This window comes from Pezoporus wallicus, unplaced genomic scaffold (genome assembly GCF_028554395.1).
Source record: "Pezoporus wallicus isolate ANWC-B61680 ecotype Strahan unplaced genomic scaffold, APGP_CSIRO_Pwel_v1 contig_360, whole genome shotgun sequence".
NCBI lineage: Eukaryota > Metazoa > Chordata > Aves > Psittaciformes > Psittacidae > Pezoporus > Pezoporus wallicus.
In genome coordinates, this window is record NW_026640059.1 from 297,415 (window position 1) to 369,503 (window position 72,089).

Genomic DNA, 72,089 nt, shown 5'->3' on the forward strand with positions numbered 1-72,089 from the left:
GTTCATTTTCTCCTGCACTCATGACAGAAATACACAGCAAAGTAATTCTATTTCACAAATGCACCATTAAGTTCTGCAGGTGATTCAGGAAAAATATGGCAGAATTGTTTTAAAAGAACTACAAACAATTTCAATGATGTCAGACACATGGCATCACTCAGACTTCCTCTATAAAGCATTTTAGATCTATATTGCTCTTATAAACTATCATTACAGGTACACCATCTTTTTGTCATCATCTGGAAGTCTGAAATATATTCGCAAAAGAAGAATTAAGGCGAAGAAAAAATATACCCCTGCAAGAAAAAATAGAAACATTGAGTTAGAAACCTCCAGAGTTTTCCAGCTTGCATCCTTCTGTGATTACCTGACCACAACAAGCTGAAGACTGTATAGATCATCACCATTCATAGTTGTGAATGGTGATAATGATCTGAGTAGCCAGTTCTTCCATGGAAAAGCTCAGCTCAAACAAGAAAACTTCACTGAGGAACTATCTCCATATAATTAAAAAAAAGATTGCTTTCAAGTTCTTGGAAGCCGTTAGTGCCTACTGATCTCATTACTAGGAGAAAAGATTTAGCCAGCAATATTCAGCAGCTGTGGTCCCAAATACTCCTTACCATAGCAGAGTCTTTTAATGACAGGACATGAATTTCTGTAATATACTTTGATCCAGAAAACATCACTGAGCCAAGTTTTGAATAATAATTTTTTCTAACTTTCCTTTTATTTTTCCTTAGAATCATAGAATAGTTAGGGTTGGAAAGGACCTTAAGATCATCTAGTTCCAACCCCCCCTGCCATGGGCAGGGACACCTCATACTAAACCATATCACCCAAGGCCTCGTCCAACCTGGCTTTGAACACTGCCAGGGATGGAGCATTCACAGCTTCCCTGGGCAACCCATTCCAGTGCCTCACCACCCTAACAGGAAAGAATTTCCTCCTTATATCCAATCTAAACTTTTCCTGTTTAAGTTTTAACCCGTTACCCCTTCTCCTGTCGCTACAGTCCCTAATGAAGAGTCCCTCCCCAGCATCCCTATAGGCCCCCTTCAGATACTGGAAGGCTGCTATGAGGTCTCCACGCAGCCTTCTATTCTCCGGGCTGAACAGCCCCAACTTTCTCAGCCTGTCTTCATATGGGAGGTGCCCCAGTCCCCTGATCATCCTTGTGACCCTCCTCTGGACTTATTCCAACAGTTCCATGTCCTTTTTATGTTGAGGACACCAGAACTGTACACAATACTCCAAGTGAGGTCTCAGCCTTAACTCTTATCAAATGCTCCCCTTGCATCGTTGACAGTTTTAGTTTACTTGTATTTTCCTGTTCCCTTTCTCTGCTTTCTTTCTCAAAGGATACTGATCCTTTTGTTCAATTGGAAACTGTTCACTCTAAAAATCTAAGATAGATGAAGAACACAAACCAGAATAGTTCTTGTGAATTCTGATTTTCTTCCAAGTAAATATGTATGGAGAACACTAATTTTGTTGACATTAGGTTTGATTAAAGCCACGAACAGAGCTTTAGAGCTGAGTTCAAGGCCTATTTTCTTACTTTTCATACCCATAGGTAATGCTTCTATGTAAGACATTTGTAAAATTGTATATAGTTACCAAGACTTCAACATTTGTCTAGTCATAAACATCTGTGTTGCTTATAAGAAATAGAAACAAATGAGGAGCATCAATTTGGTGAACAGTGGGGTGTCTGTGATTTTAAGCTATTTACTACTAATGTTTTAACTTGGTATAGAAACATGACAGCTCATGAAACCTCCTTTCTTCATCCAGGCCCAGTTTTCTCATGATAATATGCATTTTCAATGTCTGAAAAATGGCTTAGTAGTGCAATGCTATCATTCTTTCTTGTTGCTGCTTTTCAAATAGATTGTATTCCCCTTGCACAGAGGTTAACAACTATGCAGAATAAAAGGGGCCAAAGGAGAATTAAAGCAAGTAACTTGATGAGAAATTTCATGATCTGAATTTATGTCCAAGTGCAACTGTGAATGCCTACAGCAAAATATAAATTAGAAAACTGCCTATTTCTGAAGCTTGCCTTCAAATGCAGTTCCCATGCTCAGAGGGTGGTAGTTTTGATCTAGGTTGTTCTCAAACAACAAGGTATTGGTAACTTTACCATTCCTGCCAACAAAATGCAATAATTACTAACAAATCCTCATCTAAGTTTAAAAAAAATCTATTCTGTACTTGCATTAGAGTGCCAGAATGCTAATAAACCACCTTGTGCAGTGCTCAAAAACAGAAAACAACATGTTTTCTTAACTATCACCCAACCATCATCTCCTCCAAATTCCAAACACACTCAAGTTTCCACAGACTATTTTACAGAAGAGATTGTTTCCCTGTGCTGAGAAGCTTCACTGGTTTGATGGGCTAAACCATCACACTTTGTCACTTGATTAGCTAACTTCTCAATCCTTAGCAACATTCATTTTAGAAGTCTAAACCATATATTTTATCCTACACAACTAGGAAATAACCACCTTAAATTCATGTGCATGACTATCCGTATGCACAATGTGTAATATATAAGTAAGCAAAATAAAATAAATGGTTAGTTTCAAAATTGTAAAACCAATCTACGGTAATATTCCCATTCCAATTGTCAAGTTTGAGGTTCCATATGCTGCAGGTAGATCAAACCTTTGCACTTCATATTAAACTAAACTAAACGAGCTACAACTGTTCAACTTGGAACATACTACAGTGTTATTGCAAATATGCTGAAGGCTTTTTTTGACTTCAGATTTACAATTACGGTGAGGTCTCATGTCTGATTAAGGAGTGCATTTCACTCAATACTGAGAGCCTTGGGGTGAACAGCACGGAAAATTTATTGCGAATGCAAAGAAACGACCACGTTACTTTTCCATTTAGCTACAGGCATGAGTGCCTTCAATCCTTCTGAAAAGTTTTAATGGTACCACAATAGATATCAGTAAATTAAAAAAAAAAAAAGAGAAAAAAAAAGAAAAATATGGTAAGAACCCAGTATTTGCCTGTTAAAATAACACATAAATCTGCTTAAATAATTTATGAAACTGAATACACAGACTGCCTGAAAGCCTTTTCATCATTTCACACTACCAGAAGAGGAAGACTACCTTTGCATAGCAAAGAGAAAATATTAAAGTTGTTAGCTCCTTGCAGGAGATTGGCTTCTGGAAATTCTAATGATAATTAAACCTACAAAATCTTCAGGGATATGAAAACCAACACAGCAAGTTGACTGGCAGACTCATACCTGAGCAGAAAAGAGCAGCTTCTGTTTTGCAAAGAAACAAGAGTTCTTTCCAGTAAGTAACACAGACAATAGATCTTTTGCTTTGATTGAATCCCTCCCACTAATAGCCTATACATTTAGTGTCACTAGGAAACATCTAGAGAAAACGATCACCAAGCATTAGTCAATCAGGTACTATATCTAACAGAAGCAGCAAATGCATAAAAACTACTCAATGTAATAGTCACCGGACTGACTTCACATTTTTAAAAGTCAAATGTGGTTAAAAGGCATGTTAAAAGTTATGTTCCAGATAATAATGATGAAGAAAATGCTCAGCAATGAGAGTTTGGACCTACAGAGTCCTGTAAATAGATGCAAAAATTAAATAACAAATTATTTAACTGTAAAAGTATCATTCATCGTTGAAAAACATAGGACTGAACTGGCACAGTAGATATAATCTCAATCTTGGAGGGTTTACCAATCCAATAGGCATGTGAGTGATGCTGAAAGAAACTCCCTACGTTTGCTCCTTTTTATTATGCTTAGTTACAGCATGCAGTTTACAATTAGTGACATGGGTGAATTGTTTTATCATCAATATGCCATTACATGCATACACAAATCCACAACAGGCAATTTTAAAACCATCTTGGAAAGAAGAAATGGAAAGGTCTTTTTTCCCAATTTTTGAAATATTCCCGAGACAGTCAATCACCAAATGGATGAGAAGGAGACTTCGCTTTTGTGGATCAAGACCAAGACAACTTTCAGTTGCTTGAATTATGCTGTATAAAATAAATATATTTCTATATGTGTGTTGAGTTCATTCACAGCAATCAGAAAACAAGTAATCTTATTTGATTAATATTTCTCTTGATGTGAAAGAACAATTCCTCCGCCATAGTTATGTCTTGCTGTGAAAAAGTGGCAACCTTTTTCAGCAAAGTCACTGTGCTTTCTCTTATGTTCCTGCTTCTCTGAAGAGGAACAGTTGCACCACAAATCAACAGCAGAAAGAAAAGCACAGAAGAGCATTTCAATGCTGCTTTGATTCCTTTTTCCTCAGCTTAAATGCAAAAGCTCCCATCCCATCTTATTGCCAAAATGCATCTAGCAAGCACATACACAAAGTGGTTTTGCTAAGAAACAATGAAAGAAGACTAGATACCACATGCTGAGAAAGGAAGAGTTCAACAGACAGCTTCATAAAAGTGACTTTCTAACAATGCATCAACTTCACTGCTCTTTAAATTAGGTTTAACTTTAGGAACGATTACAAATTGCTTTCTCACAGATGTGAAAGAAGTGACAAGACATCACAAAATCTCTATCATGATCTTCATGCGGAAGACCCTGCCATGTCACTTTTACTGCTATTTAGCAGCCTCCATTTTCATTCATGGAATGCAGCATCACTTGAGCTACACAATGGAGACTTTGTACAATCTAAATCACCTATACTTTAATTCCCCTACCCAAAATGTTTCCTGTTTTTCCTTTAATCACAGCAAACACACTGCATCATTGTGGTTTGGTTTTGTTTTTTTTAAATGGCAATATCATTTTTTTTTTAATAAAAACCCCCACTTTCTCTGCCTTTGTTTCCACTGTTTACACCAAAACACCTCCTTATAATCCTTACAGTTAAAGTACTACTGCTTGTTACAGGATATGAGTTTCTTTCCATTCCTATTTGTTCAGTGGCCAACCCTGAGTACTGGGCAGATTTCCAGCATGAGAATTTGGACTTTAGAGCCTTACCTTTAAGTATTCTGCAGTCAGTGTGAAAGCTTCCATTGATTTCAGTGGCATTTGGAGTCAGGTCTTGGCCCCTAGTGTGACCTTATTTTCTTCCTAAAATGTAAATTGTTGACAATATTGGCAAAGGGTGCTAAGGTAATCAATTCTATTCCAGCTGTAAATTTGATTTTATTGGCTAGTGTGGCCTTACAGATACATGTGAAGAATATTCTAAGCCAGCACAGTACTGTAAATCTGACCTTACAAATTTGAAACAAATAAAACAAAATATTTAAAAGCACACACACACATCCACTCTAGTCCCAACAGTGTTTTTAAAGGAGTTTATAGGCTTTAGTATGTCTAAAGATTTGAAGTTCAGTACACTCTTCCAAGCAATGCAGTTAACTGTCTACAGGTTTCTTCAATTAAGTTTTAGATGAGAATAAGAATTCTTATAAAAATAATAATTATTTATAAATAATAAGAATTATAAATGTAGATTTTTATCTCAAGAAACTCTTTTCTTAGAATCATAGAATCGAATCATAGAATAGTTAGGGTTGGAAAGGACCTTAAGATCATCTAGTTCCTACCCCCTGCTATGGGCAGGGACACCTCACACTAAACCGGGTCACCCAAGGCTCTGTCCAATCTATCCTTGAACACTGCCAGGGATGGAGCATTCACAACTTCCTTGGGCAACCCATTCCAGTGCCTCACCACCCTTGCAGTAAAGAACTTCCTCCTTATACCCAATCTAAACTTCCCCTGTTTAAGTTTTAACCTGTTACCCTTTGTCCTGTCACTACAGTCTCGGATGAAGAGTCCCTCCCCAGCATCCCTATAGCCCCCCTTCAGATACTGGAAGGCTGCTATGAGGTCTCCACACAGCCTTCTCTTCTCCAGGCTGAACAGCCCCAACTTCCTCAGCCTGTCTTCATACGGGAGGTGCTCCAGTCCCCTGATCATCCTCGTGGCCCTCCGCTGGACTTGTTCCAACAGTTCCATGTCCTTTTTATGTTGAGGACACCAGAACTGCACACAATACTCCAGGTGAGGTCTCACAAGAGCAGAGTAGAGGGGCAGGATCACCTCCTTCAACCTGCTGGTCACTCTCCTTTTGATGCAGCCCAGGATACGGTTGGCTTTCTGGGCTGCGAGCGCACACTGCAACTGGCTCATGTTCAGTTTCTCATCAACCAACACCCTCAAGTCCTTCTTAGTTCACTGAAGTCAATCCATGCTCCACCCCCACGCCCATCCCCCCACCTTAAAACCATGAGGCTAGTACACCATTTAATCAGGGAGCGAAGTCCAGCACCCGTTCACACCACTAACCATGCAGGCAGTTTCATTTAAATAGTACAAACTCAGGAGCTGTATTACAATTCAGTGTAAAGAGCTTTCACTCTATGATGTGAAAGGCTGACCTTTCTGCCCTATACAGCTGGTGGTGCAGAGCCAGAGATAGCATTTATTCAGCTTGAGCTGTCAGATAGAAAGGGCAAATGTATCGGCAGGTAAGTGAATTAAGCACTGTTCAGTAGTTAGTAATATCTAATTATCCTGACACATTTGTCATATGCTTTTAGAAGACATTAAAAATGCTAATGTCTGGCCATTCTATTCAGTAATGTGTCTGCTGAGAAACGGAGTATATGGGTTTCAGCTACTGGTGATTACATGCCTGCTTTCTTTCCCTAGTAAAAAACTTATTTCATAATTCTATTTACTTTTAAGTGGATTGCAGTTTCCTTTATAAAAATGTAAAAGATAAACCTGAGCTTACAAAAAAGCAAACTAAAGAGAGCTTGAAAAATCCATATATGCTTTGAAGATCAGCCTAATAATGCCTCGTAATATCTGCTATTCATAATCCAGTCAAAATGTTATACCATTGCTCTTTATCTTTCCAATGAAGCACATAATAGACATTTTCATTTCTTTTTATTATTTCTATTTAACTTTCCTTGCTAGTTTCCTATGAAATAAACTGTCATGAACTCCATTACTGTAACTGAGACAAATATTTGACCCAAATCTATCTCAAATTAAGCAGTAAGAGGAGGAAAGATACAGACTAAGTTTTGCAGAACTGAGTACTGAAATGCTTAGCTTTGGAACTAATAGGAGCTTAAATATCTCCAATACAATCATGTATTTCATTTCTAGATATGAACAAGTTTAAATAATTTCTGCTGCTCATCACATTTTAGTGGGAACAAAAGCATCTTCAATGTGAGGTTATCTTGCTCTGAAATAAAAATGTAAATATTTCTACTGAGAGGCTGCTTCTGGCATCCTTAATGAAAGGACTAAAATTTCTGAAGATAGCTGAACTAGTGCCAATCTGTATAGCTACTGTTTTACAGTTGCAGATGGAGCTTGTATTAATTACTATCCTCATTTTTACTGTTATTAGCATTAATGTAAATATATTTTATAAACATCTTCTGTGTAAGGATTGTTTTGGCAGTTACAATACTACATTTGCTTGTCCAGTATAATATGCCCTCATCAGGCACATAAGAAAGTCATCTCTTCCTCCTGGCAGTTTAAGTGCCAAACCCAATCAATTCAATCACTTGGCACCTTGCTAAATCGTATGTACTTCTTGACTTAAAAGCCTAACCACAGGCTAAGAATTGACTTGATCGTTAACGGGAATAAAGATGTCTAATTTCTACCATTTCAGTACAAGCCCACCCTTGACCATTAGCTGAGAGGGTCCAGCTAAGTGGCCTGTTTTTCACACTGCTCAGATAACCTGCAGCACCTAAGGGGATAGTGACTAATGTAAATTCTAATCATTTTCCAACAAACCTGCTTCGAGCAGGATGGGGGTCCAAAGGTGCAAGCAATCTGGGAAGGCTGTAGCAGTCAGAGCATATATTTATCATGCAGAAATTACAGTCATCTGGACATTTATGTGTACACTGTTACAGTCTCCATTCTTGGAAGCTTTACAATTCTGTCTCGATGAAGTCCCAGGAAACCTAGTCTGAGCCCACAGCTGACCCTGCTTTGAGCTAGGGCTTGGACAAGAAACCTCCCAGTGTCCCTTCTAACCCGAATTATCTTCTGACTTTTCAGTAGTGGAGAATAATAATGAATCCTTAAAACTCTAATTCCTGAAAAAAACACAAAACCCATGGATAAACTGATTATTCCACAGCATACACTAGTGTAAGTTTAGAGAATACTGCAAGGAATGAAGCTAAAGGGATCCTACATCTATAATGACTTTTATTTGTTCAACCACTTCCTGTAACTTTCCTTTCTTAAATATTCTAGTAGTATCCAACCTGATTTGCTAAAGTGAAGCCATTTATAATTCTGAACAATCCTAATATTAAATCCTTTTTAAGGAAAAGAACACGTTTGAATGCAGCAATTAAGAACTTAGGCATCCTTGGTTCATGCGCACACCACTCTTTCATGTTAGTGTTAATGGCTAGATTAAGAGAGAGGGTGGCTTTAGTTTCAGCATTGTATTAAATCAAGTTCTTGATAAATGAATCTCCTGAGTATGATGGTCCATAATTTTTCCCAATGAACTACTTCAATTAAACAGAGTTGAAGATGTACTATAAAATTATTACTTTTTCTTTACAAATTCTTAAATGTTATCTAAAGCAGGGCTCTGTTCCTCTTTATTTACTTGAACTATCTCAACAATAGGGAATAGGATTTACTTTGAAATTTGTGATCCAAATTTAGAACTGTTTGGCCTGAGTAAGTGTATCCTCAAATGGCCTCTGTAAACTGGACTTTTTTCTGTACGCAAACTGCAGAGAGGAGCACATGTTAAAATCACCATGAAACTAATAGAATTAAATGCACAAAAGCTGAAGTCACCACAAATAATGAGGTAACATGTATGGGGGAAAAAAGAAAAGAAAAAAAACAAGGAAAAAAGAAAAACAAAGCCACAAAACAAAACAAACATCATCAAGGCAAAAACAAGATCTCCATGTTTGGTGAACAGGAGCCAATATATCCCCAAAAATATACAGTCATCACTACAAAGGTCTGTTAAAAAACATCTATTTAAAAGAAAGTTATTCAGGCCCACAAGTAAGCTGGAAACAGCTCAGGTGTGCTAATAAAATGTAATGTAATACATTTCTATTCATCAGCAGCCATTCTCTTGCTGAAATAGGGCAAAGGCTTCATCTTGTACTTGTCCTGTCCATCATACTGAAGATTTTGGCCAGAACCCTAGCAAGCTGGCAAGAATTAGTTGGCAAGTTCATGACACTGTCATTTAAGACCATCTCCTTGGTGACCTTACCACCAGCACTGAACTTGACAGTGATAGTTCTCCCCAAAGAACTCAGAGACTGTTCTTTGACTGAATTATCTGTTGTCAGAATACAGATAAACTGAGATGATTGTCAAAACCCTCACATATCAAAAAGCTATTAATAATACCCTAAGCTTTTCAGCTATTTCAAAATATCAGACAGATGCAGCCACAATGTGAATAACAGGTATGGTGGCAGAAGAGAAAGGAGATGGTGCAGAGCTGTGCAGCTGTATTGTGTGATGGGGAACAGACGTGCCAAACCTGATAGAAAGGGAGGGCAGGCTGGCATCTATGAAACTTTCCCTCAGAAGATCTAGCCTTTAATACACAGGCAAACATTACCTTTGAAATACAAGGGGCTGAAACACTTTGACGTAGTTATGACAAACTAGACCAGATGAGAATCTTCCACCTGCAAGGTTCTAAAATTGGTGAACAGACCTCTCTTTCACTGCTGAGTCATGCACATCATACACAATTACAAAATAAAAGGAAAAATACAATCACAAATAAACTAAAACCCCCCAAAATAAAACAAAAGAATGAGATTAAAAAGCAAGGTCTGAAAATAAAATACAATTTCACTTTTTTAAATTGTAGCCCTGAAACATTTATTAGACGTGGATGGTGGGTTGTGCTGTGAGGCCTACTTTCTCATTTTCAGAAGTCTTCAGTAATTTCTCAGCTCTTCCAGAAACACCCATGATTTTTTTCCAATCAAATTTACAATCTAAAAACCCCTAAGTGGGTTGATTAGAATTTCCTCACAACTTGCATACATGTTTGGACAGCTTAGAGTATCAATCTTTATCTTGTTATTTACTATATTATTAGGTGCTCTTTGTGGTGTCATGGTACTATGCACCACGTAGTGCACACATTAAGAATCAATCTTTGCTGCCAGTCAATCTAATGAGATAACGCCAAGAATAAGATAAAAGATCAAAATATTTATTGTACGACTAATTCAAATAGCCACATAGCAAGTCAGTGGTAATGAAGCAAGTCAAGTATTGATACTGTGATTGTCAATTGTGCAATTTTTCCCTATAGGACACCAAAACCCTATTTTTCTCAATACGCATAATTATTCCTCATTTAGTTTAGTCCTTATGATAGCTTTTAACTGCAATGCCAAATGAAAAAGCAAGAAAACAAACTCTTCAGAGCCTTGTAAGAAATAACTTCCTAACACACTTACTTGTGACACTTGTTGCTCTCAGCTGCAATTCCTCTTTGCTTTACACAGAATTTAAAAACACTTATAATATAATAAGCATCACAGAAACATGGTGGGATGGCTCCTATGACTGGAGTGTTGGAATGGAAGGTTACAGGCTCTTTAGGAAGGACAGGCCTGGCAGGCGGGGAGGGGGAGTTGCCCTTTATGTTAGGGATAGGCTGGAGAGTATGGAACTCTGTCTGGGGACAGGTGAGCAGTCAACGGAGAGTTTGTGGGTCAGGGTTAAAGGGAATATAGCTATGGGAGACATTACTGTGGGGATCTGTTACAGACCGCCTGATCAAGGAGAACCTGCGGATGAAGCACTCCATAGACAGATAGGAAAAGCCTCACGCTCGCGGCCCTTGTTCTCATGGGTGGCTTCAACCAACCTGACATCTGTTGGAAGGACAGTATGGCCCAGCACAAGCAATCCAGGAGGTTCCTCGATTGTGTGGAAGACAACTTCCTTCTGCAAATAATAGAGGAGCCGATAAGGAGAGGTGCCATGCTTGACCTTGTGCTCACCAACAGGGAAGGGCTCGTTGGAAATGTGACGCTCCAGGGCTGCCTTGGATGCAGCGATCATGAGATGCTCGAGTTTGAGATCCTCAGGACAGTGAGAAGAGCATGCAGCAAGCTCACTGCCCTGGACTTCAAAAGAGCAGACTTTGGCCTCTTCAGGAACCTGCTTAGTAAGGTTCCATGGGATACAGTCCTAGAGGGCAGAGGGGCCCAAGACTCTTGGTTGATATTCAAGGATCACCTGCTACAAGCTCAGGAGTGTTGCATCCCAACCAGAAGGAAGTGCAGCAGGAGGGCCAGGAGACCTCCTTGGATGGATAAGGAGCTGCTGAGGAAAATTCAATTGAAAAAAGAGGCTTATAATAAGTGGAAGCAAGGACAGGTGGCATGGGAAGAGTACAGGGATGCTGTCCGGGAAGCTAGGGAACAAGTTAGGAAAACTAAGGCTCAGTTAGAATTAAACTTAGCTAGAGGTACTAAAGATAACAGGAAGGGATTCTACAGGTACATAGCAAACAAAAAACAGACTAGGGAGAATGTAGGCCCCCTCAGGAAGCTCTAGGGAGAACTGGCTACACAGGATTTGGAGAAGGCTGAGGTTCTGAATGACTTCTTTGCCTCGGTCTTCATTGGCAAAGGCTCTGACCAAACCACCCAAGTCTTGGAAGGCAGATGCAGGGACTGTGAGAATGAAGACCTCAGGCCCACTGTAGGAGAGGATCTGGTTCGAGACCATCTTAAAAATCTGAACGTGCACAAGTCCATGGGTCCTGATGAGATCCATCTGCGGGTCCTGAAGGAGCTGGAGAATGAAGTTGCTAAGCTGCTGGCCATCATATTTGAGAAATCATGGCAGTCAGGTGAAGTTCCCGAGGACTGGAAAAAGGGAAATATAACCCATTTTCAAGAAGGCGAAAATGGATGACCCGGGGAATTACAGACCAGTCAGTCTCACCTCTGTGCCTGGCAAAATCTTGGAGCAGATTCTCCTGGAAGGCATGCTAAGGCACATGAAAATCAACAAGGTGCTTGGTGACAGCCAGCATGGCTTCACTAAGGGGAAATCCTGCCTGACCAATTTGGTGGCCTTCTATGATGGGGCTACAGAACTGATGGACAGGGGTAGAGCAGTTGATGTCATCTACCTGGACTTGTGCAAAGCATTCGACACTGTCCCACACGACATCCTTGTCTCTAAATTGGAGAGACATCAATTTGATGGATGGACCACTCGGTGGATAAAGAACTGGCTGGATGGCCGCACACAAAGAGTTGTGGTCAATGACTCAGTGTCCGGCTGGAGACCAGTAACAAGTGGCGTCCCTCAGGGATCGGTGTTGGGACCGGTCTTGCTCAACATCTTTGTTGGTGACATCGACAGTGGGATTGAGTGAGCCCTCAGCAAGTTTGCCGATGACACCAAGCTGTGTGGTTTGGTTGATATGCTGGAGGGAAGGAATGCCATCCAGAGGGACCTCGACACACTTGTGAGGTGGGCTGATGCCAACCTCATGAAGTTTAACCATGCCAAGTGCAAGGTCCTACACCTGGGTGGGAGCAATCCCAGGCACAGCTACAGGTTGGGCAGAGAAGAGATTCAGAGCAGCCCTGCGGAGAAGGACTTGGGGGTGCTAATGAACATGAGCCGGCAGTGTGCGCTTGCAGCCCAGAAAGCCAACCGTATCCTGGGCTGCATTAAAATGAGCGTGACCAGCAGGTCGAAGGAGGTGATCCTGCCCCTCTACTCTGCTCTTGTGAGACCTCACCTGGAGTATTGTGTGCAGTTCTGGTGTCCTCAACATAAAAAGGACATGGAACTGTTGGAACAAGTCCAGAGAAGGGCCACGAGGACGATCAGGGGACTGGAGCACCTTCCGTATGAAGACAGGCTGAGGAAGTTGGGGCTGTTCAGCCTGGAGAAGAGAAGGCTGCGTGGAGACCTCATAGCAGACTTCCAGTATCTGAAGGGGTCCTATAGGGATGCTGGAGGGGGACTCTTCATTAGAGACTGTAGTAACAGGACAAGGGATAACGGGTTAAAACTTAAACAGGGGAAGTTTAGGTTGGATATAAGAAGGAAATTCTTTCCTGTTAGGGTGGTGAGGCACTGGAATAGATTGCCCAGTGAGGTTGTGAATGCTCCATCCCTGGCAGTGTTCAAGGCCAGGTTGGACGAGGCCTTGGGTGATATGATTTAGTGTAGGGTGTTCCTGCCCACGGCAGGGGGTTGGAACTAGATGATCTTAAGGTCCTTTCCTACCCTAACTATTCTATGATTCTACGATTCTATGACTTGAGCATTTTCTAACCTATATGAGTGGAAAAAGGAAAGTAAACCACTCCTTCTCCTCCAGGCAAGTGAGAACTGTGTCACTGGCTCCACAAAGGGCTGAGCTTTAGTAAGAAGGCCAGTATTTTGTGACTGTGGTCATAAAAGCTTCTAACCCTACCTAGCTCAGTAAGTACAATATTAATTCTACTTGAAGTAGGCCACAGCATTGTTAAGGTAACAGCAGAAGGCTTAGGACTTGTCAGTCTGTTTAAAAGCTACTAACTGATTCCTTTGTTGTGACAAGCAGAGGATTCTTTGTTCCAAAACAGGGATGGGAGGAAAAAAAAACAACAAACCAAACAAAAAAATGAAAAAAAAACAACGAACTCAGAAAGCAACCAACCAACCAAACAAAAAAGAAGAATCAGACAGATTGCAGTTTTCTGATAGTGCATTGTTAGTGAGATTGTCTGGTTAATGGTTTGAAAAAAAATGTTCCACTGCGCCATTTGATGCTTCATGAAATGAAGCAACTTTGTCATACTTCACTGCATTTAGACCTAACAACATGTCAAATTCTTCTGAAATAAACTGTGGGCCATTGACTGAGACAATTTCCTCTGCAAACCATATGCAGTGAAAAATTCCCTTATGATTTAATTTATTTATTTCATAGTAGGGTAGTCTATATTGCCACTACTCCAGGTGACACGAAGCTGCTGAGCTTTGGAAGGGAAAGGCAGGGTACAAACAGCAGTCTTAAATACCACGTAGAATAACTTTTTAACATTTTCCTTTATCATATAGAATGTTACTGATTACCCATCTTCCACTTTGTGGCTGAACTCCTGAACTGCTGAGTAAGTGCATCCTTCACTTGAAGTGGTGGTAAAGATTCATACGAAATCACACTTCATTTTATCCTCCTTTATAGCCAACAGCACTGCCTGTTGAACTGTTAAGTACATGTGTCAGCATTTTTTTATTTCTTATAGGTTTTCTTAGCATGACATCAAGAAAAATTATTCTAAATAAACACCTAGGCACTCACAGTGTATTATGTTTTATGGGAGTTAGCACTGATTGAATAGATTCAATATCCTCCAGCAGTGATTTGTAATTCTGAAAAAAAATAAGAAATCTAAGTTCATAACATATACAATTTAGTTTAAAAAATATCTTTAAATACTGTCAGTTCTCAAGGCTTTTAAATCACCGTCTTTGCATCTGTTTTCTAGTCTCACGCCTAGACAACATATTTACTTAAAGGTAAGTTATGATGAAGGTAGGAGAGTACTGTGCAAATGTAAAGTAACTTAGATATGACAGTACTGTTTCCAAGAAAACTGATCTCCTAGGATCCTAATTTTCATTTCAGGTAAGTGGGACTTGGGCTTCCAAGTTCTCCAACTAGCAACCTGAGACATCAATTTCTAAATAATTAATTTTACATTCACAAAGAGCTATATGTGGTTGTTACGTGAGTCAAAGCTTAGATCCCCTGTAGCTTGTACCTTTCTTCTTCTCCCTTTGGATGTTATAAGAATGTACTCATCTTAAACCACACAGACAAACATATCCCAAAATGGACAGTATTAAATTTACTCCTGCTGATTTTGTTACACTTTGTATAAATATTCATTGGCACAAAGGTGGAAATCCAGTTTCCTCTAACTCAGGGAAGTGATTTAACCGCTAGAGTTCAAAGTCTTTCTTGGCTTTACCTTGGAAAAAAGATTTCTCACAATCCACAGAATTTCCTATAGCTTGTTAATGAAAGCAGTTCAACTACTTAAAACTCAGCCAGATCAGACCCAACCACCTTACAGAAGAAAGTGGCCATATCTTGCTACTATTAGCTGCAAGACCTACATGAATTAGATGAAAGATAACAGGAAATGCTTAAAATGGGTTGGGTTTCTATATGAAAAATATCCTGTAATAATTGATCAGATGAAATTTCAATGGAACAATATGGCTTCAGTGGAATAAATCAACAACTTGAAACTTCTTTTTCCAGTCTTCCTGTAAACCACCCCCCCCCCCCCTTCATTGTCCTGTTTGTGACTCTTGGCATTTGCTCATTGTGTGGATACCAAAAAGCAAATATTAATATTTTTCGTTACTTAGGAATGTTAATAAGGCATAAGGACCTTCTCAGAACTCCCAACAATAGGATTAGTAGGAAACCAGGGTCTGAGAAGCTACCACACTTTCATTTTTACAAATTATTTTCCTCCTATTGTGAAGTATTTGGTGCACTGATGTTTCAAGAAATGACTGACTTATTCAAGAAATGCAAATTAAAAAATCCAAAGGTTTTGCATCCAGTCCATCAGTGACTACAATTGCCAAAGGGACCAGAATTAAATACCTGCTCAGCACCCCCATAAGGTGGTGCTGAATATGTTACTGCTTATCAATATATCAAGTAAAAATTCCATCACTCAGTACTATGCCTTGTGCATTATAAATTCTAAGGGCAAACCTTACAGAGAAGACAATAGCGGTGAACTGTGGAGAGAAATGATGTTGCTTTATCAGTTCACAGCTGCTGGGTTATGTTTTTTTCAGAGCTGACCCTGTAGGAGCCCATAAAATTCGCTTGTTTGGAGGGATCTCTTTGGGAAATGCTAGGTTTACCTTGTAGATCCATATAGCATATCAATCCAAATCTACTTTGCCTCACATCTACTCACTATTGCATGGGCAACTCCTTACAATACAGAACAAGGAATCAGTTTGATTTTACTTTATCAAGTAGCTCTTAGAGTAGTTTTGATACCTAATACAACAGCTAGTTGCACATTACTTACTTGTAGCTGTGGTGCTGTTTATAAGTGTACAGTATATATAAGATCTAGACTCCATTCTGCAAATCATTAATTTTAATTGTTGAGGTAGACTGCAATTACTGTATTACTAATCTTCAGATTTACTGATCTCTTTGCTGTATTCATTATATCCATGTTCAAGCCTGAAGTATGCTTGGCCCCCTTTAGGAAAAAAAAAAACAAATTCTTTTTTAGGCATAATAAGTACATTTAACTTGTCAATTTTCACCTTTGCTCTCTTTCTCTCCTAGCAGAATCAGCTTTGGAAGTTGATCTCAATATATACACCAGTACTTGCTTTTGCTCTTCTTAAGAATTCATTGTTCTCATGAATACAGAACAGGTCTTTAGCACACACTTAGAGGTTGCAACTGCATAAGCATCCGTTTGCACCTTGCCTTTCAAATCTCAGTGGTAGAATCATTCCTGCCATATAGTAACCAGGAACTGGAATTACCTCCATCAATTCCAAAATATATTTTCTTTCCACAGTAACATAGTTTTAGCTGGACATACGAGAACCAAGTTCTGGACTGAACAAGCTGTAGTCACAGGTTCTCTTTTTCTCAGTGTGCCATGGGAACTTTGCTTGACTGATTATTACAGTCAGCTTCTTAGAAAAATGTGGTCCCGTTTATACTACAATCTGGTTTTCCTGCTGTGTGAGCTACAACTTTCCCATTTAAGTTAATAGAAATCCAAGAGACAGAGAAACAGGACTATTGCATTGCTCATAATATTGACAGGCATGCTGTACATTGACTTTGTTTTTCACAACCTAATTTTATGTTTAATCATAGCCAGTATTCATGTAGGTATACTGCTGTTTTGACTGTGTCTTGGAATCATAAAAGAAACTTAACTATTGTTTGATTCCATGAATTATTTTTAATAGGGTGAATAAAATTTGCATTTACACAGTCCACTCTCTCAAAGGCTGGCTGATGAATTTTTGTAAGATGAATTAACACCTTCCTGAAGCAGTGAGGCTATTGTTTCAGCCACTATCATTACCTACAAAGTCTATTTGGAAGAGACACTTTTAAACTTTTTTTTGTTTGTTTTTTGTTAAGGTAGGAATTGAATAATTGAAATTAAGTTGCAGTCCAGAATCTCACCAAGTTTACACTAACCCGTGCTTTGGACACCAACTAAACTGAATACAATCTATGAAGTATTTATACTATATTTCTCAAAGTGAAATTTCATTCCTTTAGAAGAATGTAAATATTTCCACTATTTTCACATCACAAGTTCCATCTGTTAAATTAGACCTAATGGAGCAGATTCCCAAAGCTGCCCCCTGGAAATGCTGCACTGGCTGCTGGCATGTTTACCCAAAGTATTTTATACAGGTGGTTGAAAGGCTTAGTTTAACTGTTCAACCCACTACTTTCCTACTCTCCTCTCACTGCACTTTGTACCATTGTGACAGTTTTACTCTTTATTTTTAATTAAAATCTCAGCTAAGATCAGAGTTTCATAGGCTTTGGTGTAGCTGTTATCTTAAGATGTTCACCCTTGCTGCCCAATTCCTATTATAAACATTATTATTATATAACAACCTGTTCATTCTTAATTTAGTAGCCTTTCAGAAATCTGAAGAGACTCTTACTTATCTCAGTCAACACATAATAGGATGGGAGAGGCTAGAATACGTGTACTACAGAAAAGTAATTTATTCATACTCTGTCACAATCTGTTAAGAGATTATTAACACTAGTTGATAAAACTTATTTAGAAACCTACTTGAAAAAACAGAGTAGGGTTTACTTTTGAGTATACCACTTCGTAATTTCCTCTGATGGTCTCCAATCTCCATAATGCTTCTAATGAATAACATATCCTACTTCCCTGCTCTTCTCACCATTACAACTTCCTACCCAGCGTCACTCCTTTTCTCCATCCGCCTTTTTCTAAATTTGAGAGCATTAAACTTAGAACAATCCTTCACTTCTTCCAAAATTGGCCTCAGCTACACAAAAAAGGCAAAAGAGGGTCTTTATCAGATGACAATAATTATTATAAATTATTTGGTGTATATATTTAATATATAAATTACATATAATTGTATATTATATATTATATGTATTGGATATATAAATTATACCCACCATGAGAACATTACTCAAACCCAATTTAACACAAAACTGACATAAGAAATCTTGTCAACAGCTGAAAATGTGCATTTTCTGAAGCTACTGCTTCAACTATTTGTACCTTTGCCATACATGAACTTCAAGAATACATATGCCAGTTCTGCCTCTCTAAAACCAGAAGTGGTCAGAGAAATGTCAAGAGATCAGACCAGTGAACACTGTAAATAATGGTAGCCTGACTCAAGATTACAGCATGAACAAGTAACAAAACAATGACCTCCCCAGTTCACCTCACTGGATGGATCTTTATGTTTGCTTTTGCGTGGCTTTCTACAACTCTCCAACTCAGTTGTGTGAGCAAGAGAAAGCAGATGACTGGTTAAAATAGCAATCCTGTGGATTCCTTGTCAGAATCTGGAAACTAAGCAGAAGGGTAAGATGACCTTATTTTAATCTTAAAAACTACTACAAATCACTCCATTTTTTTCAAGGCAACTTACACAATATGAAGTGTAATTTCCAAAGCAAAATGCTTCACATTCATGCTGAATTTGCAACTGCTCCCTATGCCAACAGAAGGCTGTCTAATTTTCCAGTTAGCTGAATAAGGATTTCTGAGTAGGCCAAATGTTGCAAAAGAAATAACCTTTTCTCAAGTTCCCCAATTATTTGGGACATGTGAATTTAAACAAAACACTGGTGAGTACAACACATTGAACTCATTGACCATTTTGGCTGCTAGTGCAATATTAATCTGTTTTCATCACAAAAAACTAGATATCGCAACTAGGATCGCAATCTTACTGCCCATTTTCACTCAGGGAGGAACATCAGACTAATTTCAAACAGCTAATTGAATAACATATTATTTAATGTGTTGACATACAAGTAAATCTAGACCTCTGTATCCTAGCAAGATACAGATTTTTATCTAACATGATGGTGTCAACCTAATAGAAACTTCTGTATTACACGGTGTATTGTTCTCAATAACTCTGAATAAAACAAAATAATACATTTTGAATAGTATCATACAGTAATGCACCTGTGAAAAGCACTATACTGTATCTCTTCAACAGGGAAAACATCCTTCTAATTCATTTCTCTTTATGATGTTCACAAAAAAGGTATAAAGTCAATAACGAAACCGTAAAATTTACCAGAAAAACCTGTTTCTGTGCTTTTTGTTATCCTGGAAAAGATAACAAAACACAAATTCTAGAGAGGGATAAAGGACAGTAATTTAATTCAGCTTTGTCCTTTTTTTTTAGACTTATTACTAACAAAATGAAATAATATTGTGCATATAACCATTTAATGACTCTATAATTCTACTTATTAAGCTTAAGGTTGCAAGAGCCCTTGAAGATCACCCAGTTGCCACCCCCCTGCCATGGAAGTCCAAATAAATAGCTACTTGAGAAGACAATTTTCCTCTTAAAAATAATGCAGAAATATTATTTTCTATGATAAAAAGTTGTTTCTAGAAACTTGGGAAATTATTAAAGAAAAGAATATGAAAATGGAATGTGGAAAATAAATCCTTTATATGAATAAATACAAATTGACCATTAAGAATCTCAGAAAGTGAGAGTAATCATGTGTGACACTTGAGGTCAGCAGTATATCATCACTCACAATCACAAATTTAGTATGCATCAGGTTGTAGAGTCTCAAGAGGATTATTGTGGCTGCAAAAGAGAAGCATCAGCAGTCAAATGTAGCTCTATAGCTCTGCAACTGATTCATTACATGACTTGTGGCAAATAACTATGGTCCTTCTGCATGTGTTCATTTGCTGCTGTAATTACACCACATTTTCAGTTTCTAGGTAAGAGGAACCATTGCATATATACATATGTGTAGTATTTTAATGTACAAGTTTTCTCCAGCTACATGAAAAATAACTGGGACATACTTTGTACCAAAAAAGAAATAAAAAATGTTCCACAATTCAACATCACTCACAGAGATGACTGCTGGACAACTCTCACAGATTAGGAGGAAGAATGTGAATAAGCCAAGAGGTGAGAGCCATTCCTCTCCAGGCATTGTAAGTGTTTCTGCTCTTCATGGGGAAAGAAGGAGATGGGGCAAAAACCTGCAATGGAGTCTCAGTTCCCTCCTGTGCAGGGGCGGGAGCTTGCACAAACACAGCTTTTTCAGAAACCAGTATGAGAGAGGACCATTTAAGCACTGAAAGAAGCAGATTCCTCAGTGTAAACTGTGGACAGAAAAAAAAATTATATTGGACACTAAAACCAAAGCCTAGTATTGACAGCACTATTCTGTTCCAATATCTGGACAAAAATCAGATAAGTAAATAGCTGCCAATTTAACTTGGATGAAAAATTCAGAATTTGATTTTTCAACAGTTAAGATGCTCTGATATTAAGACAATTTGAGCAAATCTGCATATAAGGTGCTTATTATTTCTTTGAGCACAGGGCTTAATTCCTCCCTGAAATAGTTCTGGGGAAGTCAATGAGCTGCCTGAGGGATAAACTTAGGTATGTTCAGAGGACCACAAATGATCAAATTACTGCACTTTATGACATTATGCTCTCACCAGAGATGTTCTAACAGATTGTATGCGTTTCTAACTTAATTGAAAGGAACCAAGTAACTTAATTGAAGGGAACAAGTTTAAATCTTCAGCTTGTATTCACACTCCCTTTCTCCCATCTACCAGAAGGCACATTTACAAATTCATCCCTTCCCATTCTCTAGTCAATGAGATGACATACATGCTGACCTCATGTCTGCTGGGCAATAGGCAGCCTTAACTGTAGTCATTGACAAGCCATGCCTTCTTTACCAAGAAGCCTGTGCACTTGTGTGAATGTATGTCCCTCAAAACACGTGTAATTCAGAATAGTTGCTTCATACTTCACAACCTGACACAACTGACTTATAAGAGCAATCCTGAAAAATATTTTTAGGGTTTTTGGTTTATTTGGTTGTATTTTTTTGTTTGTTTGCTTTTTTTTTTTTTTATTACTCCACTAACACAGTTAAAATTCTGCAGCTAATAAAACAATGTATTTTCTTGTACATATATTCATAACAAACTGGGGGGTTTTGGTCACATACATGCATACAGTGAAATGTCTGCTTTCTACCCTTAATGTTGCTGCACAGTTGGTTTTATAAGTTATTTCACAGGAGGATACTAACGGCATTAGGAAGATAAAACCTAAATTCTCTGCATTTCAATGTCCATTTGTTTCCATGAATGACTCTGAAAATAGAAATCTGGACAGTTTGTTTGTAGATGTACTTTCTGTTGTTAGTCCAGGAGCCTCTGGAATTTTTCTTGGACTTTTAATTACAGCTACCTAGATTTCTTTTATGTTTTAGGAATTGAGGATTAGGACAGGTGTCTTAAAATACAAACAGCAAGAAAGGTTGTTACATTTTAAAACTGAATTATACTCATTAATTCTCTGAGATCAGACATTTCTGCCAATAAGCTTTTCTAGGTGTTTTGCTTTTTTGTGTATGTGACAAGCAGTACAATACTTATGAGGGATATTATTTTAAGCAGGAGCACAGTCAGGGAAAGAATGTAAAACTATCTTCCTACCTGCAATAGAACAACTAACAGCAGAAAAACAATTTGCATATTTTGGAATATGAGCAGATCAATTACTGGGTGGGGACAACCTGCATTACTCTACATAATGATGTAGATTAAGGAATATAATTTAAGATACAACGTATTATAATTTCAAAGAATGACTTCCTTAGCTTCCATATACAAAACTTCTCTGACTTTTTACCATTCAAATTGACCCTGTTCTCTGAAGACAGCTATATCTATTAAAGACCATTCAGGTAATTATTTTTCTTTTTATCCACTCCTCTCTGATATATTTTCTCCTGTGGATTGATAAAATAAGGGTCAGGCTTCAGAGGGTGACAAAGTGTAAGTCAGGATGATTTATTGTTCAGCTGAGAGTGATAGCATACCATTTGATAATTATTCCAATCAGTTTAAAGCTGTCTCTTAATGATGACAGTGAATGTTAGCGATAACTTCTTAAGCAAGAGCTGCCAGCATGCAAGAGTTAATAACGGCAGCAAAACAGGTAAAGAGCTATTGAGGAGCCCTTGGGGATGTTTTTAATATGCATCTAAAAGAATATGACTTGAAAACAGAAAGCAGATAATACAAAATCTTGTATCATCTTGTTTTTCAATTTAGAAAATCATTCATCAGAATGAATACTTTTTAATATTCTTGGTTGTTCTATATTTTTGCACAGAACTCTTCAAATACATATACAAATTAAAATGTATTTCTGTTAAACGTATGAATGGTGTTAGAATGAAAAAGGTCTTTTGAAACAGTTAACAGCTTGAGGGAATTAATCCATAAATAGAAAGCTACAGTGAAGATCTAAAATACATAGCAAAGTGACATAATGGAGTATGTTAAAAATGGGCATCTGCAGAAAATACGACTTAATGCAATATTAACAAATACTTATTAAGAAGCCACATTGAGCAAAAAACAGATATTATTTTTTGGATGCTGCAGACTCTACACAGCAAAGGTTTATTTGCAGATAAATATGTGGCTCCAGAAAAGTCACCTGCACCACTTGGACAAGGAGCAATTGAGAAAGTCTGCTGATGAGACGACTGCAGATATACTTTGAAGAAAGCAGCTCTAGCTGGCTCTCCCATCCCCATTTAATGCTGTCATGTCCAATGCCTTCTGGGAGAAAGTAATGTCCCAGAATAAACCCATTTGCAATACTAAATTATGGTGTTTGGGACTGTTACTTAGAAGCTTAGAACATTTTTATATTGATCTTAGACTCTCTTTCACACCCCTGAGGTAATTACAGGCCCAGGGAGGGCCTCTAGCTCTACTTATGGTGGGGATTAAGTGGATTGTGTGAACAGGAATACCTTTCAAATTTAATAGCTACCCTTTAGCTCAGAGATAGAACGTTTGGTGACATGATTGGTAAATTCAGGAGTGAAAACTTAGGGTATAAAGCAGATATTGAGAATGAAATATTTGAGTCCACTGATTCTAAAAAAAAAAAACAACATGTGAAAGAAAGCAAAAAGCCTTGCATCGTCAAAGGTAAAACCTGTACCAAATATGGACCAATAATGTATTGATACTTTTATTGTATTTGCTTAATTTGATACTGATGGATCTAAGTTTAGGTTCAGATTTTTCACAGTATCCCCACAACATACAGAAGACACTTCAACAAGGTTTTATTGCATAGCAAGATTTTAGTTATAAATCAGTTCCCACATTACTTTGAGAATACACATTTATATACAAATCCTACTGGCTTCAAAGATACTAAAATAAAACCTGTTACAGTTATTGTACCATAATTGATTTCAGAAATAATATTCATTTTTAAGAGCATTTTCAGTTCATGTAGCCTTGAAGCTTATCTGATTACCTAATTAAAAAAAAAAAAAAGCACTGCAGCAGGGGTTTGAGAGCCTAAATGCCTTCTCTAGCAACCTACAAAGCCTGGCATTTAAACTTCTAAGACAAAAATAAAACAAGTTTTATATATGTTTCAAATGGGCTGTCTCTATCCTGTTAGTCTTGGAAGCATGCTGGTAACCTTTGAAATTTCTGTTTTAAAATGTGTTTCCATGTACATTGATTAAAACCTAAAACAAGTGCACCTACACCAGAGGCAGCATTTTTGCAAGACAGACACAGTAATGAAAGAGCGATTAATAGTAGGCAGCAGTGACTGAACATTGCCACTATGCATGCTGCTTGCAAGACTGATCAATGGTTTGGTCCCTCATGCTCCTACATTAGGGCCAGGGATGCATTTGGGTACAAACCTGAGATCTTGTGTGGTCCTGACAAAAAGACAGAATTTGAGTTGAGGATACCACTTCTTCAAAGATCCATGGCACGAAATAACTCCCCTTTCTGTCCCAACCTTCAGATGATGGACTACAAGGCTTCAAAACTTTTCATGCTGCCTGGAAGCCCTAGAAGCTTCATTTATGGATTTAGAGAAGGAAAGCTGAGAGAATTCCTAACATTCACTAGCCCTGTTGAGCTGGTATTGAACTCATTAACTCCCATGGTCTCAGTCATACCAAGGATTCACAAGATTTGTTCTCAGCCTTACAGCATCACATCTGAGAATCTTCCCAAGCTATTAATCTTTATGTTCAGCCATGGCTACAAGATCCTGGTGATTTTATCAGTTTTCTAGATCTGATAGCTGCTCATTATGGCTAAGCCAGGAACCTTGCAATTTGGACTCCTAAATTCGCTTACTTTAAAGAATTTCAAAACAATTTTAAATTCATTTCCTTCAATTTTTTTTTTTTTTTCCCTGCGGAAAAACCTACTTTTGCTCTGAAAAGCAACCACTTTATTCAAAATGTCAGTCTTTCATGAAACACAAGTAGTGACTGATTTTTGTCTGTCTTAGGCTGCAGAAAGCCTAAAATTAGGGAAGGAATGTATTTTTTATTATAAGGACCATTCACTACTGGATCCTAGCAGGCATGCCAGAGGTATTTCAAGTCTGATGTTTTTCTTTTTAAACACAACTGCACTAATGGCAGAGGAAAAAATTATTTATTAAGCAGAGATTTGCCCACAAGGGGAAATGGACGCATGTTAAAGAAGTCTTAGTTATTTACCCATAAGCACTGGTGAAGGCAGCACGTGCTCCCAAGTTACTTGTCTCCAGCAGTAGAATACAACAGTCCAATGTCTAATGTGTGATTCTGATTATACCCTCTGACTGTGCATGTAGAGTAATTATATAAAACATTTGCTCAATCTGGCTAAATATAGTTCCTTAATGTTTTCCTGCTAACAAACGGAATTATAGTAGCTAGTAATAACATCAGCTTTAATTAAATTTCATCTCTTATTTGAATACATCCACTTACTTTAAAGCCTGCATCACTTCAGTTCTTACTAATATGCCTTCTTTTTTGTCAACCAGATTCCTGTGTTTCTGACAAAGGTCTGCATTTTACGATAGAGGGAGCAACAGCAAGCACTACAGTTAAGATTACAGAACTATTTTTATTTTCTTTTCCTTCAACTTTTCAATAATAGGCATGATATTTTCTCTGATAAGTCTGAGCTTGAAGGTAAATACTTTACTAGCTTGATCAAAAATAAAAACATCTTAGAGTTGGGGAAAATACACATCTTCTCTATAATAGTATAATATTCTATTTGTGGGGGTTTTGTGGGGGTTAGTTGTTTTGTTTGTTTTTTGGGGGTTTTTGTTTTTTTTTTTAACAGCACTGTAACTGAAACACTAAACAGTTTAAAGTTCAAGTTTATCATGGCAATAGTTGTAAGCTGGAAATAGTTTCTTTGCTTTTCTTCTGATACTGCGTTTAATTTGACTGCATTACAGATATGAATGTGCTACCTCCAAAACTCATACATTGTGCTGTTAGAGCCCAGATACCTTCGGTTGACCTTCCATCAAGCATCTTCAGTGATTTATTGTGCACGTGCTTCAATCTGAGGTGCATAGTAAATAGCAATAAAGAGAGAAAAATCAGTCAGGCTGCCTGGATCAAGTGAAAATTTTAAGATGAAAAAGTGGCTGTGATATGCCCTTTGCATCTTTCCTTTTGTGTGCTAACCAATCAAGCTGCATACTCACAGAGAAATAATTTCTTGTCAGAGATGCCACAGGGATATCTATGGAACACAACAGTTATTTTTCCAAAAGAAAACAATGTGCTGTGACTTTGCCTCCAATGGTTATACTTAAGTAGAAAAAAAAAAAAACAAACAAGCCAAACTGTGCCAGAAAATGGTTGACTTTAAATCTAAGGGTAACAATCCCAGATTAAAACAACCCCAAAAAAATGGAATCAATTTTGAATGACAGAGTTCATCCTTCCATGCTTTTTGACACCAGATTATGTCTAGGACTCAGGAAGTGTATGGCAATCCTAAAACCTTATTCTAAATTCTTATTTTTTTAAAAAGGACAAGTATTTACATTTTAAACATGTCCTTCATTACATCCTTCTTCTGTTCTGGAAACAGACCACTGGGACAGAACAGAAATAATCATCACCTTTACAGCATTACATATATATATGAAATTATTATTTTTTTTTAATCCTCCACACTTTTTCTCAAAAGTAAGCACTTTCAACCTTTTAAATCCCCTTCCTATGGGACATTTTTCTCATCTCTAATGATTTCATCATCTGAATGTGAATCTCCTCTATTCATGTTTAGGAAGGGTTTTACTGTGAAACCTTGGGCTTTGTGGTGCTAGAAACTCTGCTGTCTGCCTCTTCTTAAGGAGGCTGTAAATCCTTCCTCCTCTGAAAAGTATGGTATTTCAGGCTGCACTTTATAACATTTTGCATTTCACTGTTTTATCAAGGAAGGGGAACTTTTAGGGCATTATAATTTCAGGAGGGGATGTTCCAGAGACAAGCCAATTAGAAGACAGAGAGAGCTAGGTAGTAGCCTTTTTTAGAAGAGAGGATGCTCAGAGTTTTTAAAGGCTTATTGCAGGGATTAGGAAAACCTTTTATCAGGATGTATATAAATTAATCAAGGACAATTACAAAAATTGTTCATAAAGTTGAATTGGCTATTGTAGATTATTCATAGCAAAGCTGTCTTTGCAGAGTAGAGGCAACGGTGTTTGTCATGGTTAAAAGCAAACTCTCTCTGCTGCACTGAAGACAGTACATGCACAAGACGAGTACATTTCACAATTACTATGAGGTTAAAAGGCCAGCACATACTGTGTTGTTGCAGATGTTATCACAGCAACTTGCAAAAATGAAGTTTAATGGAAATGCTCTCACCTGATTTAAAAAAATAAGGTGCCCCTAGAAACAGCAAAATAAATAAGTATAACCAATTTTTAACATAGGTTTTGATTCCATTTACATTGTAACTAACAGGTTTATGAAAACTACTTGTGCACCTTCTGAAATGTTCCTGTTTAGTATTTGTATATAGTTTTGTTTTCTTATTTCAGTCTGAGGCATATTCTGTGTTCAGTCAATTCTGACATGCTTAATTAAACTAAAATTCCCAAAACAGCTTTCATAATGAAGTAAAAAGTATAGCATTTCCGAAATCAACTCAGTGATAATAAACAGGTTTTTAACCAATCCTGTGGTACATGATCCTAGAAAATTTCTTTTATTTTTTTTTTGCCCTTGCAGTATCTCTTTTTGCAGATTTGAACCCCAGCTGCCAGTTTAGTTTGAAAATTAATTTCACACATTTGAATTGTTACATGAATTATTTCATGGCTAGTGGGATCAAAATGCTCTCAGAACCAAGCTTCAGAAGTAGGGAAGGTCAGTTTCTTCAAAAAGGTAGTTAATGACAAGGGTGAATAACTGGGACCTAATCAGCACTGAAGAACCTCTCAGAACTACTTTACTAATCTTCCAAACTGCTTCACAAGTCAGCTAGTTGCATCAACTTTATAAATAGCTGAATCAAAACAATGACACTTTCCAAACCTAGGTAAAACAAACACAGGAGGGACTAAGCTTTCAGCAAGATGTTTACTTTAGTGACCAAGTACAGGATATTTTAGATAAATCTAAAGCTCTGGCTCAGAAATTCTGGACCTTCTGGTTGCCCTGAGGCAGGTGGCAGTGCAAGATCTTCTACCATTGCCATCCTGACGCAAACTTAGATGTAGCACTGAGGTCTCCTGCCCATCTGCACAGTAGAGATAATCAACTTTTGGTTTTGATAGTAAAAGCCTATTTGTAATAGCCCAGCTCTGTGAGAGGATAATTTACCATCCTGCCACAGCCAGACTATAGCTCGTTAGAAACTCATTTAACACTAGCTGTATTTTTTTTTTCCCCAGTACATTACAGTGCAGACATAACCTGAGATGTTATAGCTCATACGTTCATTTTGCAAAACGATCTGCTCTGGCAGATTCTTGTATCTACACACCATTGATGACAAAACCAGGATTTATTCTCATGTCTTCATAAACTCTGTTTGCTATCCATTCTGTTCAAATAAACAGCAGGAATATGAGATGAAGTTAACAATGGTCACTAGCTTTATACTGAAGTATAATAAAAACATCCCTAATTGAAAGTGAGAGCAAACCCTTGAAGCGATTTCCTTCCACTACTTTTTACAAAATTCTCACTGATACCAGAAGACCCAGCAAAAGAGAGGAGAGTAAGATTTAAAAGGCATCTAAAACTGCAAGAGATAATTTTCTTGCTGCTGTTGCTGTAAATCCCGTTTTAAAGAAAGCTTTTAAAACAGATCAGACAAGCAGCACAATACACAGTTACAAGCATAAGCAGCCATGTACTTCTGAATATTAAAAACTGTTGTTACAAACATTTGCTTATGCAAAGTTGAGCCTACAGCTTAAAAATGATTCTACATTCCATCTACAAATCGGCATACAAATTACACATTGGAAGCGAAGATAAAGATTAAATAAAAAAAGAAGGAAAGCTACAAGACGGACTGAATCTGGAGATGAGAAATTTGTTTGATTACACAGAGATCATGCCTCATAATTGGAAATTATACCACAAGTTCTTTTGTAAGTGAAAAACAAGGTGGTTGGTCTAACACGACTTCACTAAGGGGAAATCCTTCCTTACCAATTTGGTGGCCTTCTGTGATGGGGCTATGGAACTGATGAACAGGGGCAAAGCAGCTGACCTGGGTTTGTGCAAAGCATTTGACACCGTGCCGCATGACATCCTTGTCTCTAAACTGGAGAGACATCAATTTGATGGATGGACCACTCAGTGGATAAAGAACTGGCTGGATAGCTGCACACAAAGAGTTGTGGTCAATGGCTCAATGTTCACTTGGAGACCAGTAACGAGTGGTATCCCTCAGGGGTTGGTGTTGGGACCGATTCGGTTCAACATCTTTGTCAGTGACATGGACAATGGGATTAAGTGCTCCCTCAGCAAGTTTGCTGATGACACCAAGCTGTGTGGTTCGGTTGATACTCTGGAGAGAAGGAATGCCATCCAGAGGGACTTTGACAAGCTTGAGAGGTGGCCCAGCCAAGCCAAGTACAAGGTCCTAAACCTGGGTTGGGGCAATCCCAGGCACAGCTACAGGTTGGGCAAAGAAGAGATTCAGAGCAGCCCTGCGGAGAAGGACTTGGGGTGCTGGTCGATGAGAAAATGAACACGAGCCGGCTTCAGTGTGTGCTTGCTCGCAGCCCAGCAAGCCAACTGTATCCTGGGCTGCATCAAAAGGAGCGTGACCAGCAGGTCAAAGGAGGTGATCCTGCCCCTCTACTCTGCTCTTGTGAGACCTCACCTGGAGTATTGTGTGCAGTTCTGGTGTCTTCAACATAAAAAGGGCATGGAGGTATTTGGAGTGAGTCCAGAAGAAGGCCAAGAGGATGATCAGGGGCTGAAGCACCTCCCATAAAAAGACAGACTAAGGAAGACAGACTGTTGAGCCTGGAGAAGAGAAGGCTGTGTGGAGACCTCATAGCAGCCTTCCACTATCTGAAGGGGACCTACAAGAATGCTGGAGAGGGACTCTTCATCAGGGACTGTAGCAATAGGACAAGGGGTTTAAAATTAAACAGGGGAAGTTCAGGTTAGATATAAGGAAGTTCTTTACTGTAAGGGTGGTGAGGAACTGGAACAGGCTGCCCAAAGAAGTGGTAAATGCTCCATCTCTGGCAATGTTCAAGGCCAGGTTAGGCAGAGCCTTAGGTGACATGGCCTAGTGTGAGGCGTCCCTGCTCATGGCAGGGGGGATGGAAGTAGATGAACTTATGGTCCTTTCCAACCCTAACCTTTCTACGATCCTATGTCTCTTATATAATGTTTATGCAATCACTAGTATGAGGTTTCTGCTGCTGCTATTTGACCCCTTATTTTTTATAAATCTACAAGCTCAGCTTGCTTTAATCTCAAAAATAAAATAAACGACAAACCTTAGGTTGATGCCAATACTGGGACCCTTCAGTTATAATTTGCTGAATATCTGCGGCTCTCTGCAACAAATGCTCTCTGAATATCTGCGGCTCTCTGCAACCACTTAGTTTATTCCTGAGATAAAATTTTCTTTCATTCTTATTAAATTATAGGTCTATGAAAAAAATGTATTTTAGCAACACAATTACTGAAGCAGAAAGCGTTTGATTCAATACATTAAAAGCCTACTATATTCCTGCATCATAAGAGGATAATAATTGCTTTAATATTAAATCATGCTTTTCATTCTGACAGCATTTAATGCCTTTTCTGAAATTGGTGCAGCACCATAATATTGACAGAAAAGCTAAAGGTTATATGGACAGCAAAATGTCATGTGTTAGCATTAGACAACATAGAAGAGGTTTCCATTTATAGATTTCATTATTAAGTGCATTTTTTGTTCAAAATATTTAATCTGGTGGTTTTTTTTTGTCTCAGAATCCCATGTTGACCTTCACTTTTAGGAGGATTTAAACTGTACAATGCTGCTTTTTTACCCATAATTATTTTAACTTTCCTGAAAATAGTCTATTAAAATTTAAAATGTTAAACTTTTTAAATGGCTCTTTTTTAAAGCAAGATCCTGGCTGGTAAAGATATCCCATACTTACACTGACTTTGTACACAGACAGGACTGCAAACCTGTAATCATCTCAGAAGCAGAGACTTCAGTGTTTCTGCATGTTTCACATTAATGAAAAACTTTCCATGTACATTTAGGAATGAGGAACAGTAAAAGTGATCAAAGTGCTTGATTCTCCCACCAAAATGAGTGTTACATAAAAAACATAGCTGAGGTCACTTTTGGAATGCAATCAGTATATTATTACATCGTGGTTGTGGTCTAAGAAAAGTTTTTTCTAACTAGGTGACCACATGTTTTCTTCTGTTACCTTCTATTACTCAAAAAATAAAAGCACTTGCCAAGATTTATATATATATGCTTCCATGAACTTATGTTTCTAGAAGGTAGTTCTTCAAAGATTGAATTAGGGTTTATGTTGGAAACAAAGAGGCTAAAAGTAGCTAGACTATATAAGAAGGGAGAGGAGGGGTTTGAGGAAAACTATAATGTAAGCACAGAAAACACAAATACTTGTGTGGCAAATAAAATCTGTGAATGAAAATATAAGAAGATTAAGGGGACAATCAAGAAAAACAGTTCACTAACCTTGCCCAGGTATCCCCCCAGAAGTGTAAGTAGGCAAAGTGCCACTGATTCTCACATAGGTATGCCAAGATAACTAGGACTTAACCTACGATATTGACATTTTTAACTTAGTTTAAATTGACCCTATCATATACCTGAAATAAAGTAAGTAAAATAATCACTAATATGTTATTAGAAAGTTCAGCTGACACAAACACACAAAATACAAGACAGCTTAGAGATATCAAGGGAAGATATTTTCAAAATAGCACACAGAAAACAGGTTAACGGGTAATACTACCAAGTGTCCTGGCAAATTAGAAGACAACACTTTAAAAATTGCATGGCTACTTAACCTAAATTCTACTGAGTGCCAACGTGCCTAAATGTCTTCATTACATTTGAAAACAGGTTTTGGCACTAAAGAGCTATATAAAAAACAGAATAAGGTTACTGGAATGATGACTTTGGAAGGGCATATGTGCTCGTGCTGTCTGTTGCAATCCATGGTCCCTTGTTGTGTACCTATGCTCAGGAAAATGGGAGGAAATTAGATGCCTACAAATTGGACTGTCCAGTCATTATGATACACTAGAAATGTTTATGGCAGAGTTTGGCCTCTCAGTCCTTATTCTCTCAACCAGTAGGTAAGAGCCCACTCTGAACTCATTAAGAGATTTATAGGGGATTAGATATTGCTGGAAGAAATGCCTCAACACCTGTCACTGAAACACCTTCTTGCTTGCGATTTCAAAAGTTTTCAAGATATCTGACATCCTAAGAGTTGGTAAGTGAAGCATATTTCAGTGGAAGACCTAAAAGACCTGGTCAATCTTGAATACATAGTAACTTAAACCTTTGACCACTAAGCTGCATTTCATTATGCTCCTTCTGAATAGGTTTATATAGTTTCCAGCTACTGGAGATATGAATGCTGATTAATGCAGATGCTAGAATGACTCACGGAGATCACACCCAAATGTTCACTTTCACAGCAGTTGGTTAGGACCAGAAAGAAAATACATTGGAGGCTGAATTAAAAAAAAAACAAAACAACAAACAAACAAAACAAAACAAAGACAAAACCAAAAAAAAAAACAAACAACAAACCCCCAAACCAAAACCTTAGAACCACCATCTTCCTTGAGGACATTTTTCCCCATTTCAATCTATGACCACTCAGTATCTGTAATCTGACAGACAAGACACTCATGAAAAATGACTATAGGTCAGGTGAAACCAGACTAAATCTGAAATGTGGGTGGAGGTTAAGTCTGATGGAGGGACTGAAGGTATTTGCTCCTTCAGTTAATGACTTCAAATTCCAATTAATGTTATGAACATGTGTTATTTACAAAGACTGAGATGACCAAATTAGGCCACTGATGTGATTTTAACACCAATAGTAATGTTCTGTTCTGAATACAATATTAATCAGAACAGGACAAATACTTCATTTGTTTTGATGGTCTTGATACTGTCAGCTCTAGGACAGTTTGTCTTCCTTTTCTGCTGACTTAAACAGTCTGTTTAGAAATACAGTGGCCAGCTGGCATTCACACTGTAAATTCATTTAATGGAAGCATTTGCTATCACTTCAGCTTTTATCCATTTTACACAGATCAGAAAAAGTGGAATAGATATCCAAAGCCACAGCAATGACAACATAAAGCATATACGCAAAGGATTTTCTAAACAAAGTTTATGAATCAAAATACATTTCCCAATAATCAGAAGGAAAGTATTTTAGCCTGTAAAAATTTATTCCATCAAAGTGATTGAATGTTACAATAAAGCCCTCTCAGAACAGCTGTTGATGGGTTTTCAGGCTTTGTTCTTTGATAGGAAAATTAAGAAACACTCTCTGATGCATAATGGGCATCTCTTAGTTTTGTTCTTCTTGTATGGTCTAGGGCTATTTAGAAATTCAGAAAAAATTCTTTACAGTGAGGCATGCATCTGCTGAAGGAAATGCATCTGTGCACTCTCTTTATCTACATAAATTTCTTCATAATTTACAATATAGACAGATTAAAACAAAGTGCTGCAATCCTAATATGTATGTATTTACTAACTCACTTCTTTGTGAAATGCAATATAGAGTTATTACAAGTGGCTGGCAGTACTGCTTTTAATTTAATGTAAATTTGGGGCCTTAATGGATAGATTTTTGGTTCTAACAAAATCTCTCAGTATGTAAACATAATTTTAGGACTAATATTCAATGTTAAGTACAATTTATTACCTAAGATTCTTAATAATATTCATCAGTTCATCTGAAATTTGATTTCAAGTTCTCTGTACATGCCCCCTTGGACAGAAGTCTGCATTATAGTTTCAACTACTCAAACATCACCATGTTTTCAGAAAGGAACAAGAACAGATTGACATTAAGGAGCAAGAACTGAGCAATCTTTGCTCTAATGTGACCCTAAACAAGCATCTTAAACACTCCTTCAATACCCTGCTGTTCACAAACTTTCAAAGACAGGCAGTAAAAGTATGGTAATGCACTACTTGCTCACAGAAAAGATACTAATTAACTAAAAAAAAAGTTTTGTGTTTCTATTATAGCAATTAAGTTGGTAAGAGCAAATACAGAAACCGTCCAGGGCAACAACAAAGAAAGCTAAAGTATATGGCCTTGAATTTAAGGTGAACAGCCTATACATTCAAATGCAAAGGTTTCCAAGAGTTTGATGGCAGAACTGGGTGCTTGATACACTGTTAGCAGCTTTCCCTTTTCTTCCTCTTCTGCCAACCTCTTATCTCCAAAGTCCTGAGATTCATGTTGAACTTGCAACGTAAGACTTTACTCACTAGAGAACAGTGTTGGGCTGGCAGAGGCACTGCCACGGTACACCAGTAATGAACGTTAATTAATCCTCCAACCACACAGAGATGGAGGCAGGATGTTGATATTAATTTTACAAAAGATCAGGAAACAGTAGTGGCACAGTAGTTTTCAGACAACAAAAACCAGAACCTGGAAAGGAAAAAGCCAACAATCCTGACAGTTATTAAGGAGCTCTGCAAAGAGTCATGTTATTTCAAAAGCTGCATGGTGCACCTCCACTACAGAACTGGACCCATGGGCATCAGTAGAGGAATAAGGTGTAAGCTGCAAGTCAGCTTGCAAGGGTGGCTAGTAGCAATGATGGCAAGTATGTGACACAGCAGTTTTTCAAACAGACAAACTAAATGTCAGAAGGTGGAGACTCCCTTTTTACAAGGAGTCACATAGAAAAGACAAGGGGCAATGGATACAAGCTACTATTGGGAGATTCCAATTAGACAGTAGAAGAAAAAATTATACAATGAGAACAATAAGCCATTAGAATAATCTCTGCAGGCAAGTGGTGGATTCCCCAACACTGGATACATTTAAGATTCAGCTGGACAGGGTTCTGGACCACCTTGTCTAGTTAATGCTTTGCCAAGAAAGTTTTGACCAAATGATTCTTGAGGTCCCTTCCAACCTGGTATTCTATGAGTCAGAAAGAAGCTTTCATATAGGAAAAGACACCCATTAATCATTATGCATCTATTCAAAAACCCGTTTCTTGATCTTTGCAGTGACTTGAAAAATTAAATTACAGAGGTAAGGTAAATAAAAAGAAAAAATAAACCACTTTTTCTTGATTATTTCTACCATATATCCACCCTATGACCTGAAATATTCTGTTAACAGTGCGACTGAAGGTAGCTGAGTTATACGGAACTGCATTTAGTGGCTTGACTTTTTTTTTTCCCCTGCAGTGATTTGTTTTCAGTCAGTTGTTTTCACTGGTTTGAGAATCTAACCTAAGGTACTGCCTGATGGTCTTGGATTTTGCAGAACTTCTGTCATTTTGTCATTATCATGTCATTTTGTCTTGTAAATATGACACACATGCTATTTTTTTCTGCACCAAACCCGTGTAAATTTTTACTTTCTTACTATCTAGAAAACAATGAAAGAGAAACATATTTCAGTCACAGACACTTAGAAATTTTAATAAATTCCATTTTTTTTCTTCAGTTACTTTGACATTATCTTTCACTATTGGCATCCACTGGCATCAAAGGAATAACAAATATTATTCTGGTATTTCGTTTCACATAACTGCTGATCTTCTGGATGCATATATTATCTATCACACCAGAAAACGTTGAGACCTTAGAACATAGATAATTTCTATGTTTAATTTAATGCTTAAAGAACTCTATTCAGTCTTGCTATTTCACTGAGCTTTTAAAATCCCAATAATTCATTTTCCGAAGGCTTTCTCTCACTCAGACAAAACTAGTGCCCTTCAAGAACCCTCCTAATCAAATGGGTAGGTTACTCTAAAAATGCAGTTAAAAAAGCTCTGCATTGATTGGAAACTGCTCGAGAAAGAGATCTCCTGGCAAATCCATGCTCCATCCCTGGCAGTGTTCAAGGCCAGGTTGGATGAAGCCTTGGGTAGTATGGTTTATTGTGAGGTTTCCCTGCCCATTGCAGGGGGATTGGAACTAGATGATCTTAAGGTCCTTTCCAACCCTAACTATTCTACGATTCTATGATTTTATGATCCACATGAACAGTTTCTAGAAATTTACTCAAAAAGATCATCACAATAAGCTGACTTTTCTTCAACAGGAGACTTGAAACCTCATGAAAAGTGGTGGATATATATCTCTCTAATGAGATTTCAACATCCTGAACATCTGGAGTATTTTTGCTGATGTACATACAATTTATCATGGGCTAGTTCCTGACTCCAAAAGAAGGATACTTCATATTTATTCTGCTTTCTGAAACTGCCCGAGGGCATGTGAAAATCCAGGGACACCTATGATACTATAATCACTGGTATTTTTATAGACTATTAAAATATGTATTTTCCAGATACAATTTTATATATTAAAGTTACTGAAATGTATTTTTGGTTTCAGCTAAAAATTCAGAAACTTAAGCCCCAGAATTTCATCTTTCTTGAAATTGTGTTCTAAATAGAGATTTTCTTTTCTCTAATTTCCTAGCCAATCTTCCTTTAAAGCAATCCTTGATCATATTATTTTACCGCTTTTCTTGGAATCTACTTGAAAGACTTAAATTCATAAAATGCTCTCTCATAAATTTTACTCATTCTTAGTTGTATGCAGAAGTATACATAATTATAAAAAATATCTTTCTCTCCTGTTGTCTCTAAAGATTGACGGATTCTGTATGCCATTTTCCTTTCAGATTAGTGGTACCAAATAAACTTCCTGAATAAATGAGCCTAATGAATTAATGGCATTGAGTACTTCACAAAAATGTCATCCTGTTCATTTCCATAGCAAAAAAAAAAAAAAGGCCTTGAAAACTAGTAACAAAATTTTGAGCTGTGAAATAAGTGAAGACACATACCTGGAATCTGAAGTAGGACAGCTACATGAAGCAAGCTTAATGAAATTTCAGAAGTTACTCTAAATGACAAATTAAAGAAATTACTAAATTAAATACTCTCCTAAGTATTGCTTTTTTTCATAGAAGGAATTAGGATTCTTATTTACCTAGAGCTCTGGCAGACAGCAGAGAGCAAAGATATTACAGATGGATATTACTGTTGTCAGCAGTTTCTAACAAAAAAGAGTAAACCTTCACCTAGTTTAGGTACTTGTTGATTAAGTTCCTCTTAAAAAAAAAAAACAAAACAGAAACAATCAACAAATGGGTTGTTGGTTGTTTTTTTTTTAATTCCTGGCAATACTGTGTTTTGTCATCAAAGTAATTCCATTAAAGTAGCAGTCCATTTTATTAGGAATTATGTGAAAAAGACTGCAATGTCTATATGAAAAACATAAATAAACCCCTAAACAAACAAAGGAAAACCCCCCCCCCAAAAAAAAAAACACCAAAAAAGGGAAAAAAAACCCATATGGGAATAAAGAGTACTATCTTACATTAAGAAATCTTACTAAAATAAGTCAAAATATTTTTTTGAAATGTCTTTGTTAAAGCTTTCTTTGAAGAAGCACCCCCCACCCCCCCCAAAAAATCAAGAAAAACAAAACCACACATCAACACCCTCCCAAAAAAAAAACCAAAACAAAAACAAAAATACCAAACACAACCCCCCCACACCCCTCCAAAAACCACAACAAAACAAAACAACAAAAAACCCAAACAAACAAAAAAAAAACAACAATGGTGCACAGAAGAATTTTAATATTTTACCTGATTTTTTACATCAAAATCCTCCATATCTCTACAACAAAATTTATTTCAACAACTTGCAAAGCACTTAGAGAGTTTGAGATCAGTTTTGGTTATCAGCTTGCCCTGCCTTGTCCATGCTCTGCATGATGATGATCCGATTATTATTTACTCTTATAGTTGGCATGAGGGTTCAATTCCAAGTTAAGAAATTCACTATAAGCTTGATCAGCTGATGAGTTTGTGATATCCTAATTCTTGCAATTGCAGATACAGCTGTAAAAATCCTCATTTAGCAAATTTCTCAGAGATAGATTACCTTAGATGATCACTTAGAAAGCAGGGACCTTTTTATAAACATTTTACCAATAAATAAGTCACTTGAGGAATAACTAACCTCCCAGAAATACAAATGTCAGGATAGCTACATTTAAAAATACAGTAAGCCTAAATATTTTTACTAAACTCCTAGTAAAGTCCATGAAAATAGTGTCTCTTTTCAGTGGAAGTTACAAATATCCCAAGATCCCTTTTCCCAACTCAATGGAATATAGAGCATCAGATCCATCCATACATAATATATTAATATAAAAATAATTCTGTAGATACATTTTGTCACACACTATAAAAACACTAAAGGGCAGGTACAGATTTCTCAAACCATGAGATCCTTAATAAAATGTTCAAACCATTTTCACTGTTGGCTATTAACAAACAAATTGAAGTAGACTGAGAAAACTATTACTTTTCGTCTCCTGACAGCTGCAGAAGAAGAGTTTTCCAGTTTTTGTTCTGACCTGATTTTCCACTAAAGATGCAGTTATAAACTGGGTAAAAGACAAAATTCATTTTTGTCCAAAGATGTCTTTTTGTCTTTGTTAAAATGGGTACTGGTACAACCTCATGGATAATTTATAATATTTAACTCAGCTGTGCACTGATATATTGATTTCTTGATCTTGCATCATTGATTAATGCAATTCCATTGAAAAAAATATAAAAAAATGCCTACAGATAGACAGGTCTCACAGTAATGAGACTGAGAAAATACACTTTCTGGAGTATATTGAAGCTGACCAGCGAATTGTATATGGTGATACTTAATTGATTTTGCTGCACCTGAAGAGAAAAAGGCTCACACAACTTTAACACTAAGAAGGCTCAAGTTTACATAAACTGTGCTTCAGTTTTGTCCAATTAAGTTGCTGCTACACTGAGGAGCTGCTTGGAACGAGAAGCCCCAAGCAGGGAAGAACTAAAATGTATAAACATTCCTCAAGTCTCAGGCACCACAGAACTGGGTTTTTTTAAGTGGCGGTAGGAAACAATATATACTACATGGTGGCTCTAAAACAAGGGATCAATGGATTCACCGTTTATTCTGTCAGGTTCTTAAAAATGCTCTTACAATAGATTTTCACATGCAGTGTACATCAGACTTAGCTTAAGACCACAGCAATGAGAGCTCTCTGCCTTGTAAAGTTGAATAATATTAGAAAGAAAATCAGAAAACTAAGTCTTAACTGCTCTGAATAATTCACTATGTTCTAGAGAGCAAAGTGGGAACCGAAAAAAAGGAATCTTTGAAGGCTATAGTTACATATGGTTTTATTTATTTATTTATTTATTTTTTTAGGAAAACACCAAATTCTGGAAAGAAAGGTAAATAACTAAAGAACATAGACAATACATCACAAAGAGAAAGCATGAAAATCTGTATTGTTATGATTCAGTTTTTCTATAGGGGTACGTGGAATGACAGTGGTAATTCCCAAAACTTTATCTTTCAGCCTTGCCCTAAGATTTCTCATTCATTGAGTATATATGAGATATGTATTATTATCCAATATCTAATATTATCTCTGGCATCCATGTCTTCTCTGATGAACATGTTTACCACAATTTTTGCAACACTACCCATTCTGTTGATAAGCAACCTATTTCCATCACTAAGTAATCTACTGTTATTAGAGCTTCAGAAGGAAAAGTTGCTATTGTGCAGTAGAAGATGCTTGCCCAACTCTAAGGATGATGGGAACAGATGTACCAGCAAAGACCAGGTTGGAAGATGCCTTGGGTGATGCGATTTAACATAAGGTGTTCCTGCCCACGGCAGGGGGGTTGGAACTAGATGATCTTAAGGTCCTTTCCAATCCTAACTATTCTATGATTCTACGATTCTAAAATGCCACCATATAAACTCTGCTGTTTTCACCAGCATTTGACAATAAATTCTTATTTATTTCACTTTTCAGGAATACAGGAGAGTTCATATATATTTATTTAAATCTGAAGCAGATTTTGAACATTTATGGACTTCAAACACAAGAAAGAAGTAAACAAATTTGAATATAAACAACCAAAATGGCTTTGTTTGATTAACAACAATTCAATTAGTTTACAATTTTATTATTCCTATTTAAGTCAACACAGTACTGGAATAACAAAGTCTGTACTTGTGTTTCAAATTCTTTATGTACACAAACTGGTATTTCTAAGACTTCAATAAACTTCAGATTTACTTAAACTCTCCAATTCTCTGTTGCCTTCACTGCATTTTATAATGTGTCAAAAGAATGAGTTTAACAAGTAAATGCTGCCTGAAGCATAAACTTAATCACCTTTGACTAGCCAACTTCTATTTTGATTTGATAAAATATGTCTTCTGTTCCTTTCTCCCTGTCTTCTTCAGGTTTACAAACACCTATAAGACTGCACTAATCAACTTATTTTCAAAGTTGAAGACTCCACTTATTAAAACATGTTAAACAGTACTACTGGTAAAAGGAGAAAAGACTGACTTCCTGTGAATGATTATCAAACCTCTTCTATCCTGAAATTCAGGATCTTAAGGTCCTTTCCAGTCCTAATCATTCTATGATTCTATGACAAGTTTGAGGAAGCTAACCGATTAATGGCATGGAACAAGTGTTAAAAGCATGGAAAAAATACTAATTTTTTAAAAAATAGAACAGAATGAGACTTAGTCACTTACTGGAGAAACCAAGGGTCACTAAATAATACACTGGCCTGAATCTAGGTTAATTTCTAAACTGTGCCATTAACTTCCCTTATTTTCTTGACTGAGTCCATTAAACCACTTATTCTAGAGAGAAATACACATAGGTGGATTTCTACTATACATCAGTCATATCAAAGAATCACAGAATACCAGGTTGGAAGGGAAAAGGATCATCTGGTCCAACCTTTCTTAGCAAAGTATGAACTAGACAAAGTGGTCCAGTGCCCTGTCCAGGCGAATTTTAAAAGTATCCAATGTTGGGGAATCCACCGCTTCCCTGGGAAAATATTCCAGTAGCTGATTGTTCTCATTGTATAAACTTTTCTTCTACTGCCCAAACGGAATCTCCCCATAAATAACTTGTACCCATTACCCCTTGTCTTTTCTATGTGACTCCTTGTAAAAAGGCAGTCTCTTATCTTCTTTGTAGCCACCCTTTAAATACTGGAACGCAGTGATCAGGTCTCCCTGGAGCCTTCTTTTCTTTATGATGAGCAGATCCAATTCTCTCTGCCTTTCCTCATGCAGTCCTTTGATCATCTTTTGTAAAGCAGGGACCAAAACTGAACACTGACAAGGTTTCTCTGCTGGCTTTCTTTACTGCAGCACACTGTTCACTTACACTGAGACAGTTCCTGTGTAGATCCCAGTCCTTTTAAAAGTACCATATTAAGTGCATTTTTTATGGAAACACTAATTCATGCTTCTAGAAGTGACTGCTGTCATAAAATCAGGGGTGTATTTTCTTTCCATTGAATACCTCAAACATAATTTTTAAATCACTATGCTCACAAAACCACTCTATAATTACTAAAAAATAGAAAAGAAATAGAAAATGTTTCACAGAGAATGTAATGAAAAAATTCCTTTCTGCTGACAGAAATGCAGATTTTTGACTCAATTAAAGTCTGTTCATCCATTGGACAAAACAATATTTTGCTGAATATTTCACATATTCATGATAAATCTATCTACAGTAATTTACTGGTATTAATTTGAAAACATGCTGCAGAGCATTAGCAAATACACTAACGTAATGAGCTGCAGCTCCTTGTTGACACAGTATCCTACAAAGCTATCTGTTAAGTCTTTGATAAGCAAAGTCCTTTTTTCATACCTTTTGATTACTAAGAAATGTTATATATTTACCCTTGAGTGGTTTTATTTAGTCTACTATATAAGAACTTCAGTGACTGGGAAAGAAAATGTCTTCACTATTCAGCTCAATTCTTGACCAACTTTAGTTGTTTCAAAGCACTTTACCTAAAGCCAGTATGAATCTAAGACTGACTTCAAAAAATACTCTTGACATGAGTTATTTCTCTGAAGACAAGCACCTTCTTAACAATAAATACACAAAAATCGTTGTCTGCCATGTCAAATCTTTCAAAATGGACAGTTTTTTTTTGTTGGTCCTTTATTAAAAAAAAAAAAAAAAAGGAAAGCAAAGAAAAACAAAACAAAACAAAACCAAAACCCACCAATGAGCAGGAAAACCACACACCACTCAGAAATCACCCAAATCCCTGCCATGAACTTTTCTGTCTGGAAATGATTTCCTAAGAGAATCTCCAACCTTCTCCTTCATTTTTGACATTAAAATACATATACACACTCACCTTCCAAAAGAGAAGAATTACAAGATAAAAACATCTAATGGGTTAGAGTTTCAAAGTTACTCATGTACATAAGATAATTGATAAGAAACTACTTGGATTTTCAGTAGTACATATGGAAGGTTATGTTCTTGGCTCCCTCTGGAAAGAGTAATGAGTTATGCAATAAAAATACACTTTGGCATAAATTATACCAATCTGCCACATGCTGTTTTCAAATTACAGCTGTAAAATACACTATATTTGTCCAATAGCTATTGCTTTGAATCACTGCAAATATCTCGATCTTGCTTTTACCAATGTTAGCACTTAACATTTCCTAAGTATTTAATCAATTTTTTCTTTGTACAGATAGCCCACTATTATTACTGTCATACGATTTTTACTGAAAGTTTTTACAAACCGGTAGTATTATTTCCAGAGCTGACAGGTCATGAAAACCCTGAAGCTGTCATTAAAATTCAGAAACATTCTCTCACGAACTACTTTACCCTATATATATATATATTGCTGCAGGGTGGCTCAAAATGACAGGTGCAAAAGCAAAAGTATACCTGGACTGCATTTTAATCTTGTCTGTCTCATATTAATTTCAAAAGTATTTTCTTTCTACAAAGTCATTTCTAATAGCATTACAAATGCTTTCATAATTATAAATAATTGCTAATTCTTTTACAGGTCATCATGGACTTACTTTCTTTTGTGATATACCTGTCTGTAAAGGAATTTTCTATTTCAAAAACATATTTTTCTCTTAATACCTTGTGCTTAATGTTTTTTTGGAGAAAGGGGGCTTAGGATTTTATTCAAAGTGTATTCCTGAAATCCTTCTCTACACGTAACATGCGCTTTTCACATCAGGAAGAAGGCTGGCTCTAAAGCTCACTGGGGTTGGAAAGAACCTGCCTTCTGGTTATTATGGCCCTTGCTTCTCAGTAAATGTCTCCCCCCTTTTTTATACTAGCAAAGTCCTACCTTTGATTATCCTAGGCTTTGTTTTTAGCTTTCCTTTAGTCCAAAGTTAAAGGCCTGGAGACTGGATTTTATGCCTCAGGATTGCGTTTTACTTCAGTATTACAGATAAAAATCCATGGAAAAAAACTAGATGCAAATTAATAGAAAATGTCAATGTATTTTAATGAAGCTAAAGCATTATCCTACATGGTTTTGTTTTCATTTAAGCAATGAGATCGTTAACTTAAATATTTACATAAACAGGCACAAGTTTTTCAATTTAAATATTATAGTCAACAAAATGCTCTTGTAGCCTTGAGATCCCTGACCTAAACCTGAGAGCTAAATTCAAACTTTGAAAGTAGTGATAATCCACCAGTACAAACAATCGCAAAAGCTTTCTGTTATAACTATCAGTGATAACTCCATACTACACTGAAGCTCATGATCTCAAGAAGCACTCTATAAATTCAAAATGAAGCCTTAACCTTCCTCAGAAGTGGCTGTTTTGACCGCAAGGCAGCTGAGGCTGACTGGCTCTTGAATGATTTAAGTACCACACTCCCACACCAAGGCTGTACTTTTATCAGACACATCTGCTGGCACAGATTTGGAGTCTTGGTAAAGCAAATACCAGCTGTGAAAAACAGCCGTTAGTAGTGACTCTTTTTCTAAGACTGTGGAGTTATGCTGCTAAATATCTATTTTGCCATCCCAGTATGAGGTGGTGGGTATCATAAATACCCACATGTGATCTGGGTCAAAACAGTCCTCTCAGACTCACATGGTGTTATATACCATGCTGTCGCCAACAACATTTTGCAGGCAGATTATAGGATCGGCTAGGCTGGACATTTTTACAGAAAACTAGGGATCCACGCTCACTTTAGTCCTACTCTAGTCCTGTGAATATTTGCCCAGAGATGTGGAATTACCCCACATGAAGATATTCAGAACATGGATAAGCAGAGTCCCACTACTCTGATCTAGTTTGCAAGTTAGACCAAATGAGTGCCACAGAGGCTTTCCAACCTTAATTAGTCTAAGATTAAATGATTCTATCAATGTGGAAAATCTCCATGAAGTGCCAATCCATAACTGATCTTGCAATATTAAATTTACCTGTTCTGTTTAGAATTCTAATTTTAGGGTTACTAATTTTAAAATGCTCTTGGGTATTTTATAATTGAGGGAAAAAAAAACCCAACAAACTGAACCTACCAGTTCCTTCAGGAAAATCAGAAACAATAATTAGTTATGCTGTAATTTCATCGTTATAACCATAATGCTCCTAACATAACGTATGAAAGCCTTACTTAACTGTTAGGTCAAGGTTGTTAGGTTTCCCAGTTTTACAGTATTCTGGTGTTATGTGAAGTTAGATTTGATACTTTTAGAAGCAGCTCCTAATATCACCCTTTCATTGAAAAGAGCATCTTCTTTGTGCAATCTGTTACGCATGGGTTAGCAGCAGAGAAAAAGGAAATACACTTTTTCTTTTCAAAAACATTATGTTTGCTACTGAGAATCTATAAAATTGAAATGTCTGGTACTGGCAATATTATAGGCACAGTAAATATATATGGACATTAGTCACTTAGTGTTTTTTACAGACAGTATTTATCAAACTACCATACATTTTTCTTGCAGATATCATTCACCAAGCTTTACCCCCTACATGACATTTCAAGTGTATAATATCCCCTGGCTGAAGAGAGAATCCCTAATTTTTCTACTTTAAAACCATTCCAATTAAGAACTGGTACCTCAAATTCTTCTTTTATAAAGTTTTTACATGGAAATATGATAGAAGTCAATTGACCCAGAAATAGCTAAAGAGGAATTACTTGAAATTCCTCTTCTGCAGCCAGCACCATACACTAACCTATTATGAATTTCAACATGAAATGCAGGTTAATGCTCCCAAAACCTGGTAGGTCTTAGTATCCAAACAAGCCTTCATTGGCAGTTTATTTATAGCAAAGTGTAAAAAATAGGATGCATCCAAAAAGATCATATAAACGTTAAATCTCTATGTCTATGCATAAGAAACTGGACTGTTCCAGATATTTACTGCAGATGTTTCTTAGGAAGCTCACATTTGGTCCCTACAGCTCTTAGACGCCTAGAAACAGATCACTGTTCATATATCAAAAGCAAACCTTCAGTTACAATACAACCCAACTAAAATAATTGAACAGTGAAGTTCAGTAAACTACGTAAAATGCAGGGTGTGTGTTGGAAGTGTACTGTGTGGAAATAATCTACAGAGACAATAATTTTTCCAAACTGCCCAAAAGTCTGGCTGAAAGCGACTGTTCATTCACCCTAAGTGGTAGATTGATGCCAGTAAGCATGAAGGGAGAGGAATCTTTCTGCTTAGGAAAGGAATTGTCTTAACTTTCAGCAATCAGCAGAAAGTGTCAGCAATCAAGACCCTAATTTAAAAGAAAATAATGGTTACTTCCTAGAAGCCAAGAATCCTCACTTTACATAGAAATCCAAATGCAACCAGTTCATCCTGTACCTGGCAAAAATCTGTCATGACACAAGCCATAAAAGAGTGCAATGTGCCTATTTGAGAGGAATCTCATTTTCAACCTTAATTTAGAAAAACTTCTTATTTCTGAGGAACAGATTTCAAGTAGGTATAAATTAGAGATGAAAAATCCATTTCCTATCATTATAAAGTATCATGGAAACTTAGAGCAACTAAGAACACAACATATATTTCATGTTTTCCCACGAAGTGTAACTGTCTTTTGAAAAAATGATAAGCAAAATAACACGAATGCAGACTTACAGGGCATAGGAAACACAGAAGGTTCTAATTTCAAACCACAGCTATCACCACCTGTCATTCAGCCCTGCATAGAGTGGTGAGAACCAGAATGAACTAGGAAATGCTAAGCCCCAGATTTGCTGCTCTGGCAGCATTCCTCTTTGGCTGATCAGCTTTGTGAACAATCTTGGTTTTATTACCTACTTCCCCAGTGAGGACTTACACTTAGTTATGATTGTGATTGCCCAATTACAAATATGGCAAATAGACTAATCAGCAACAGAGGGACAACACAACTTAAGGATATTTTGAATTTAGAAATTACTGAAGATTACTCAGGAAGAAAGAAAATTCATTGCCATTCAGAAGTGCCTGTGATTACAGACATTTAAATTATTTAAGTGTTTTTCAGAATTGTTGACATGAGTTGAATGCCCAGATTGGTGAATCTCAACGTGATTTAATTGTCTAGGTAACAGCCTAAAAAGAATAGAGACTCTAAATAAAGACTGAGACCCATAAGTAACAATTTAATTGTAATAACACATGGAACAAGAACAGGACCATATTAGGCTAAACTCTGAAGAACTGAAGTGATCCTTGATCAGATGAATTAATCTAAGAAGTACTTAGCATGTCAAATACCAATTGCAGATTGCTGTGACATCTTTTGACTGTTCCCTATCTTGAAATTTCACATTAGTCAAACCACACTGAGACTGAAAGCTCATTCTCTAGAAGCATTACATCTGAACAGTTTCACTAAGGCTATTTAGTTTCACTAAATATCTAGAATACAAGTTCTGCCCTTGCTGAGCATTTAGCTGTAAAGAGCTCCTTGTCTGCTCAAACGGTATATTATTTGTTTAATGTTCACACTACAATCCAAACTGAAAAGAAGTAAAAATCTGTATACAACTGGCAAGGAATGAAACTGGGAAGGAATGAAACTGCAGTGCAGAAACAATTTCTCCCAGTGACAGCTTCCTACTGAAACTACAGTAGGCAGTTATATAAAATGGACACTCTACATAAAACTTCATTGCCAGTTTTCTAACTCTAAAGAGTTGGTGCTTGACTTTCTCAATGTTCATGGACACTGTACTGCCCATATAAAGTTACTGGATTATAAAATATACCCAGAGAAAATATGGCTCCTAGTGCAAATGCACGCTATAGTTTGAAAACACCCATATTCATTTTGAAGTGCCTCCATAAAGACGCATGATACTGCAGCCGCACAGGATGGCAAGCCCAAGAATGTTAAAAGGGTTTTACTGAGAGAACTGGAAACAGTTAAAAAGTATTCCAGATTTTGCTATGGGCCCAATTCCCAAATAACAGGAAAAAATGCTTAAAACCAGAAATATATTCTCATGCTGTTCAATGGGTTTCCCAGTGAGTGGCACATGAGAAAACAGGCTTTAAACTCTGCTTCTGGCTTAAACTACAGACAAATTATTTCACAATGAAATCTAAGGAGAACCTAGTCTCACTATAAAATTCATTCTAACAGTGAAGCAGTTTCACCTGTGAAGCTTAGTAGTATTTTAAGACCAATCCATCTGCAGCTGAAGAACATAAGACCTTCACAACAGAATGGGAACAGAATTAAACATCAAACTCTCCACTAGCAGAAATAATTTTATCACTCTTGTTTAATGACTTACATATTGAGAAAACTTAAATCAGTATCTGTTTCCAGGATGTTTATGGGAAATAGCAATCAAAATCACTTCACTGAGTATCTTCATAACCCTTAGTATGACAATGTATACCAGATAATAAATAGAAAAATCTTAACTCTATGACTTCAGTAAAAAGCAACCTGGATGAGAGCATGGGATCAAGTATCATATAACTTTTTACCTTTAGCCCCAAAAGTGTTGCTGCTTTTTTTTTTTTTTTCTATAAAGTTTTGTGTGATATGTTTGCTGATACCTCGTTGAAAGATCAGTCTATTTGGGTCAGGAAAAATACAGGGATAGGACAAAGGTGAAAGTTTTCATTAGCCAATTTTTAAGTGGACTAGCAGAAATAGAAATTTAGCAGTTTAGTTTGTCTTAATGCTTAGAACAAAACTATTCTAGTATTTCTCTTCTCAAAATCAGCTGTCAGTATATCAGTTGTATGAAGTCACTGTCAAACAATATGAAAACCATCTAACGGACCTGCTTTTAGCAGGCAAGAACCCATGTTACTAACAGTGATAGCTTTTTGATAGTAAACAGTAATAAAAGGAGACTCCTAAGTTTACAGCAATACCTCCTTCAATCCCATGTCAATATGATGAAATAAGAAACACATGATGACATATTCAAATAAGAAGCTAAGAAGGCATATTCAAATAAGAAGTTAAAATGACGTTTTAAAGATGGCCATCCTGAACAGACTAATGGAGGAGTAAATAGAGATCAAGGTAATAACAGTGACTGCTAAAACTGACAGATAACTGACCACAATATCATCAGCATCAAAACCTGCATTTGTGTCATATAGAAGTGAGAGCTTTCTTCAAATGAGGTTAGTAAAGCAGATGTCAACAGAGAAGAAGACCTGCTAGCTGGTCAAGCCAAGCCAATAATATTTGCGTGGTCTTTGTGAGTTCTGGTCCTGTTTTCTCAGCTACACTTTTACTGCATGAACTTCTTGTTAGATTGATCACAGCATTAAACAAACCTGATATCCAACATACCATGAAATGTACTATGCTGCTTTTCAGCTATACTCTTATGCCGGTTTTAATTTGCTTCAGAGTAGGTGGCGTGGGACTGTGTTTTACATTTGTGCCGGAAACAGTGTTGATAACACAGGGATGTTTTTGTTACTGCTTAGCAGTGATTACACAGTCAAGGCCTTTTTTACTTCTCATGCCACTCCACCCAAAGCTTTTGCTGAGTTTGAATGTGCATTTCAGAAACAGCTTTTTAATAAGTATGTACTCCAGTTAGCATGCTAGAAGTGAAACTATGGTTCATTTTGTTTCAACATTTACATTCTAGCATGCAGTTCAGGGTCCAACCTTTCTGAAGCAACTTCAGAAGCAGGTCTTCTCCATAAAGCTCAGCTCTTCTTTGGCTTAAGTCTTTTTGTGTAACCTTGAGAGGGATTGCCTTCCTCAGAAAAAACTGCCACTTCCTTATCTCAGAGAATGACATATAAACTGCTTTTAACTTAATCTCATAACCATTTGATAATATTTCAAGTACAGGATATAGATGGTGCTTTGTAAACTGAGCTATCAATGTACAATGCTCATGACACCTACACACAGATAACAAATTCTGATCTTCTACTGCCAACTGTTGTTCAAAGATGCCTTTTATTCTTAGATCTTTGTACGATATAGGTTATGACTGCACAGCCAACTCTACAGATTAATATCACAGATCCCAGCAAAATAAAATTTATATGGAAACCTCAGAACTTGAATGACATGTTCCAAAGAATTTTTTCATTAAATAAGGTAAGAAAGATGCATGTAGTGAGTAAAATTACAAGAAAGTTTTTAAAATATTGGTGTGGCTGAAAAGCTACATGTCGTGGTTTAAACCCAGTCAGGTAATTCGTTCGCTCACTTCCCCCCCTTTCTTGCCCTCCCCCTGCTCCCGGAGGGACAGAGAGGAGAATCGAAAAGAATGCAACTCCCACAGGTTGAGATAAGAACAGTTTAGTAACTAAGGTATAACACAAATCACTACTGCTACCACCAATGATAATAATGATAAAGGAAATAACAAGGGAAGAGAATACAACACCTCAGCACCAGCTGACCGATAACTCGCCCCCCTCAGCCCGACCAAGCACTGACCGATACCTCCTCCAACCCCGCAGTCTCCCAGCCCTTCCGGCTAACTCCCAGTTACATCCTGGGCATGACGTGCTGTGGTATGGAATACCTCCCTGGTCAGTTTGGGTCAGGTGTCCTGTCTCTGCTTCCTCCTGGCTTCCCCTCCTCCCTGGCAGAGCATGAGGCTCACAAAGTCCTTGGCCAAACCAAAACATCTCTATCAGCTCTGTTCCCAGGCCGAAAGTCAAAACACTGCACTGCACCAGCTACCAAGAAGGGGAAAAATGACTGCTACTGCTGAACCCAGGACATTATCCACCCCTTATTCCATACCATTCACGTCATGCTCAGATCCCACATTTTCAATATACCATCACTCTTATCTAAGTGCATGGACCAGTAGCTATAAAGCTGCTGAGTCCATCTGGTCCATGATGTCAGGCTCCATCTCTTGTAACAGACTTCCAGAGCAGGAGAGACTGTGTGCAGTGTTCACACTCGTGAATAATCTGGGCAATAGTGTCCATTGCTAAGTCCACCCCTCGATCATGAGTCCATCTTTGTGCTGCATCTCTGCTCTGATGGCCTGAAGTGCCATGGGCCCACCAGGCTTAAAATAATTCACTGTCCCCTTCAGCAGTTTCTGCAGCTTGTTGCTGGGGACTCCATACAGCTGCTTTCCATCTCCGATGCTTCCAAAGCACCGGAGGGGCCCAGTGGACTAGATACTTGCCCATACTGTCCCACATGCCCTGCCACTCATGACTATCCAGCCTTGGGGAAGACCTCTTGGTCCCCCTGAATCGTCGTCTAACCCCAGACAAGACCCAAACCTGACTCTGCTTAACTTTTGAGATCAGACAAAATGGTTGTGGGTAGCACACAGTCTGTGTGTGTGCCAACATGCTGATCCCCATCACAATCAGCAGGCAGGTCCCAAGGACACCCAAAGGCCATTCAAAACCTTCAGAACTCTCAAACGATGCTGCTGTACTTGTCACTGGGGCTGGTGTAGCTGCTGTGCTTGCCGGCTCTCCCACCGCCAGCTTCTCTTTTCCTGAGTCCAGCTCTTCCTCCTCTGTCTTGCTGGGAAATGCTGCGTGGTCTTCTGCATCCTCCTGGGGCTCGGCGGGCGGCTTCCGGGAAATGCTCTCGGCCGTCGCGGAGCTGGGCTCCTCCGCGGGGCTCGGCTCGGCCGCGGGGCTCGGCTCCTCCGCGGGCCTCGGCTCTTCCGCCGCGTTCTCCCGCTGCTCTGCAGCCGCCTCCTTCCTCTCCTCGACCGCCCCGACCTCCTCCACCGGCAGCCGTCCCCGCACGGCCTCCGGCCCCGCTCCCGCCGCCGCTTGGTCCCCGGGGCCGCTCTCCCGGGCCGGTTCGGCTGCCGCCGGCTCCCGGGGCCGCTCCCCCTCAGCTCCCCGCAGCCTCACGAAGATGGAGAGTAGGGTGAGGGCCAGGACGGTGAAGAGCAGCCGGACGGCCAGGTACAAGTCCACAGCCACGTCCGTCCCGCCCTGCTGCTGGAGCCCGCCCGAGTTACAAGCCATTGCCATAAAGCACAGTGAGACAAGAACCTTAGCCCAAGCCCCACACTTGATAAACACCAACACAACAAATACTGGCTCTAAGTAAGTTACAACATTCTGAAGCTGTGAGATCAACAAGAACAACTCTGATACCCAATAAATCAGCATTGTGACGAGTGACTATTAATCCAGTCAGATCTGTTGTTATCTCAACCCCTCGTGCCCCACGTTGGGCGCCAAAAAGAACTGTCGTGGTTTAAACCCAGTCAGGTAATTCGTTCGCTCACTTCCCCCCCTTTCTTGCCCTCCCCCTGCTCCCAGAGGGACAGAGAGGAGAATCGAAAAGAATGCAACTCCCACGGGTTGAGATAAGAACAGTTTAGTAACTAAGGTATAACACAAATCACTGCTGCTACCACCAATGATAATATTGATAAAGGAAATAACAAGGGAAGAGAATACAACACCTCAGCACCAGTCGACCGATAACTTGCCCCCCTCAGCCCGACCAAGCACTGACCAATACCTCCTCCAACCCCGCAGTCTCCCAGCCCTTCCGGCTAACTCCCAGTTACATCCTGGGCATGATGTGCTGTGGCATGGAATACCTCCCTGGTCAGTCTGGGTCAGGTGTCCTGTCTCTGCTTCCTCCTGGCTTCCCTTCCTCCCTGGCAGAGCATGAGGCTCACAAAGTCCTTGGCCAAACCAAAACGTTACTATCAGCTCTGTTCCCAGGCCGAAAGTCAAAACACTGCACTGCACCAGCTACCAAGAAGGGGAAAAATGACTGCTACTGCTGAACCCAGGACACTACATTAACCTAAATACTGTATAGGCTATAAAGCAATTTTCTAAGAACAGAAATCCTATATTGTATATGAAAGAAATTATTAGCAACACTAAAAAGTTATTTCTTCGACAGTATAAAGCATAATTGAAGGGAATAAACAAAGGGTTAAGTTAATAGTGCACAGGTCTAGAACAAACTTTACCCTAAAGAACTGTGGAAAGGAAGATAATGAACAGATTTTAAAACACGCTGCACAACAGCAATTTACTCAAAAAGTGACACTGAGAAAAGGTTGGAAGAGAAATGATAATACTTAATAAACCAAATTTTCATTTTGCAGGTGTTTTTATAGATAAGGCTGCTTTTTACTGCATGTGATGTATGTTTTAGTTAGGAAGAGTTTGACACTTTTTCTTGCTTAGAGAATGGAGGTGAGGGGAAATTGATTTGGCTGAATGATTTTTTAATAAACATATCAAGCAACTTTCATCCTAAGCTTAAGCACTTTGTGAAGAAGTTTTGCATGAATTATATGACATAAAGCTACACAATTAATTTTACTTCTAAGACTGAATATATCTGATGCAGAGCATGAGTGCAGAAACTGCATTCAACTCAACATACTAGTTGGCAAGAAAAGTGTCTAACTCTACAGGTGAAATGTCTATTAATGTCTATGAAAAAATCACACCCGTAAAAATAGTTTAAACCTATTCAAAATATTTCTTATTCAGTCTGCTACAAAATGCATTTCAGTTACAGAACTTCCTATTGCAGTGAGCAGAACAAAATTTTTAGAGGACCTTATTTCAGATAATTAAGTAGTCAAACTTGTATCAAATATACTTTTTATGCCGTACCTCAGTGCCACATGTTCCTATGCAACACTGCATAAATGTATAATCATGTTTGCGGACAGAGGGGAAACACTCAAGTGAAGTGAATTACATAATTTTGAGGAGAATAAATTCACTTCATTAAAATTAAAATCAATATTCTAGAACACAGACCAGACCTACTTCTCAAACCAAGAGTTTTATAGTTATATGGAGTGTAATTAAATCTAATGACTCTTCAAAAAATATCTTGTAAGGAAAGCAGGGCAGTTCCTATTGACTTGAAAGCACTTTGGTCCAAACCCTAACAAAGATGGGATAACCTTAACAAGGACAGAAGACCTGGATGAAAATCATTTACTAAACTGGTATTTGTAAGGGCTAAGAACAATGAAAGCACTGTAAAAAATCCCACCAAACCAAACCAACCAACCAACCAACCAACCAAAACCAACCAAAAAGCATAAAACAATAGTTTTGTTACATTTCTAGTTAAAGAATAAGGTGCAGAGAAAAACAAAGCTATTTTTAGGAGAAATAAGGAGAATTTGGTAATTTATAGCATGATTAGAATTTTTGCATGACTTTTATTCTGAACTAGAAGGAGAAATAATGTGGAGTATGAATTATCCATGTGATCTGAATCAAACTTTCATGTTGAATTCCCCAGCACTTGCTAGCTTGTCCTACTTATTTCAGACCAATTTAAATGTGTTCTGTTAAATATTATTTAAAAAATCTCAGCTGTTTTTTTATATTTTCTATTTGCAATATCACACAAGCTATGTCTCACTTACTGTCTCATCTTTCACAGTAAAAAGCGACACTTTATTTAGTACAAAAAGTTCAAAACAAAGTATACAGAAGGCTAAATGCCTGTTACCTGAAATAGCCTGTTTTCCAAATGTATCCTATTTCAAGGTAAATAAAGGCTCATTTAACAAGTTGGGCATTTGGTTAGCTATACAATCTACCCTGCTGCAGGTCATAGCTTTCAAGTTATCACAGAATGATAGGTTTCATGGGCTGTTTACTTCTTAATACAATATATTACACTGAACAAAGACAAAGCTACTTCATCCTCAAAATGTCTAACAACTGCAAAACATATCATTAACACATGACACAACACTATTTTCAAGGCAGAACAGTCCCATGGATACATACCAGCAGCTTTGCTGCTGCAGAGACTGACAAAACATCTGGTTGTTAAAAAATCTTTATGTATCAGCTTTATAACTGAACTAGATTAGATATAGTGCTGTGGTGAAAGTCAGAGTGGAATAGCTATTGATTAAGGTAGTGATCAGAAATGCTGTAGTCTTGAATTTATTTCTCGGTTTTGCCAGTGGTTGCTTTTGAAATTTCATGGAAATCACTTTTGTATCCTCCAGGTTGGGAGGAGTGTCTCTCCTTCAATGCTTGTGCAGTACCTGACAAGGCAACTGAGAATAACAATGAATAATTTACCTGCTGAGTAGCACGAGTTGTATCACAGTAGAGCAAGCTCATGGGATAGCTGGATTTCTTCCTCAGGCACTGCATACCAGTATTTATGCTTTCATAAGAAAATACTTGTATGCAGCAGTTCAGCCATCACAGAAGTCATCAGCAGTAGTACCTAGTGGGGCACAGCCAGCTCTACCAAACACCACTAAGAGATAAGGGTGCTTGTCACAAACTTGGACAATTATTCTGCTTTTAGGTGCTTTGTTCTTGTCCAGGCAAACACACTACCACACAGCGAACTACTGGACTAACAGAATAACGTCATATGAGGAATAAATATGCAGTTGGTGCCTGTCTTAGGGAGTTGGAGAAGTACTGTAGTGTCAGATGTCTCCTACACATAGGAGATAAAGATGCCCTAAATGTCTCCAAATAACAAACATGCAGGTACCACAGCACTTCTGGTGCACACAACTGAATTCCTTTCAAAGGAAACTAAACCAGCAGCTTTTGTTCGAAAGCACTGCAGCATATGGCTAACTAGCACAGTCACCCACAGTGCACCTAGTAACTTTTCCCTTCAGAAATCTTCAAACCATATGTTCAAATGCTGACAGTAGATCAAGGGAACAAGTAATCAGAATAAACCCTTGAATCACTTATAATAAAGATATGCATAGTCTCAGTCATAATCGCCTCAATCTACTTACCATATTGCAATGAAATATCTAATGTAAAGAAAGCCACAATTAAACTGATTTCAAATTTGTTATATGGCAAATTCTGGGTTTCTGTGTCATTTCAAAATCTGCCATCATTAGAGCAGCAAGGATGAAAAGTTTAGAAGTAATCTTGGGACAAATTTTTTCAAATTGCTCTGATTATTTCAAAGAGTACCAGGAAACAAAAAAAAAACCCAACCCAACCCAAAAAACAAAAAACAAAAAAGAAAAAGGGCATTATTCAGAGATGAGTGCAAAATTCCCATTTGAGTCAAGTTCTGGGAGCATGCTTTGCTGGAACACATTTTTGTTAAGATGGTGACATTTTCTACTCAGTAGAACCAGTTTCAGATTGACGTAACACTGTTAACTTCTGGGTTCAAATCAAGCTATGAGTGACAGCCATCCCTCTCATGCCTTTCTCCTCTGAATATTTTTCCAAGACAGTTTTCTTCTTTTACACTCTCTTACACTGTTCTTTGTGAAATTCTTCTCTTTGCCCAGAGACATTGTTTGCTCTGTAACTTCCAAACTGCTGTAATTTGCCTTGCTGGGACATTCTAATTTTCTGCTACTCCCTCAGAAGTAGTAGAAGTACTACATTCCTCAGGATGAGGTCTGACTCCTTTTTCATTTCCACCAATCAGTACTACTAACATCCTCCAATTAACACTCTCATAGTCTATCAAGCGATAAAAAAGGAATTCTGCACAACTGAATTGTCTCTGTTTTTAACCTGTCATTAACTCTTTGAAATTGCCTCCAAGTTGTTAGCTGGATTCTTAGGACTGCAGTCAGATAAGCATCCTGCTAAAGACAATAAAAAGGTACTATCCAGTAGCTGCTGAATAACTGAGCACCTAGGGAATATTACTGATGGAAAGAAAGGATTACAAATTGAATGGCTGTCAAAAATAGTAGTTTGACACTGTTGATGCAGATTAGAGTGAGACTTTTATGACAAAGTTCTATGAAATATGAGAAATATTCATACAGTTACCATCTGAAACTAATGGAAATATCCCCATCTTTAGAAAGTAAGTCCCTTCCCCATCATACTCCTTTCCAGTAATTTAGACTCAGTCTTTGTGTCATTTCTGGCAGCCACATATGTAAGTGTGGAAAATAATTTTTATTTTATAAATTAAGACCTTTTAGAAGCAGTCTTACTCATGGGCCCATTTTATGAATATGGAATATGCAAACTTTCATATTACTCCTTCTTCATATGTATCCACTGAACAACTGAGAAGTAGATTTCCGGGGGAATTTATCTGTAACCTAAGTCATTCCTTGGACAAGAAGTGAACAATCTGAATGCAAAAAAACCAAACTTCTCTGCATAAAACATACACTGAATAACAAACAGCCTCAAAACCAGCAGCAGGTTCACAGGCTATTCACAGGCAAGACAAGGGGCTGTTTCCAGTCAGGACAATTAGGCATCACAGCTTGTTCAGGGCAACTGTGGACCGAAGGGCCTATGTGGATACTGCTTTAACTATTTTACCAATAGAGTATCTTCTGTACCGAGTCAGGAGTTTCTGGGTGAATATCCCAGGTCCTTCCTCCTGCAGTGGCCTGCACTTGCATTATAATGAAAGAAAATAGAAAATAAAAATAATTTCTTAGAAGCACAGAACTGACATATTGTAAGACAAAGTCAATTACCTTCTTGTGCCACTATGACAGTATGATCAGCAGTATTTCCAGTTTGTTTTTGCAAAGTCATTGGCAGCAACTCCACTGCTTGAAGATGCACAACTGGGGTAGACTTCTAATAACATTTTGCTGAATTAAGTTTGTGCATATTCATAACTATGTTATTTATGCATTTTGTATATCATAGATCTAGTTGAAGATGTCCCTGCTGATTGTAGGGGGTTTGGACTAGATGACATTTAAAGGTCCCTTCCAACACAAACTATTCTATGATTCTTTCATAATACAACAGAAGTTAAACAGTTCAAGAATTTTCAAGGTTAACAGAACAAATAATTTCCTTTATTGAATTTCTAGTGCTTACACTAATGCAAGACAATAGACATCTGCTTTTCAATTTGACAGGACTATAGAAATGTTTCCTTCAAGAATAAAATAGAATCATTATGTGTAGTGGCAAGAATGAGATAATGACCAGCTATGTACTTGCATTTATACCTTTCAGGGAATACTGCATCTTTGAAGGGTAACAGCAAATGAGCACAGAGTCTCATTTAAAGAAGAGGGAGACCCCTACACTGAGAAGAATCTAGTCCCATTGCTCAGGGCAGTTCTGGAGAATACAGATCCTACAGTGATGAGGCTGGAGTAATACCTTGATACTTTCACACTTATTCTAAAGGATGTCAATTGAGACATAAAGAATCCCCTCCTCTATGCTATTCTGGAACACAGAGTATGACAGAAAGGTAGTTCCATCAAGTTTCCAACAAGAAAATAGAGTGCTCCCTGATTCCCAACTACATATGCCAACTAAATTGCATAAAAAGAAAATCCTAGCAATTCCCAATGTCGATGTATTAGCATTGAAATGCTAATCTGGACTTTAATTAATGTTAAATTAGTTACAGAGGAATAAAATTACATCAACATAAAAATCAAAAGAACTAAGAATAATTTTCCACATAAGATAAATATTTCTACTTTACATGGGAATTGCAATAAATGATTTTTATGTCAAGTTAATTGATGCCAAACAAGAGTGAAATTCCCTTGGAAGTGAATATTGCATTCACATTATTTCCAATAAAAACAATTAACTGCACTGTATGCTGTTAACATAAGAATATGATTGCCACAGTCTCTACATTAAACCTCAAAATGCTGTACCATACACTCAGGAAGATTTAATATACTATGACCCTATCCACACAGAAAAAGGATGAAATACAAATTTTAAAAACTCTGCCTACATTTAATTGCCTTTGCAAAAGTACCCATCATCCCAAATGAGGTTTTCATCTCAGTGACAAGAGATGAGAGAAGAGAAAAAACTTTTGACGGTTAACACTTGCTTTGATTTCAAAAACCTACTCAAATGGGTAGTAGGCCAAACAATCTCTTACTGCTACAGCGTTTTGCCTTGTTGAAGTGATTAAATTGAGGGGGTTTGTTTTGGTTTTTGGCTGGGTTTTTTTTCCTTCTGATAACTTATATGAGTTCTAAGTAAGTTTTCAACAGCTCTTGAGATAAGAATAATTGCAATAGACAAGCATTTTGAAATTGTCATCTAAATGGCATAACCTGCTTTATGTGCAGTATGTGTATCTTATACATAGTTTCACCACTGCTATATAAAAATACACAACCAGAAGTTCTCCAGCTGTGCATATACTTGCATTAAAAATACAGCATCTTGAATACAAGCTGTGTGTCCCTGAAAGAACAGTAGCAATTAGTATATGTGCAGCAATTATTCATGAAATTATTTGATGCAACCCTAGGCTAAAACAGGTATCTAACATACATGGGATGAATCATGACAATTTTCAATTGACTCTTGAGAGCACCTAGCTGAAATTAGACAAGTCAAGATCTCACCTTCATGTTAGAATTTTCTAAGTGATAGTGAGGCCTCCAAGTCTTTTCCAAGTCTAGTTTTGTTAGAATACACAATTGTATAAGACCTCTTTCAAAACTTTGACTTACAGTCCTATTGACTTCAGTGAGCATGAGTGATTAATGAGTCTTAATTTTCAAGTGGAAAAATAGAATTACTTAGCAAAGGGTCAATACATCAATCATCAAAATGTATTTTGATTGCCTGAAAGAGTTTAAGGTTGATAGAAGGGAACTGAACACACTTAAAAACATAACACACTGCCTGTAAAAACATTCTCAGCCACTTCCAATTCAAGATGTCACATTTATTTTTCCATTATAACTGCAAGAATGAATAACTAATCTCCCAGAACTCTTCAAGAATAAGTTAGGGTTTAATGATTAAGTTTTCTACTGTTCTTGTTAGAAATAAGAAACGTTGAATCCCTGACACAAAAACCATCAGAATATTAAACTATATTTCTCATACAATTTTCTGAATAAGAAACTGACCTTCAATGCTGACTTTGTTTTCCCTTTTGTTTTTATTCCACTTAGTAAATTGTTCCTTTTTAGAATCTCCTCTTAGCTGGCAATATGAAAAGAGGTAAAAACAGATTGAATCAGCAGGATTTCAGAAGTTGCAGTCTATCAAAAATTCCATCTTAGTGATCTGAAAAAGCATTCTTTGCTCAGATAAAGTAGCTCTTTGTCACCCAAGCAAATGACAATAATAGATTAACATGTTACCATACTCCCTGGAGTATGTTTTTAAGTCAGTGCAGACACTCCTTCCCTCCCTCCTCCTCTTATCCCCCTCCCAAAATTAAATTTGTTTTTGAAAAATGAACACAATATTTTAGCCATGCAAATATATATTTCTTTAATCAACAGAGAAATCAAACTGAAAGCCAGATTTTTCTCCCCTTACTTCCACTACTTCACAACATCCTAGACCTGCAGAACAGCTAGAAACTAGGATGACCAGGTTCCTTAGACAGGTTTATAGTTGCTTTATATCCTTGAAATAGTAGATATCAAGAAAAACATAGTCAAATTTGAGCCTGAGGCTGTAAACATTATTCCAGATACAGAGCTAACCTTTTAAATGTGGCAGGTACAGAATGTCTGCCTAAGGCTGCAGACAGCTTGAAACAATCATGTGGCAAGGTATATATTATCACCTTCATTTAAATGCAGAATTAACTCACAAATCTAATTTGACTGAATATTAATGGAGTTAATTGCTAAAGTGCTGCTAAATGTATTATTTTCTGGTTTATTTATTTACAAAAGAAAAGTAATCATAGAATAGTTTGGGTTGGAAAGGACCTTAAGATCATCTAGTCCCAGTCCCCCTGCCATGGGCAGGGACACCTCACACTAGACCATGTCATCCACGGCATTGTCCAGCCTGGCCTTGAGCACTGCCAGGGATGGACCATTTACCATGTCTTTGGTCAACCTGAGGCAGTGCCTCACTACCCTCACAGTAAGGAAATTCTTCTTTTTATCTAACCTGAACTTCCCCTGTTTAAGGTTAAACCCATTACCCCTTGTCCTATAGCTACATTCCCTGATGAAAGAGTAATGAGGAATATCTTTGTAGATTCTAACTAATTTTGACAGTTAATCAGAAGATTAGGTGTATACCATCCTACATTTCAAGCTAAGGTGACGGTAAAACAAGAGTATCCCAGAGATATTTCAGAGGCAGAATAATTTTTAAACCCCAGCTGCAATAGTCCCTGAAACATTGCAAATACCATACAAGAACTACACCCTTTGCACCCACTGAGAAGTGTGCCCTAGGATCCAGTTTTTACAGACAATAGAAAACCTCTGTAATTTATATAAGCTGAGTTTGAATTAATTCCTTAATGATTAGGCAGCAAAAATACTTCAGGCTGAGAGACAGGCATGTTTAGAAAACAAAATGCCAACAGACTCTCCTATCAGAATAACAGGTCTACACACACAGCATTTCTAATTAAGAGGTTGCATAAAATAGGATGTTTCTTATTTATACCGACGTGTTTGCTTTAAGCAACCATAATTTAGGGGAAAAGACTGGGAGAAAATAGAGAGAAATGTGGTGTATGTGTTCACGTTTATGATTCATAGATGATTAAACAACCTGTCTACCACTTCACATGGTGCAATTATTTATCACACACTAGTGCAGATCTAATAAATACACACAGAGATAAGACTCACTGGTTCTTACCTTTGAAAAAACAGGTCTATAAGTGGTGATGGAAACCTTCAAACTTGGCTGGCAAGTTTGCTAGTCAGCAAGAGATGGCATATTAAAAAGACTGAAAACTAAAATTGAAAAGAACTAGAAGAAAATTCTCCCTCTTCACCTGCCCAAACAACATTCACTTATGGCTCCTTCAGGTCCTTTCCTGAGTTAAAATTAAAACCGAAATAAATTGGAATGAACTGAATTAAAATAACACTATAAAGATTTTTAATAACTAATTTACAAATTTCTCATAGATTGCTCAGTCAGTATTCTTTCAAACAAAGCTAAGACATGCTGGTGTCAATACATTCAAAAATATTCTTACAGTTTTGAATGTTTAATATTTCTACTAAATTTTTGTTTAGAGCAAACAACAAAATATGGACTTGGATTTAAAACCCACTGCAAACAATGGGAGAGCTTACAAGCATCTCCATGCACTTCTGCTTAGGTCCTAAATGAACGAATCAAAACAAAGTCCCAGGTGGCACACGTAAAGCATAGTAAAAGTCGAACTTAATACATATGTCCTACACATACTCACAGAAATTTTACAGTAGTGATAAAATAGAAGTGCACTTGCTGTTAGTCTTTCCAGATAATTTTTATCAAAAATAAAGATGTCACCAACCTTAGTAACAGATATTTTTTGTTTTATTTATGTATATTTCTGACACAAAGTAGATATTCATTAAACATATTGACAGAATGTAAAGCGAAACACCACTCCTATTTAAGTTCAGGTTTACTAAGCATAAAGGTCTTTTCAGTCATCCTATGAGAGAAAAAGGAATAGAGATGAGGAAGCCATCAAGTGAAAATCTGTTAACAAACAACATTTAATATAAGTATTTCTCTCCTGCGATCTCTGCATCTAGTCTGCACACAATAAGGGAGGATAAATGTCATACATTTTTCTCTCTGAAATGCTGTATCAGGTGTTATTTGTTGGAAGAAAAAAGGTTATTAAGAGCTTGTAGGAAAGAACAGTGGCTTTTAAAAAAGACTTTTTTTTTAAGCTTAAATTTAAAATTAAAAGGGGTCTTCTAATTTAATGTTAGTGTCATACTTATGCTGCATTTCTTTTCTTTAAAGCAATAGTCAGTGAACCGGAAAATCATTGTTGAAGCTCTCTGCCATATTCACGAGAATGCGCTACTGATGGTATATTTTGTGTGAATAAGCAAAACCAGTCTCTGTTCTACATTCTTTCAAATCAGATACTGTCCCTCAGTGGGACATGGGAAATAAAAAAAAACAAATCAAACCTTAAACAGCTTTGTGAGAACACTCAGTATCAGCTTTGAGAGGTCATGGCGAACTGAAGGTTTCTGATGACTGCAAAATGCCAAACATCACACCCATGGGCAAAAGGCATTAACAGGAGTTGTATGCCAAGTCACCCCAACCTCGCTTTCTGGAGAGTAATGGAGCTAGTCTAAGAAGAAACCACTTTCAGGCATATAATAAAATGATGACTGGGTACAACCAGCATGACTTACCAAGGGCAAAGGGTACATAACAAACTTAATGGCCACAGCTGATGAGACGACCAGCTTTGCGAAGAGGAAGAGAACAGCAGATGTAGTTTAACTCTTGAAAAGCATTCAGCACAGTATCCTATAGTATCCTTGTAGCCAAGCTGGTGGTGTAAATATACTTGTGAGATACGGAAGTGGGAAGAAAACTGGTTGGGTCGCTAGGTCCATTATGATAAGGATACAAATCCATCTGGGATCTGATAACTAGAGGTGGGAGATTACCTATTAAATGGATCTCTGACAGCAATCAGTGTTGTTATGTATGAAATATCTGGTATTTGTTGTATTTTTATTTCCCTTTTCTAGTTTAGTGTTAAGCGCTCATTAGTGAATACAAATGCTGGTATCACCTTAATATCAGGATGAGCTCAGAACTACTGAGATAAAGTAAAAATGCTTACTGGTAAATCATGCTAATACATTTTCCTAGCAAGTGGAACTAAATGTAACTCTATAGAAAGCTAGCTTTAATATAAGCAAAGAAGATAGATTATTTTTTAAATCAAAAATTGATTAAAAAATACCTAAAATAATCTCAGGAATAATGCCACCAGAAAGTTTTAAATATTACTCCTAGTATTTTATTTCCTTTATTACCAAGAAATCAAGAAACTTCTTTGCCACTTTAAAAGCATACAAAAATGTTGAGGCAAATTTTATTTGCCTTAATGCTCTTTCAAGGCAGAGAATTAATAACTGTCTGTGAATATATCATGCAGGCTACTTTCACATGCACAAGAACAGTTTAAAAATACACACCCTCCAGCAAAAAAAAAACCAAAAAAAACAACCCAAACAACGCACCCTTAGAGGACAGATCAGACTAATTTTCAAGATTTTTGTGTATTATAAAGGGAGCCTTTAATTGTATTCCATTTCTATCCCTCTGTCTAGGAACTTGTGAAACACTTTGAGTCAATGCATCCTGGCAAATTAACAAACACACTTGTGTTTCATGCCTGAAAACATTCATGCTAATCTATATTCATGGCAAGATGTTCCAACTTCTCATAAGTACCAAAAGAACAGGAGCCTCTTGTTTTTCTTCTGAATATAAGAAAAGCCCTTGAGAGAATAATTTCTGCTATAACAGATGACCCCAAGACTACAATATGCACTGTTATGTTGTTTTATCTGTCTTGTTCAAAAGCAAAAGTAAATAATTTACAGTAACTGATGCTACAAAGATGACTGCTTAGGAAAGATGGATTGTTTCAACTTAGCTTGTTTTAGGACCATCCTTCTCAGTTATTTACATGTGAAAGCTGAAGTACTTCAAAATGGGTTTGGAAATCCTGTGTTCTACCCCTTTAAAAAATCACTTCCAACATAAATCCAGCACAGTACTTGTCTGGAAACTAGTTATTTTTTTGATGAGTGCATTCTGACCCCTTTAATCCAATTCAGTGATTTTCCCAACAAAACACTCAAAATTTAAAGCTGTTTTTCATCAGACACATCTGCATTGTAAAAAATAAAATAAAATTTGTAAAATGCTAAAGAAGGTCTCAGAAACTGAAAGTTGGTGTCTGTGCATTTACTATTATGCACTGATAGATCTTAAAAGGTGCAACAGGAAGAAAGTTATGCTACAGGTAGATGCTCTTCTAAAGGCAAATACAACTAACCTAGGTCTACTCTGTTTCAGTGCGTCCAGTCAGCACTGTCAAGTGCTCCATACCTGCAGTGCTCTTGCCAGATTAAATGAGAAGATTCTCACACCATTCTCAGATTAATCTGCACTTTGCAGAATAAGGCTCTAAATGGTATTTGACTCGACAGTCATCATCCAGTAGAAAAGGATTTGGCCACTGCAGAAAGCCAACCATGATTAAATCTGGGTTATGTGTCACTGATTAAGTGTAAAAAAGCCTTTTATACACATTTACACAATGCAAAGCTTCTGATATAGATCCAAAATAAAAATTTCTAAAACTTGGCAGCTGTAGAATTCATTGATTAGACTACATCTCTAAGAATTGAAGCCAAATTTCCAGCTACATTTTCAGAGTAGATTTTGACTGGACAGTTAAGGAATAAAAATGGTCATGCAGCATCTGTGAGGAAGCATTACTGCCTCTGAAAATAGTTATGGTTGTGCTTTAGTAAAGTACTTAGGATGAGACCCAAAAAGTGGATACTTAGATATCCTAAAATACATCATAAGAAGATTTTAGATGTTCTAAATCTAAAAGAAAGCTACAAACCACAAGGACTACTTCACATACCTAAATCCTGGCAGAAAGCTTAGTCAGGAGTCAGTGTTCTCTTCTCCCTTATATTCTGAGACACTATGCTCTTAAGCTGACCATCCACTACTTATCGGAAACCCACAATTCATAAACACGTCGTCTCGCACTCAGGCTTCTTTAAGAGCCAGTCTAATGGCTGTTTTCAGCATTCTGTTTTCAGCATTCACTGACAACTATTTGGTGGTCACCTAAACCTCACCAACAAGCTTGTTCTCTGAATCTTTGTTTACCAGGTGAGTACAATGCCCTGTTTTACAACCACACACAACAGAAGTTCCAAAATTCCAAGGGGACTTTTTGCCCAAGGTTGCTCAAATTCCTGTCTCCCAAGTGAAGACTGACCAAGTATCTAAGGGCTAATTTAACATGGGACGCAAAGAAAAGCTTTTCCTAGCCATCATGCTGAAATGTGCTAGAAGGGATATATTTCAGAAAGTACTGAAATATATGAAAGCTAACCACAAGAGAGAAAGAAAGGCTAGGATGATCACTTCAGGTTTACAGAATTGCCCATCTTATTTTTAGATCTATGTAACACTGAGGCATGATCATAATAGCTCTTCAAGACTAAACTTAAGAAGAGCTCAGGATTAGACTAATAAACTGCTTTTGAAATTCAGGGCATAAATCATGTCACAGTAAATTTTTCAGGATGCTTCTGGACCTCACTGAAAATACAAAGTTGCATCTCACTGTGTGACCAGCATGTAACAGGTGTTAGCAAAATGCTGATCACTTCAGACAATAACCTGAAATAGTAATATTTAGCAGGGGAAAAATATCTTACCCCAAAAATTAACACCAGACACAGTGATGAGTAAAATGCAAATCAGAAAAGCACTAAGGCCACTTAAAGTGAAATGATCACCAACAACAATTCCCTATGAAATACCTCCCAGGGCCATAATCAGTTGCACTATGAGGACAGCTTGAATCTTTCTCTGAAATGCCCAGTACTGCTAATCGACTAGAGACAAGATGCCAGTCATGACCGACTTTTATTCTGCAACATAATTCTTAGGAACTGGAAATGGAATTCTCCAGAGATGATGTGGGAGGTACCCAGTAACATGTAGGCATCAAAAAACAGATAATAAAATTTAGTAAATGTTATCTGCAATACATTTTACATGATGTAAACAAAACTAAATTAAAATACAATATGACAAGCAGAGAAAGCTCATTCAGCAAACAAGATCCTTCAAAAGACAGCATTTGCAGTGCTCAGAAAAAGCCTACCAATTTGAAGCAGATAAGTAAGGACCATTATCAGAGGGATAATAACCATCTCATACTTATGCATGCAGCATAATGAACGGAATAGCACAATAAGGCAGATATGTTAGATTAGCATAATTTCGTTCCACTATTCAAATGTGTAAGTTGGAAATGGGTTTTGTTTCACTTACTGCTTTTCTCCGTGGGTTTTAAACATTTTATTCAAAATCCAGGCTCTGTTTTATTTTGGTTTTAGCCCATTATCTGCAATTACCATCTACCTTGCCTCTGTTTTACCCATGGATACAGCCTTTCAATCCATCCTAACAGTCTTACTGGCCATGATAGTACATTGACTAGTAATATCTTTATAGTATTTCAGATAGATATTATAAAATGTTTCTCCATTTATGTGGTTGTATATTTAACTTCCTTTGACTAAGAGTTCCCTCTGTCAGAAATACAGTATTTGGAGCTTTAAGAACTCTTTCAGAATATTTATTCCTGTTAGAAATGTCTCCTTTAACAATTTACATCTATTGTATTAAGTAATTAGCTTGTAATTTACCAGTACTGGTCAAAAAGTAATTACTGCACACAAAAGTCTAACCTACTGTACATGAAAAACTACTATATTTAATTCATTCACTCACATTCAATCTAACAACTTGTTCCTAAAGGAATTCACTGTTAGTCAACTTGAAGGCTCTACAAAGGGATCTGAACAGGCTGGATCAATGTGAAGAGGCAAACTGTATGAGAACAACAAGGCTCAGTGCCAGGTCCTGCACCCGGGCCACAACAACCGATTGCAATACTACAGCCTTGGGGAAGAGTGGCTGTAAAGCTGCTCGGTGGAAAAGGACCTGGGGGCGCAGGCTGAACATAAGCCAGCAGTGCTCCCAGGCAGCCAAGAAGGCCAATGGAATCCTGGCCTGTATCAGAATTAGCATGGCCAGCAGAGCCAGGGAAGTGATCATCCCCTTGTACTGAGCACTGGTGAGGCTGTATCTCAAAACCTGTGTTCATTTCTGGGCCCCTCACTACAAGAGAGAGAACGGAGTTGTTGGAATGTGTTCAAAGAAGAGCAATGAACCTGGTGAATGAACCAGAGCACAAAAGTCTTATGAGGAATGGCTGAGAGAACTGAGGTTGTTTAACCTGGAGAAAATGAGGCTCAGGGGAGATCTCATTGCTCTCTACCTGAAAGGAGGATGTAGTAAGGTGGGTGTTGGTCTGTCCTCCCAGGTAACAAGTGATAGAAGAGGAAACAGCTTCAAGTGCTAGGAAAGGCTTAGGCTGGGCATTAAGAAAAATTTCTTCACTGAAAGGATTGTGAAGCATCGGAAGAGGCTGCCCAGGAAATTGGTGGAGTCACCATCCCTGGAAGTATTTAAAAGATGTGTAGACGATGCTTAGGGACACGATTTTGTGGTAGACTTGGCAGTGCTAGGTTAACAGCAGAACTCCATGATCTTAAAGGTCTTTTCCAACCTAACCGATTCCATGATTTTATGATTCTAACTGATCATTAAAAAGAAGCAATTTACAGAAATTTGAAAAAAGACTGCTTTTGCTTTAAAGAGAAAATAAAATTGCAACTATATGGAAGCAATGCTACAGATTAAAGATCTTTTATATCAGAACAAAAAATTGATACTGACTGTATTTAACAGATAGTTGATCCACTGTGATGTGTATTTATTCAGATGAGTTACATTTTATTAGAGTACAAACACAACCTGTTTATTATAGAGATGCAATAAGGAGGCCAGGGAATTAGGAGTTCAGGATTACTGTATGAAACTGTCGTGGTTTAAACTCAGCCACGCAGTCACGCTCGCTCACTCCCCCGCTTCTTTCCCACTCCCCACTCCCAGAGGAATGGGGAGGAGAATCAAAAGAATGTAACTCCCACAGGCTGGGATAAGAACAGTCCAGTAACTAAGGTATAACACAAAACCACTACTGCTACCAGCAATAATAATAATGATAAGGGAAATAACAAGGGAAGAGAATGCAATACCACCTGTCGATACTCAGCCCGACTGAGGAGTGAGCCAGCCCTTCCGGAAAACTGTCAGTTACATCCTGGGCATGATGTGCTGTGGTATGGAATACCTCTTTGGCTAGTTTGGGTCAGGTGTCCTTTCTCTGCTTCCTCCCAGCTTCCCCTCCTCCCTGGCAGAGCATGAGACTCAGAAAGTCCTTGGTCAGACTAAACATTTGAGCAGTAACTAAAAATATCAGTGTTATCAGCACTGTTCTCAGGCCAAAAGTCAAAAACACAGTGCTGCACCAGCTACTAAGAAGGAGAAAAATGACTGCTACTGCTGCACCCAGGACAGCATCTCATAAGGCAAAGTGCTCTGGGAAACAAACAAGACAATAAGAAATAACAATAGCCCTCATTTTGTATTCTCCAGGCAGAAATCAGTGCAACTGTTGTGTATGTATCCTTCCAGAACAGACTGAAAGTTACCACAGCATATGCATAATGAAAACAGGTACAAAATATTAATAAGTTAGTGTACTATTTTCAATAATTCCCCACTACCTTTCAGCTGAAATGCCATCTGAATAAGATGATCAATCCTGCTAATAAAATTATTTATTGAAACCACTTCCTATAACACAAAATAGCCAGGGAGTAATAAAACTATTAAACTAATAAAAGTATTAAACTAGTAAACTGAAAAGCAAATAAAACTACAATTATTCTGATCATACACTAGCATTTTCCCCCAGATTACAACATTATACTTGCTTCTAAAATAATAATCTCAAAAGGGTTTCCTCATAGGTAGCGAAAGATAGTCATGTCTGCACTATTCCTCAAGGCAGTTGAGAAAATAATGGTAATAAGAACAGAAAGTCATTTATTTACCATGCTAAATGAGATTTTCTGAGCTTGAGTTTTCTGTTTCACAACATGCAGCTGCATGGCTTTTTGTCAGGTGACTATTAGAGTATTGGGGTGTTTGGTCTGGCACAGCTTGCAGTCATTGCAACTTCTTTCTATAAAACAAAGTCATTCTTCATTGTGTATATTTGTTTCTGCTCGATTTCACAACTTGATATGCTGTCAGTTGGCATTTATTCTGTACTCTAAATCAATTTTTCTTTAGCACAACACCACCTCTCCCATAAAAGGTCTGATCCAGAAATATAACAATATGGAAATATGGAAAGCATACATCATTACTCAATGTGGTATTTATCTGTTAATACATTTTGACTTGTTTCATGAAGGGGTTTTTCATTTTTCAAAACCAAGGAAGCAGTTTTGCTCAAACCCAATCAATTGAATCCCAAAACATCAAAGAGCACCCTCTTTATGTGTCTTTTTATGTATATAAAGGCATTTTTTCAATATTCTGATTTCTAGAAATTAAATCCATTAAACAATCCACAAAAAATATGGAACACAGTCAGGTGTTACCAAATCAAAAGACTTAAAGATATTATCAAGGTAAAACAGATCCACGGAATCAACTGTGTGTTTTTATACCATCTGTCATTATGTTAGATCAAGGCTGGATTTTGCATGACACTGAAACCCCATTACACTAAGGGAGAAGTATACTGAATCACAATATTAATGAAGAATCCAGCTAACAGAAGACAACTTCCCTATTGATCTCCCAGATATGCTTTGAGAATAAGACAGAACAAAGTACAGTACCTTTCTACAGTTATATTGTCATTTCACTAACATTTTTTCACAGCTGGACGCTTGACCCAAGAGGTTTTAGCTAGGTCCCTGTACACAGCACATACATGATGCATCTATAAATGTATGTTGGTCACCCATTTATTCACTTCCCAAAGTAAAGGATAAGGGAAAAATACGTTCCGTAAGATGTGGGGAAAAATCCAAAATATAATATGAAAAACACATGAACACATTAAATACATATGTACTCACACAGGGCAGTGCATGATTTAGTAAGAGAAATTAAGATTTTATTTAGCACCTGTCCTGGGTTCAGCAGTAGCAGTCATGTTTCTCCTTTGTGGTAGCTGGTGCAGTGCTGTGTTTTGACTTCCAGCCTGAGAACAGTGTTGGTGAAGCCGATGTTTTCAGTTGTTGCTAAGTGATGTTTGCCCTGACCAAGGACTTTGTGAGGCTCATGCTCTGCCAGGGAGGAGGGGAAGCTGTGGGGAAGCAGAGATGGGGCGCCTGACCCAGGCTAGCCAGGGAGGTATTCCATACCACAGCATGTCATGGCCGGGGTGGGGGGTGACTGGGAGTTACCCGGAAGGACAGGGGCTTCTGGGTGGAACTCGTTTTCTTGGCCGGTGGTATCGTATTCTCTTCCCTTGTTATTTTCCCTTATCATTGTTGTAGTTGGTGGTGGCGGTGGTGATTTGTGTTGTGCATTGGTTGCTGGACTGTTCTTGTCTCGGCCCGTGGGAGTTGCACTCTTTCGATCCTCCTCCCCGTTCCTCTGGGAGCGGGGAATGGGGGAGCCCCGGGGGGGGGACGACACGGACCTCGATTGTTGTCAGCTCGGCACCACTCACTGGGAGTGAGTGAACGAGTTACCTGACTGGGTTTAAACCACGACAGTTCTTTTTGGTGCCCAACATGGGGCTCGAGGGGTTGAGATAAGAACAGATCTGACTGGATTGATAGTCACTCGTCACAATGCGGATTTATTGGCTCTCAAGGATGTTCCTCTTGATCTCACGGTTTCAGTATATCGTATCTTACATCCATCTGGTATTTGCTGTATTAGTGTTTTTCAAGTGTGGGGCTTGGGCTAAGGTTTTTATCCCATTGTACTTTATGGTAATGACTTGTAATACAATAGAATCATTGATCATGAAACTGATCTGGCTTATGTTCCCAGTGTGGTCATCACCTTTATACTTTGGGAGGACCCTCCCAGTCGTCCCCCCCAGACCAATTACATTTGAGAGTTTTACTTCACTACCGAACAACTGCAAAATCCAGAAGAATTAGTAAAACACTTAAATGAGGTGTGTGGTCATTCTGGCCATACCAGAGATGGACAAATCATGGCAACGTGCTGGGGCACAGCAGCTGCAACACTAAGCACCTTCAAAAGGAAAAGAAGCATCGACAAGTACAGTCGCTACTCAAACTTTGGCCTCAATGAACAGAGCAGCTACCCCAGTGGCAAGTACAGCAGCTGCTCAAACTTCAACTCCGAGCAACAGACAGCGCGGTTACCCCAGCTCCATGCACAGCAGCTACACCACCCCACCCCCAGCAACAAGTACAGTTGCTACTCAAACCACAGTGATAATCACTGCAGCCAAACCAGAGGACCAATTCGTATCAATATAGGTTGCCCCTGTACTCAAGAGAACAAGCAAAAAGGAGGCAAAAAGGGTGAAGCGAGATAAAGAAACAATGAATTCACCACCCGGTCCAGAATCTGATCAGGAGTCATCATCACATGACGAAGAAGAAGAAGAAGAGGTAACTTCTCGACCTCGGACCTCAACCGAGCTGCGGAATATGTGAAAAGATTTTACCCGTCAACCAGGGGAGCACATCATCACCTGGTTACTCCGATGCTGGGACAATGGGGCCGATGGTCACGAACTAGAAGGTACAGAAGCCAAGCAGCTGGGATCACTTGCTAGAGAAGGGGGAATTGACAAAGCAATTGCAAGAGAGAAAAAGTCCCTCAGCCTTTGGAGGCGGCTCTTGGCAGCTGTGAAAGGAAGGTTTCCGTACAAGGACGATGTTACGAGTCGTTCGGCCAAGTGGACTACTATAGACAAAGGCATCCAGTCTCTGAGGGAATCGGCCATCGTAGAGATGATCTATCACATCAGCTGAATGACGGGCATACACCTATAGATCCAGATGAAGTTGAATGTACACGACCCATGTGGCGAAAACTTACACGGAATGCACCGTCATCATATGCCCATTCATTGGCAACAGTAACCTGGAATGACATAGTACCACTAACAGTGGATGAAATGGTTCATAAACTCCGAGAGTTCGAAGACAATCTCACCCCTTCCATCATCTCAGCTGTGAAAAAACTGTCCCAGGACCTCGAACAATTGAGGGACGATCTATCTGATTTATCCAGCTCCTCACGTGTACCAACACACGTCTCAGCTATTAACAAAAGGCATCCTATTGTTCAAGAGAGGAGATACAGGAGGTATACGCCATGGGGTACCCTATGGTTTTACCTGCTGGATCACGGAGAAGACATGACAAAGTGGGATGGAAAACCTACTTCAGCTTTGGA